At 38.5% G+C, this 72,089-nt stretch overlaps 2 pseudogenes; one reads left to right on the top strand and one right to left on the bottom strand.

The window, feature by feature from the left end:
- Positions 1-49,813: 49,813 nt before the first annotated feature.
- Positions 49,814-50,398, bottom strand: LOC101712489 (speedy protein E4A pseudogene; annotated as a pseudogene).
- An 11,047-nt stretch (positions 50,399-61,445) lies between these two features.
- LOC101712849 (arf-GAP with dual PH domain-containing protein 2-like) lies at positions 61,446-62,586 on the top strand (annotated as a pseudogene).
- Positions 62,587-72,089: the final 9,503 nt, after the last annotated feature.

The following is a 72,089-nucleotide window of genomic DNA, read 5'->3' as shown; positions in this document are numbered from 1 at the left end:
TTGATGATGGAATTTAAATATGAGGCAAAAAGACACCCCAGACTATAGTTAAATTACAAGTTTAATTGATTTTTTTCTTTTTCTTTTCTTCCTTCCTTTTTTTTTTTTTTTTTGAGATAAAGGTTTACTTTTTTTTTTCTGGTACCGGTGAGCAAACTCAGGACCTTGCACTTTCGAGGCAGGTGCAGTACTACTGAGCTAAATCCCCAGCCCTAGTGGTTCACTTTTTAGTTCAGGCTGGCCTGCAACTCTCAACAATCCTTGTGCCTCAGCCTCCTGAGTACTGGGATTACAGGTGTGTGTTACCATGCCCAGCACCAGAATGGAAATTGAAGGGCCAGGGGATTTAGCTCAGTGGTTTCACCACCTGCTGCGAAAGCACAAGGACCCGAGTTCTATCCCTGGTACCAAAAAAAGAATGGAAATTGAAAAAGATGTGCAGTGCAAGAGACAAGTTCAACCTTCTTTAAGAATCACCATTCGAGGACTGGGAATGTAGCTCAGTAGTAGAGTGCCTCTCTAGTAGTGTGAGTGTTGTGCCAAGCGAGCCGATAAATCACCAAACACTGGGACCAACAATAAAGTTAAACTGAAATGTGTTTATTCACACGAGTGGACTCCACTGCCTAAGCGAAGTGAAGCCCTGAGTCCAGGAACAGCACAGTTTATATAGGGTGTTATAACAGCATAGCTTTTATAGGTGTTATTTTAAGAAGAGAAGTTCAAGGGGAGGTTAACATGTTTTTGACTAGTTGCAAAAGTATTTTTCACAACTCAGCTATCTCACTGTGTCAGGTTAGGGCAATTTACAGTAAAAGGAGGGACCAGGCACTATCTCTTTCCAAGAAGCAATGAAGCAAGTTTACAGAAGGAGAACAAGCAGTTACAAAAACATCTACTTTATAAGGGGAGGGGCATGAAGGGAATTTATCTACTGGCCAAGATGGTGTTTCTTGGGTTTATCCTGGTCTCACAGTGAGCCCCTGGGTTCAATCTCCAGCACAACAACAACAAAATCACTCAAAATCTAACTGCCACGGAGGTAAGGAAGTACTGGCAGTGTGACCAAGAAAACTTAGATGTCAGTAACCATATCTATTTGATGTGAAGAAATGGAGTCTTAATAGAAAAGCATTGATCTACATAGAGTCTGTGAAGGGGAAGCTTGGACTGAGAGATTGGAGCTATATGTGTGTCAAATGTTGTCTAAACCAGGTTCGGGGGTGAAATGGCAGTATTTTGGGAGACTGAGGCAGGTGGATCGAAACTTGAGCCCAGCCTGGGCACCTTAGCAACTTATTGACACCCTGTCTCATAATTAAAAACAAAAAGGGCTGAGGATGTAGTTCAGTATGAATGCCATGGGTTCAATCCCCAGTGTTGCCAAAATATACTTTCTAGAGGTAAAGGACATCTGCATCACAGGAGTCTCTGTTATTTTCTTTTGGCATTACTGACTATGAATAGAAATCAGAGAAATACTGAAAGGGAGTATATTAAGATTTTAATCATACTATTTCTGTCAGTGACTTGTTTTATTCTTTACTATTTCTATATTCCATTTATTAACAATATTTCCCTCCGTCCCTTCGGTTTCTTCTTTCTTTCTTTTTCCTTCATTCTTGTACTGAGGATTGAACTCAGGACCTTTTCATTGAGCTACATCCTCAGGCCTGGGGGGGATGCAATTTTTTTTTTGAGACAGTATCTGGCTAAGGTGCTAAATTGTCCAGGCTGGGCTGGAATTTGCAGTCCTCTTGCCTCAGCCTCCCAGAGTTCTGGGATTACAGGTGTGTGCTAATATTTTTTAATAAGGGTACATTAAACTGAGAAAACAGCAGTAAAGCAATGGATTAAAATAAAACTGGAGCTGAGCGTGGTGGCAAACACCTGTAATCCCAGCACTTGGGAGGCTGAGGCAGGAAGATTTCCAAGTTTGAGGCTAGCTTGAGCTATATATGAGAGCTTGTCTCAAAAAAACAAAAAAACAAAAACAAAAACCAAACAACAGTGACCAGCATGATTATGAACCAATCATGAGAGGGAGAGTCTCAGAAAGAAACAGGGTGATCAACCTGTCAGTTTGCCCAGCAGTGAGGAATTTTCTGGGTAGAGGATTTTCCCTGCTAAAACTTGGGACAGTGTCAGATACCTTGGGATTGTATCAGATTCTTATAGGAACTTTTTTCTCCAGGGGAGGGGAGTTTCTGTCTTGGCCCAGAAGAAAAGCAAAAGTGCATGTGGTGCTTCTGGTAAAGGACGTAAAATGTTTCCACACCTACCCCATTAAATGTAGAAACTCTGCATTTTGGGAGGGAGCACTGTATACTTTTCAAACCTAATGTCTTAACTAATCCCCTGAGCACACAGCTCTCTAAGACTATGATAGATTCCTGGGCATGAGTGAAGATATTGAGAAGAGAAAAAAGGGATATTGAAAATAGAAGTTGAGAGGGCTCCATGAAAAACATTTTCCATTTTATTTTTCCTAGGACTGGGCCTGTATTGAAGAGTGATAGATATGTTTTCTGGACATAGAGTTTTAGAAATGAACACAAACACAGATATTTTCAGACTAAAGTTCAAAAGCAGAAGAGTGGTGTGTGTGTGTGTGTGTGTGTGTGTGTGTGTGTGTGTAGGGCTCAGGTTGGTGTCCCCTTCTGTCTTCCTAGTGCTGCAGTCACAGGGCAGGACAGGAAGAGTGACTGCTCTTGTAGCCCTGCAGTTCCTGTGAGGAGCATAGATGTCATGGATGGATTTGCTGCAGCCATGGGATCACTCAAAACAGGTCCATCTCTAGAAGGCCATCTGTTGGAATGACTTGGACTAAATTGAGAGAAGTACATTTAAAGCTGGGAGTGGTGGTGTACACCTGTAATCCCAGCACTCGGGAGGCTAAGGCAGGAGGATCAAATGTTCCAGCCTGATATTTGGTCCTCTGGAGACTCAGGGTACAGAAGGTCTGATGCAGTCACTCAAGGAGTTTGAAAAATGTCCTGATACGACTGTACTGTCCCAGTTAAATCAGGATCCCCGCTTGAGTGTGTCCAGGACCAGGACGCTGGTGTAAAGGCAAAGTGATTGTGATGCGCACCCAGGAATGAACCGATATCCTGAAGAAGCACATGAAGCATCTGCTTCGATAGGGACCATTTCGGTCCTCTGGATGCAGAAGAGACATATACATCAGTGAACAAGCGAAAGGGCTGAAGAGCTGGTACACAACAGGGCATTAGTCTAAGTTAATTCAGTTTTTTTTTTTTTTTTTGGTTCAGATTATTGGAGTAAAATTTTACTTAAATAATTCCAGTTAGCCAAATGGAATGAAAATACTGAATGTTACCAGGCAGGGTGGTGGATGCCTGTGATCTTATCATTCTGGAAGGCTGAGGCAGGAGGATTACAAGTTCAAGCCTAAGCTGGGCAACAGCCACTTAGCAAGAAAATAAAAATTTGCTTCAAAATAAAAATTTTTTAAAGGACTGGGAGAGTAGTACTTCATTATAATCATCAGGTACTTTAAACATGTACAGATAAAAATTTAAATTTGTTTTTTAAAAAAGGACTAAGGGTGTAGCTCAGTGATAAGGCCCTGAATTCAATCCCCAGTACCACCAAAAAAATAAATATAAATAAATAAATAAAAGTAAAAAAAAAAATAAAATAAAATAAAAAAGCAAACAAACAAACAAAAACTAGACCTTGCTTGTCCTTTTCTAGAAGCCATACTGTAGCTTTCAGTGACTCGAGAGCAGAGTAGAGTGAGAGGCAAAGTACATCTGTGTGCTCAGTGGACACAGTTTTTGACATTCTTCATTTACGTAACGTGGATGTTTGCCCACCTGGAGTGGCGCCTGCAAGTGGCTGTAAAATGGAAAATGTAGTCAGTGAGACTGATTAATAACCACGGGCACAAAAATAGGCCAAGCGGAAAAACTTGTTCATGTAACTGCTTTGTTTTGCTGACTGCAAAAGGATTTGTTTTCAGAGTGATTTCAGTGGTTTAATTTGGTGAATTGATAGGTCAGAGAGGGACCTTGTTCCTAGCATCAAACGTGAGCCCCCAAAACGTGCGGTCCTCTTTGAATCTACCTCCTAAGACATTTGTTCTCAGAAAATAATGATTGCACGACAAAATCTGTTTTTGTGAAAAGAAGTAGGGAAGGCTTCCCCACTCCCCCCAAAAAATCATGGACTCAGAATTATCAAACAAAAAAGCCTCCTCATCTTTCTTTATTTATACACAAAAATGAATGGGAGAGAACAGAAATGGCTCACAATTACATCTTCCTGATAACCCATGCTAACATAAAAATATAATTTATGTACTTGGTAAGAAAATTCAAGAATCAAATAAAAGTGAAAATGAAATGGACAATTTTCTTCCCTTTAATCTCCCTCCAGCAGAGGCCTGAAGTTTTCCTGAGGGTCATCACAGTCGACAGTTTTTAAAATATCATTCTAAAAATGATTGCAATACGCATCCTTCTGTTTAAAATATGCATCTTAAACAAGTTCTCAAAAAATAAAATTCTATGTTTTCATATTACACAAATATACTCAGAAGCTGGGCTCTGTGATGTCAACATTGTGAAGAAACTCAATAGTGTATAGTATGATACACTTTAGGATAATTTGACCCCAGGGACCAAGACAGAGAGGGAAGGAGAGGAAGGGAAGGGAAATAAAAATAATTAAGATGTGTTTAAAAAAAAAAAAGATGTGTTATGTATGTGCACCAACTTCCTACGATGAATGTAACCATTATTTACTGCAAAGATATACTAATGCAAGTTTAAAAAATTAAAATTCGGGGGCCGGGGATTTAGCTCAGTGGTTCTGGCACCTGCCATGCAAGCACAAGGTCCTGAGTTAGATCCCCGGTATCAAAAAAAACCTTTGACCAAAACTGAAATCCTTCACACTAAAATCAGGAACAAGACAAGGATGTCCACTATCACCACTCTTGTTCAATATAGTTCTGGAAACATTAGCCATGGCAATTAGACAAGAGGAAGAAATAAAAGGAATAAAGACAGATAATGAAGAAGTCAAATTATCGTTATTTGCAGATGACATGATACTCTATATAGAAGACCCCAAGAATTCCACCAAAAGTCTTCCAGACTTAATAACCAAATTCAGTCAAGTAGCTGGTTACAAGGTCAACACACAAAAATCAATAGCTTTCCTCTACACCAATGACAGACTCACTGAGAGAAAAATGGGGCAAATAATTCCTTTCACAATAGCATCCAAAAAACTGAAATACCTAGGAATCATCCTAACAAAAGAAATCAAAGACCTCTTCTCTGAAAACTATGGCACTCTGAAAAGAGAGATTGAAGATGATATCAGAAAATGGACAGACATCCCCTGCTCCTGGGTAGGAAGGATTAATATAGTGAAAATGGCCATACTTCCAAAACTGCTATATAGATTGAATGCAATTCCAATTGAGATCCCAGCAGCATACTTCATGGACCTTGAGAAAACAATCCAAAAATTCATTTGGAACAAGAAGAGATCCAGAAGAGCAAAAGCCATTCTAGGTAACAGAGACATGGCAGGGGGTATCACAATCCCCAACCTGCAACTCTACTACAAAGCTACTGTGATAAAAACAGCATGGTACTGGCAAAGAAACAGACTTGAGGACCAGTGGAACAGATTAGAAGATGCAGAAACAACTCCAGACACACTCAGCCATCTCATCTTCAATAAAGGAGCCAAACACCCTCACTGGAGGAAAGATAGCCTTTTTAATAAATGGTGCTGGAAAAATTGGGCTTCAACTTGCCAAAGATTAAAACTAGACCTATATCTCTCACCATACACTAAACTAAAATCAAAATGGATTAAAAATACCTTTGACCTAGCATGAATAATAACATAAGAGAAGAAATGTCTTTCCAAAGATGCTGCTGCTGCTGCTGCTGATGATTTTGAGAAAGGTCCTCCCTATGTAGTCCAGACTGGCCTTGAATTCACTGTAACCCAGGCTGGCCTCAAACTCACAGCAATCCTCCTGCCTCAGGCTCCTGATTTCTGGGATTACAGATGTGAATCACCAAGCTCAGTTTAAGGACATTTTTATAATAAAGACCACAATGAACTTAACTTCCACCCTGTAAAATTAATTCTGACAAAATACACCATTGTATCACAGGCCCATTCCAGGGTTTTCTTACTTTTTTTTTTTTTTCCACTACTGAGGATTGCACCCAGCACCTTCACACTGAGCTACATCCCTGGCCATCTATTTTTTGTTTGTTTTGAGGCAGGTTCTTGTTAGGTGCTAAACTACCTAGGCTAGGCTCCAACTTGTAATCCTCCTGCTTCAGCCTCCCAGAGTGCTTTGGTTGTAAGTCTGTGTCAAGAGTTCTGGCTCAGAGCTTCTTATTCCTGGCACATAAGATCACATAGTCAGATATGTTTGAAGATGAGCTTAGGAAGTATTACTGATCTTTTTTAAAAAAGTTATTTATTTATTTACACTGGTGTTAGGGTTTGAATCTAAAATGTCTCCCAAAAGCATCGTGTGTCCACATGTGTAAATACTGAATAGTTTCTCTGGTGTGAGAAATTGAAAGTGTAAATAAGGATCAAAATGTATAATAGATAATGTGAAATAGGAAGAAAAGGGGCAAGGGGGAAGGGGAAGTGGGAAGGGTAGGGGAAAGGAAAGAAGGGAATGGAATTAATATGAGAAAATGGAAAAATGGAAACAAAGTCTTTGTAAATAAGAAGGGATGGAGGGGTGGAAGAGAGGGCAGGGGAATGGGGAAAAATAAGAATGAAGAGATTATGTAAAGGTGCAAATTTCCAATGATGAATGTCATTATATTGTATACCTAAAATGTACCAATAAAATAAAACTAAAAAGAAAAAAGAAAATGCCAGCATTAAAACAAGGGAATTATCTGGCAGATGTTCTGCAAAACTCCTGGAATGAATCTCTAGACCAAAGAAAAGCATTTACAATCTCTCTGCAAAAACTAGTTCCATACACAGAACAAAATAAAAACTGTAAAAGAAATAAAACTAAAAGTGTAAATAAGGACTAAAAAGTGTAATAGATAATGTGAAATAGGAAGAAAAGGAGCAAAGGGGAAGGAAAAATGGGAGGGGTAGGGGAAAGGATAGAAGGGAATGGAATTAATATGAGAAAATGAAAAAAATGGAAACAAAGTCTTTGTAAATAGGGAGGGATGGAGGGGTTGAAGGGAGGGCAGGGGAAGGAGTAAAAATAAGAATCAAGATATATTATGTAAAGGTGCAAATTTCTAATGATGAATGTCATTATATTGTATACCTAAAATGTACCAATAAAATTAATTTTTTAAAAGCCTCGTGTGTCCAGAGTTAGGGCTTTGCAAGGCCTCGGGATCACAGGGTCCCCTGAGGAGCTTGGAAGCTGAGTGTGCTGTGAGGAGAAGCCCCTGAGCAGTTGGGGTCCCTGGGCGGCTCACTGGGCCCTGTCTCTGCACCCACCTGGCTCTTTGTCCTCATTGTTTCCTGGCTGCACAGCGGAGCCACTTCCCTCTGCCAGGCCTCTCTGCCATTTCTGACTGGAGCCAGCTGATCTCGGAAACTGTGAGCCGAAATAAACCTCTCATGCTTTGCGTGGTGGATGTCGGGTATTTTGTTCCAGTGACAGGAGAGTAATGCAACAGGGAATCGATCCCAGCGAGCACTGAATTTACCACCCCCTCCCCCGTTTTATTTTGAGGCAAAGTGTCCCTGAGTGGCCTGGGCACGGCTTAAATTTGTGGTCCTCAAATTTGAGGTTCTCAGCCTCCCTCGTGGCTGGGATTCCAGGTGTGCACTGCTACACCCCGCTTACTTCGTGAGATTCTAAAGTGAGGCTGAGCTTTAAGAACGTTGTGCCTCTTTGGACGGTGCCGCTGCTCTTTCCCTTGTTCATCAGCACCGGAGCCCCACTTTCCGAAGAGCAAGAGGGAAAGATGGCAGAAAGTGACGCGAAACGAACACAGATTCATTTAATACTCTGGCTTGTCAGCAGCTCTCATGAAAGATTTGTTTGTTGAAGAAGTTGAATCTATTAGTTTAAACAGGGATTAACTCTGCCAGCTCTGCCAAAGCGTGGACAATTAAGAGTTTATTGGGAATTAATTGCAAATAATGCAGTTTGTGAGATGGAAAGAAGTTGATTTAAAATTATACCAGTGCTTTGAATCGGCCAAACAAACGCAAACTACCACTTGATAAAAGTTATTATAAACTGATAAAATGATTCAATGTATAAGAATGGAAAATTGGAAAGAATGAGGGAATTTATACAAAGAGCAAAGACATTAAAATACAGAGGAGCAGTAAGTGAATGGGGAGAGTGCAGCGTGTGGTTTAACAGGGTCTTAATCTGTTTGGACTACTAGGACAAAATACCATAAATTGAGTAGTTTTCAAATAATAAAAAATTTGTTTCTCACAGCTGTAGATGCTGGAAGTCCAAAGCCAAAGCGCACTTAGCAACTGGTGATGACTGCCTTCCAGGCCCACACATGGCGCTTTGTTCCTGTGTTCTCACACGGTGGAGGGGCAACGAGCACTCTGTTTTCTTATTTATTTATTATTTTGGTTTTTTGAGACAGGGTGTCACTGTGTATTTCAGGCTGGCCTTGAACTCACTAAAGTCCAGGCTGGCCTTGAATTCTCAGGAATCCTCCTGCCTCAGCCGCCCACGTGCTGAGATTAGGTGAGGGTCACCATGCCCAGCTTTTTAAAAAACAATATGGATAATAATCCCACCCACTACATCATTGATGTTCCCTTCGTGATTTCGATATCATTCCTAATAACGTCTAACAACAAACCTCCACTCTATTTTGAGTTTTATTGTCTGATAAACAGAATCCAACTCGATATGAATGTTTATATCCAGCTACTTCACACTTAAATTCTTCGCACATTACAAAAACATTTCTTGACATGCTTTGTCCCCCAATCTTAAATTTTAACCCAGGAGGTTGTGAACCTTTCACCCATAGGCCAGAGAGTACATAAGAGTTACAGTGCTGGGAAAAGGTATTTGCATTTACAAAATGTGCCTCACCAAATTCTGTCACAATTCGATATATGGAGGAAAGCTATGGAACATTATGTAATTAGTATTTCATATTATCACACAGACTCTGGCAGATGGAGCTGACTCCCACAGTGATCAAAGAGCACCCAGAGCCAGTAGGTTGTCTTTGCATTAAAATAATTAAGTGGGTAGAGGAATTTGGTTGAACATATGTTTAAATTTAACTTTTCTTTTTGTCTTTTTGGTACTGGGGATCAAACTCATGACCTTGTGCTTGCAAGGCAGGCAAGGTGCCATTAGCTAAATCCCCTGCCCTTCTTTTTGTCTTTTTTGAGTGCCCTGAACTCACTATATAGCCTGGGCTGGCATCGAACTATCCTCCTGCATCAGCCTCCTAAGTGCTAGAATTACAGGCATGTGCCACCACAACTGGTTTTTTAAAATGTTCCAATATCCTACTATGATATTTAAAATATTCTGCAGGCACAGTGACTGAAGATTCCATTTCCCTTTGATATCTTTTATACATACTTTCATTATTTGAGTGTTAACAGAATAATGCTGATGCTTAACCTCATTAGTGATCAGGAATTTGCAATGGAAGAATTGTTTTTCCCTATGATGATATGTAATCATTATGTACTGCAAACATGTACTAATAAAAAAATTTTTAAATACATGTTTTTCACCCATCAGATTATATTTTAAAAATTCAGGGCTGGTGATGATTCAGCAATGTCCACATTGTATATTGTTAGTGGGAATGTGAGTCTGAACTGTTTTGTAGTCTGGCAATTATTTTTTAAAACCAAAACCAAAAAATCTTTTTAACCTTGTACTTCTACTTTTGGTACTTGAAACTTATGAGAACTCATTTAGTTCACATATATTCAGCAAAGTTACAGATATTCCTATCCTCTGAAAAATGACCCACATGGGACCATGTTGGGAGCAAGGCAGAGGACAGCCAGGAGAGGTCCTTCGGGGTAGACAGGAAATTGTGAAATACGCTAGATACACATTTTTTTCTTTGGGTTACATTTTGCTTTTATCCTTTCTGAATTTTCAGGAAACCATTATTAAATCTGTTCTGTAAAGAATTAGGAGAAAGTTCCCTCCAAAACACTGATGAGAAATGAATTTCTTTTTCTTAGGTCAAGAGAGGTGGCAGAAGCAATAATCAGATAATGACACGGAGACAGGCGACCTGAGGGTCAGGGGCAGCCATGGCATTTATCAAAAAGGCTGTAGAAAAAGGCACTTGGGCTGCTCCACGGACACCCCTTTAATTGAATGGTGGGATCTTCTTGGGACAGTTGGAAGCCCATTTAAGATGTTAATTTTTTAAAATGTAAGCAAGAGGAGTCTTGTGCTTTATACTTTCAGATACATTCACATCACTAGCAGGTGAATAGGGCGAGTATTAGAGAAAGTGAAGGACAAAGGGAAGTATTTGCCTAAACTGGCAGAGCTAGGTATTTAATGATGGACTGATAATCCATACCTGCTATTTGTTTATTTTGGGGGGCAAGTTAAAAGTCCATCTTTACAACTTCTCATTGGAAATGTTCAAGTCTCCTTGAGGGTATATACTGAAGAAACCCAAATACAAATAAAGAGCAAGATAAGGGTAGATAATAGAAAATAGAGACAGGTCTTTTACAAATAGGAAGTGGACCAAGAGATGGAGGGAGGAGGAAGGGGAGAAGGGAAAAGGTCATCAAAAGGAGAAAGATGTACCAACTCCCACAGTGAATGCAATCATTGTGTATCATAAACACGCACTAACAAAAAAAGTGAGTTATGATGAAAATATCATTGAGGGGCGAGGTTTGAGGGCACATGTCTGCAATCCCAGCTACTTGGGAGCCCAGCCCAGGAGGATCACAAATTTGAGCCCAGCCTAGGCAACACAGTAAGACTCTGGCAAGAAAAAAATAAGAGTAGAAAATATAATTGAAGAAGAGCTTGAGGAAGCCATGTTTGATCCAAAGAGAGAGCATGAAACTTTTGGGGTTTGAAAAAGCAGTGCCAGGAAAAGTTGGTTTATTGTAGCATCCATTTGAGGTCTCTTAACATTCGAGTGGGAGTTATAAAGATGAGGTTTATGGAGGAAATAAAGCTAGTTTAGTATATACCATAAATTGAAAGGACATATAAATGGATTATCAGGCAAGAAAGGGTAAGATGACAAAGCCAAAATAATGAGTAAGTGTAGGAGAGGCTGTATAGAGAAAAAAAGTAGAAAATTAGATTTAAGGAAATTTATATGGTCATTTCATGGAGTGTTAAGGAACTTTTAATGAAATTTCCCTGTAAACATCAGCTATTATTTAAAATGGACTGAGTTACTTGAAATTTTACTGCCCATAAAAAAATTCTCCATGTTTACATATACTTAAAAACCTAATTTGGCATTACAATTTTTCTAACAACTTTTCTTTGATATAATATGTTGCAAAAAAAAATACTTTGGGAGAGTTTTGGGGATTGAGCCCAGGGCCTCACACATGCTAGGCAAGTGCTGTCCCACTGAGTTATATCCCTAGCCCAGGCTATAAAACAGTTCGATTTCAGTAACTGTGGATGCTGTCACCATCATGAATGGCTGATTAGTATTCTGCTGTGTGGAAGCAACCTTCTGAGGATGAAGTCCTAGAAATGGAGCTACTGGATCAAAGGCTACAAACACTTACTCATTTGATCTATCTTAAAAATGCCCATCTAGGAAAGTCATTCCAATACATTTTTACCAATGGGGCGTGAAAATATTTGTTTTACTACATCTTTGTTAGTACTGAATTGCTTATTTTTAAAAACTTCAACCAATCTGGTAGCAAGCAAACAAATGCTCTTTATTGTTTACTTTTCATTTCTTTGTTAGCAAGAGTAGTCATATTATAATACTTATATAGGGGCTGGGGATTTAGCTCAGTGGTTCCGGCCCCTGCCTTGTAAGTGCAAGGTCCCAAGTTCGATTTCCGGTTCCAAAAAAAAAAAAAACCAAAATGATAATACTTGTATAGATCCATTATATATCCTTATGTATGCATTTGTGTTTCTTTTTATTAGTTTTTTTCTCATTAGTTTATAAAATCCTATGTATATTAGAGATATTTCTCTGTCATGTTATTTCAGGCACTGTTCTTGGTTTGATATTCTTAATCTTATTTGTGCTGATTTATTTTTGTCTTATAAAAATATTAAGGTTTTTCCTCTTTATATAGTTAAATTTTGTGGTGCCCCTTATCATGTTTGGCTTTCACTACAGAGTAACAATGGATTATTATGCCAATATTATAAAAAATGTTTGTCTTTTCTGGCATTTTTCATCTACTTTTTTTTAACTAAAATTGTTCTAACCACTGAGCTAGCCCTTTTCATTTTTAAATTTTGAGATAGGGTCTCACTAAGTTACTCACACTGGCCTCGGACTTGTGATCCTCTGTCTCAGCCTCCTGAATAGCTGGGATGACAGGTGAGTATTACCAGGGCTGCCTGAGAAGTAAGGATTTTTGATTCAAGAATTTTATGAATTCCTAAGCCATGTTTGTTCTTGTTAACAGTTCTATTAGAACTTTGCTTTTAACTTATCTTTTTCCCTTTAGGAGTTTCAAAACACTGGGATATAACATATCAAACCTTTCTATCACTAAAGTTTTCTTTACTTGTTGGTTCTTTTTCTATGTATCAGCTGAAATCTTAGTGATAACACTGCACTACTGAAACAACTAAACCTGAAGTCTCTCACCTCTGGATTTCCTCATCACATGAGCCAATGTATGATTTATATTTAAGCTCGATTAATTCAAATTTTGAATCTAATTTGTATACCTGGAATTTAAGGACTGAGGAGGGATGAGATAGCATCTGAGATGATTTGGCTCAGCCATGCCAGAGTAGAAAAAGCTTGCACTGATTGTGAGTTCTACAAGGGATTCTAGATTGTGATGGTGGTGGGTTGAGCACAGGCATTTAGCTCTTTTCCTGCTGAGTTCTGATGACACAGAGACTGGGAAAAGTATCACCAGCCTTTCCAGGTTGTGATAGATTTTTGGAGTATGAGAAGATGAGAGCTTGTTGGACAGAGACCTGAGAATGAGGAAGTAGTGGATGCTTGCATTCAGTGGGAGGCCACAGTGGAGGAGGGAGTCTCTCTGCCCAGCAGAACAGACAGACTTCAAGCTCAAAACCATTGGTGTGAAGAAATGAAGCAAGAGGGCCAAGAAAGAAGGTGCGACAAAATCTAGCAATAGACCCCATCACCAGGCATCACTTTCATTCTTCGTATGTACAGGATGCCTAGCAAGACCTACAAGACTTTTCCCAGAGACGCTGAATAAATGATATGAAAGAGTTACGTCAGTGTGTGCTTGTTCCCTAGTTATGTGGCTCCTCATTGGTGCATTTAGAGACCTCAGTCTCTGCCTGAAACATCGGTTTCACTTTCACAGCTTCACTTGCACCCACATAGAGATGACTGTCCAAAGGTCTTCTATTCATGGCAGAAGCCCAGTGGGAAACAGATCTACCTATTTTGATCAGATAGTGCCTGGTTCCTTATGGCCCAATGGGTAGCAAAAAAAGAGAATCCAGGTCCATGGCTGGCATCTGGCAATGGTCTTGTTGGGGGGCACCTATCTGACTCATTCTCTTTGAGTGGAAGTAATAAGGAATCACTATATATATATATATATGTATGTATGTATATATATATACTTTATAATTCTTAAAAATTATTTGAAGATTTTTTATAGCTTCTAGTGTCCTCTGTTCTTTTCTGCACAACAGTATGAGTTCAAGATTTTTGTGTTGTTTGGAATGGAGAGGATCCCTCCAAGGTCCAGTGAATTTTGAGGTTCTATGCTTCCTTCTGACATTTGAAAGAAATTGTAAAGCATTTCGTGGATGTAAAATGAAATAAAAAAGATTTTCCTCATTCTTATGGAAAAACAATTGACTTTACATGGCTTGTTTTTTAAGTGTTACCTAGTTTTCTATTATGGCTAGTTTCCTTGCTTTTTTTCTTCAGCTTTTTTCTTTCTGGAAACTGGTAGGATAACTGGGCACAAAACCTAGCCTTTGTTTGAAACATTCCAGGAGACTAGCCCCAGACTCAGGGTATCTGAATCACCAGGGAACTTGGTAGAAATGCAAATTCTTGGTCCTAGGCTACTGAATCATATCTTGACAAGTGAGGACCAAGGAATGTGTTTAAGACTTTTAGATGATTTTAGATGCATGCTCAAGTTGAATCACTGCTGTAATAATGACCAGTGACAGTCTTGGATGTTTGAAATCTAGAGAGCACTGACTTTTGAGAGGGTTTTGCCTGGCTTACCTAAACCAAGCATTAATGAGCTCAAACGAATTTTATAGTAGGAATTGGTGCTTTTGGCTTGGGGTTCCCTGTCCTTCAAAAACTCTAAAGGCTTTTAAAAATATACATGTCCTCCCTTCTCTCAAAATGAAGCAGAAAAATACAGAAATATGAAAATGAATCAAAATAAGATGTGAAGAATGTTCTGTATGTCAACAATAAAGTATTACTAAATCTCAAAAAATTGTGCAAAGCACTTAACCTACAGTTGGGCTGTATGAGAGCTATAAATAAATAGGACAAAAAGTATGTGATAAACTAAGGTGAAAATCAGCACTGGCCCAGAATTTGATAATGACTCTATTGTGTGTATGTAAATATCTTTTGAATAGGGGCTGGGGATTTTGCTCAGTTGTTCCCGCACCTGCCTTGCACCGCAAGGACATGAGTTTGATCCCCGGAACCAAAAAAAAAGAAATATCTTTTGAACAAATTGTTATACATTTTCCTATCTCTGGAGAAAATTAATGAAGTAGGTTAAACAGTCTTTGACATATAATAGAGTTCCAGTTTTCATCGGCCCATCTATGTAAACATGGGTAACTTGCTGAGCTGCATCTCAGAAGGAAAAATATACAGAGGTTTGGTTCTGAGTTTAAGTAATGGACTTGGTTGCTATATCAGAATGTAAGGAGCAAAGGAAGGCAGGTGAGCAAGAGGGACTGCTAATGTTGAGGACTTTAGAACAAAATAAGAAGGATTTTTCTACTCAAAAATAATATTTAGTCATTTTTCTCATCATGGGAAATCCTTAGATAGGTACATATGGTTTGATGATTTAGGTTTAAATAAATTATACATTTTCTCCCTGAATTTATCACAATGTTAGAGTTACTGCTACCATATTTTTTCTAGTTTATAAAATATTTAGAGCTTTCTAAATAACTTTTTTTTTTTTTTTCAGTTTTTGGTTTTGTAGAGACAAGGTCTTGCTATGTAGTTCAGGCTGGCCTTGAACTCACTATGTAGCCCAGGCTGGCCTTGAACCCAGCAATTCTCCTGCCTCAGCTTCCCAAGTGCTGGGACTACAGGCATGGATCACCACGCCCAGCCTTTCCATTGTTTTTTGTTTCAGTTGTTTTTTTCTAAAAGTTAAATTGTACGGTTTTGAAAGAATATAAAAGTAGATTTTAAAATATAAGTTCAAGACTTTACTACAGTTTATAGTACCTGCGAGTAAGGAGGTTAAGTGAGGAAGAATGTATTTACATCATAGATATATAATACTTGGCTTTGTCTATTAACACTCTCTTAAAATAATTTTGTTGATTAAATATTATAAAATTACTTCAAATAAAACCTTTACTTTTTATGATCATGTAGTTACTTATATTGGTTCAATAAATGTGTCTTCCCTTCTATGTGAATACAATCAGAAAAATCAAGTTTTTAACATTACTGTGCTACAAATTCCATTTAACTAGACAAGACAAATCTAGCAATAAGAGTAAATTCTGTGTTTTGCATGCAGAAGCAATGTGTACAAATCCTTCCAGTTATTCAATCTGGGACTTGCTCTATGACTATGTAACCGGATACGTCTCAGTCTCTTGGGTCCTTGTTTTAGGGCAAGGAAGACTGAAACCTGCAAAACAGCAAGCAGCAATCGGTGTGGAATGGCCAAGTGCATGTTTATTGGAATGAATAAAAGGAAAGCTCTCTGCTAGCTGGAGAGGGGTTTCTGTAAGGTGGACACCATGGAAGTTCAGCCTCAGGGGTCTTTATATAGTTTTGGGTACCAATGTACAGGACAGAAAGCAGGAATGCTCCTGGTTGAAGTCCAGAGTGCTAACTACTTCATTTGCATTTTACTGCCTCCAAGGTTTGGTTGAGGACCTATTCTTCGCCTCTTGCATTTCGGTAGGCCCTGATAGTCCATTTGCTAACTCACTTAGGCCCAACCTAAGTTATCTATTCAGAACCTGTCCCCTATCTGCCTAACTTTCCTATCTCCTGGCTTCAACTAGATAATCTCAGCCTTAGAGGTGAGAAAGAATGTCACTTCTTGGCAGGAACGTGACCCCGAGAAATGTGGGTATCTTTTCAAAAAAGGACCTCCTTCAAATATAAGTCCTGGAGGTAAAATCAGGTAAGGGTGAATTGGGCAGTTTGGTTTGCTCTTAAATGAGTTGATAAGCACATAAAAATAAAGATGGGCTAGGAATGTAGCTCAGCACAGCCTGCCTGGGAAGTGCTAGGCCCTGAGTTCAATTGCCGGTACCAAAAACACCAAACAAACAAAAATAAATCGTAACTATGAGGGCCTTACAAATTTATAGGTAGAAGTAACCTCATAAGCCTTTGTAGAGTATTGTTTCATTAAACAATAAACACAAGGAAGTTATGATACATAATCATTCCTTTGTTAAAGTTATAAAAATAAGATAGCTCCAAGAAAAATATAAAATCAATGGTACTGATTGAGGGAATTGTTAAGAGGGAAAACATGACGGCAAGAAAGATTCTAAAAACAGAAGCGACCTCTGGCACTGACACCTCATAAGCCTATACATCATGTCCTGCTGCTGAAGAAAGAGAAAGCGACCTCACTTTTCACTCTGATATAAATAAAAAATAAGCCTTTCATTGTCTACTTATAGTCTTCCATATAAGTGAAACCTCAAGCATTTCCTTTAAATTGTTATCTCTTCATTGAAAATGACCTTACTCCTGACTTTTACAATGCTGTTGTCTGACAATATGTCATGAACTTTGTGATTATGGTAAGCATGATAAAATTGTTTTCCACCATGAAGAAATAAATGTAAACTTGATTGTCTTCATAATATTCATCTGTTTTAAAAATATGTGGTTTTTTTTAAGTATTTGAACTATTTATTTTGAAGTCTGACTTTCTTGTATTTTTTTGCAAGTAAATGTTGCCTTCTACTCTTTTCTATAAGCTTTTGTTTCTGAGTCTCCCTTTCATGGCCCATACACACAAATCAGCAGGAGATGGTACCTGCAGCTATATTTGGCATTTAGTGCTTTACTGTTCACTTTAAATGAAAAATTATTTCTGTTCTAGCTTTGTTAACAAAAGTCCTGAAATTCACCCTGAGTCAATAAATTGTCCTCTACATTCATCATTTGTCAGAAGGATTTAAATACTTCTAGCGTGGTTTTTAGGACGCAAGATTTTTTTCACCATTGCAGCTAATACTAATCTAATTGCTGTGTTTGTGTGATTTTATGCCTATGTAGTTGATTCAGTTACTTGATGACAAGATTAATTTTTCCTTGCTTCCTTCCTTCCTTCCTTCCTTCCTTCCTTCTTTCCTTCCTTTTCTTCCTTCATGATGAGGACTGAACCCAGGCCCTTGCACATGCTAGGCAAATGCTCTGCCACTGAGCTACAGCTCTAGTCCCCAGACCTAATTTCTTAATAGCTTAGGCTGTGTCTTACTCTTGCTATTTCTTACCCATTTCTCCTCCTTTCTCAGTACCTTTGCCCTGCACCTATGACTGCCTCCTTCTTGCCGGACAGGCGCCTTACACGTATACTAACACAGTTCCCCAGCTGCATTCATCTACTCACTGAGATGCCTGGCTTTAGGCCCTGAACTGACAGCTTCATGGCTCACATCTGGGTTGGTGATTATTGTCCTGCAGATACCATCCAGGCCTCACATTGCCTCCAGCCAGCTCTATCCCCCCTGGTGACCTTACAGAGCATACTCCTCTTCAATTTCTAAGTACTTCCCATATACAGGATTTCATGTTAGAGAAACCCTACACTACATTATGACAAATGGCAATTCAGCAGAGAAAAATGTTCTTTTTTTTCAGTGTTCAGGTTTTATTTTTTAAGTTTTATTAGTACATATTTGCCGTATACAATGATCACATTCATCATAGACATAATATGTCTGATTTCTTCCTTTTTCTCCCATTTCCCTTGCCTCCCTTCAACCCTTCTTCTCTTCCCCATTTACAAAAGTGAAAAATTTTGTTTTAAGGCTAAATTCAGAGAGTACTTTCTGGAGGGAGTCATGTAGGATCCGCCCTGGTGATGGATCATCCACAGAGCATATGGATGTTGGAATGATGACATGGAAACAGAGTGGGCATATACGGACACTCCAGGTAGAAGAAGTATGAGCAAAAAGATAAAGCCAAGAACCGAGATGGCATTGACAAGGCTGGCCAAGTCCTTCTGGTTGCAGGAGAGCTGGGCTTGTGGGGATTTGTGATTGATCAGAATGAGAGCATGGCTGGGAAGTGTGATGAGGGCTGGGTGATTTGTGTGTGAATGATCATTCCACAGAAGTGGCCGGATGATAATAGACTTGTCTAAGTGTTTCTGAAGGTCAAGGTCATCATTTAGTTAAAACCATATTGAAATTACATTGAGCTCTGATGGCCTTTGGAGAGCTCCAGCGAGGTGGATTGATAGTAGGAGAAATTTGAGGAGGCACTGGGGCAAATCCGTGCGAATCCCAGTTGTGTCATGTGTATATAAGGCTTTAGCTAGATCCAGTGATTTGTTTGTTTTGATGACAGTCAAAGCTGTAGGTACAACTTTACCTGGACAATAAATCTCATAAATGGCAGAGGGCATTCAAGCAGAAGCAAGAAGCAAACTGTTACAAGGAAAGGTGAGCTATATTAGGTCTTGGCCTCTGATCCAGCTGCTCCACTGTTTTTGTGCTGCAGCCCTGCCTGGCTTCTCTTTGCCTCTGAGGCTCCTTTTCTCTGCTAAACCATTTCTCTGATGATGATGACTCGTTTTTCCACTCCTCAAGTCAATTATTCTGCTCATGAAGAAATGGCATTTTCACACTGCTGACAATATTTATATGTATATAAACTGAATTTTTATCCTATAAAAGATTTAAATGAAGGAATAATAAGTGAGAGGAATTACATAGAATTTCCCTGTCTGGGGATTAAATACTATATTATAGAGGCCTGAAGAAATAATACCTATACTAGAAAGGCATATACGAATAGTTGGAGCCCAGAAATTGTGTTTACAAACCAATTCAGTGATTTGGCTGTTTTTTCTCACCTGAATGGTAATGGTCTTTAAAAAAAAAAAAAGTTTTCAATTTACATAACAGGGAGAAACAAGCCAAGCACATATTAAAGAAAGCTGGTGGCAATGATTTTTTTCTGTAAATTAAATGTGGTTTTTGTAAACAACTTCTTAGTATCTTTGTGAAAAGGTTTTTAACCCAACTGGTTTAGCTATTGTATCAAATAAATAGTCAGGTCCACTGGGGAAGGATTAGGGGCTCATAAGTGAGAATCAACATTTCATTTGGATAATGGCTAAAAAATCATGACTGTCAAAATAAAGGAGAGATTAAAGCTATGATAACGACTTAGAAGATAGAGTGAGGTTGAAGTGTGAACTAAGGGAAATGACTCGACACATTCAGCCACATAAAGCTATGGCCCGAATTCATCCTGACAGTTGTTATGCTACCTCCTGCTGCCCTAAAAAGTAAGTATATCCACAAAATCCCTGAAGGGGACCAGGACAGCATATGGTCAAATGCTTTCTGTGCAATATATCTGTTTTTGTAGTATCTTACCAATTACCCTGCACTTTGGAAGTTTTTACTGTTCCTGCAGATCTACTTTTATGAAGCACTAAACTCTCAGCTAGAGATTTGAGTCCAAATTTGGGATTTGTCTCCTCATTATTAGTGGTTTTGGGGCAAGTGGCTTAATCACTTCCTTTGGAAAGTTTCCTGAGTCCAGTTCCATATGGGACCATATTGAGTAACGTGAAGGTGACATGGTCTAAATGGGCCAATGTCGACTGGACAGGTGAATTACTTATACAGGTAGAAACACTGTGGAGGAAGTTGGGCTCTGTGAGAAAGCACAGAAAGTGGGTAGACTTTATGTTTCAAAGTTTAATGGACAGATGAAGAGTAGGCATATCTGCCCTTGTTTCCCACCTTAGGGAGAAAGCATTATATCTTCTCCATTCATATAAGACATTTTTGGTGGAAGCATGCAGTACATGGCTTATCCGTTGAGAAGGTTCTGTTCTACTTCTAGTCTCCTGATAGCTTTTACCATGAACAGCTGTAGAGTTTAGTCCAATACTTTTTCTCCAACTAGCGACAGGATCATATGGCTTTTTCTTTTCCTTTGTTAAAATGATGACTTTTGGGGGTAGATCTTCCAATGCTGAATCAACACTGCCATCCCTATAATAAAACCACTTTCTACATCCTGCCAGATCTGACTTCTAATAGTCTGTTTTGCTAAACAAATTTTTATCTATGTTCATACTTTTTTCTTCTATTATCTTTATCCAGTTTTAGGATTAGCACAATGTTGATTTCCTAAAATGAAGGGAGAAGTGTTCCTTCTTTTTTCTGCTTTAATTGTTTGATATAATTTATCAGTTAAAATTTATATGAGCCTGCTGTTGTCATATAGGTAGGTTTTCAAGCTAGGAATATACTTTCTTTAATAGGTGCTATTCAAATTTTATATTTCCTCCAGAGTTAGTTTCATTAACTTGTCTTCCAAGGTACTTCTTAGAAGTTGTCAAATTTACTTCAAAAAAGATTTTTGTAATATGCTTTCTATATCCTTTTAAATTCTACAAAATCTGTGGTAATGTCTCCTAGATCTTGATATTGTAATTTTAAAAATGTATAATTGATATTGTGTAACAGGAAGAAAAGGTCTAAAGGAGCAGGGGAAGTGGGAGGGGTAGGGGAAAGGAAAAAAGGGAAAAGAAAAAATATGAGAAAAGGAAAAAAATGGAAACAAAGTCTTTGCAAATAGGGAAGGGTGGCGGGATGAAGGGAGGGCAGGGGAAGGTGAAAAAAAAAAGAACCAAGATACTCATGTAATGGTACAAGATCCCAATGATGAATGTAACTGTATTTTATACCTAAAATGTACCAATAAACTTAATGGAAAAAAAAAAAAGAAAGTGAGTAGGCTTGAAAATCCTACCAGGATCTTCCATTTCTCTGGGATCTGCTCTCTGAGCCCCTGTGCACAATAGGGACTGTGCAGGGTGGGAAGGATCCCCAGGTGAAAATGCTGCTTCCGTTGAGCTGACTTCACAGGATTAAAGAGCACTCAGGGGAAGTTCAGATGTTAAAAGGAGCACCAAAGTAGCTCCTCCCCACCTTTTTTTTTCAGTTTTTTGAGATAGGGTCTCATTTTGTAATTTAAGCTGGCCTTGCATTTATTGTAGGTAGGTAAGTTAATTTGGATATGTTGTAGACAGTTAGACAGGACCAGCGCATGAGAAGCCAACATGGAGAACAATCAATATTACCTAAGTGACTGTACTAAATCTTACTAGTTGATTATAGTTTTGTCCCACCTTAAACCTGCCTCACCTTGCAACTTTGTCCCATAAAACATCTTTGAGAAGTTGGGTGAGTGGATAACCCCCTTTCCAGTCCCCCTTCTGTCTCTCTTAGACATAAGCTTTCTTTCTCTCAAGAAAGTTTTCCTACTCTTAACCTCCATTGTTTCTAGAATTCATTCTTCGATTTTAGAGAACACTCACGTTTCAGATACTTAGCAGGTTTGGGAGTTACATCTCTTCCCCCTATATCAAACTCACTGTGTATGTAGCCCAGCTGGCCTCAAACCGAAATCCTTCCTGGCTCAGCCTCCAGAGTGCTGGGATTATAGATCATGCATCATCATGCCTGGCGTCCTCCCTTTTGATATATACCGTCAAAAAAAATTTTTAAGTAAACAAAAAATCCTTCATTTTTGGAAGAAAATGACAAAACTAACTTCAGAAGGGGAAAAAGGATAGTGTGTAAAAGGGTTAGCAAACACTGAGATGTTACAGAAAGGTAGTGTGAAATTGTATCTAAGAATATCTTAGTTATTTTGCTTTGTTGTTGAAGTATACCTCATTAACCCAGATGATTGTCATAATTTTTTCAAAATTTTCTTGGTGGGTTTGTTTAGTGGAAAATAGGGCCAGGAACTTAGCTCAGTGGCACTGGGACTGCTATGGCAGCTCAAGGTCCTTGGTTTTATCCCTGGTATGGGGTGGGGGGCAAAATATATTCTTCCTTTCTTCATCTTCTTTCCCTTCATCCCAGCTGCTGCTTCTTGGGATACTATTTTAGAAGGATACACAGCGTGCACATTTTAAAACTTCTAGAGAGGCAAATATCACTATTACAATGGGGCCTATAACAAAGTTTGTTCTCCAGAGTGAGGAGACAAGCATTAGGGGAAACAGTCCTCACCCTCCACGCTGTCACCCAAAGACTGAGACAGGTAAGTATAATCCCGTCAGAAGTTTCTCAAGGGTGTGGCCAGCAGGGTGTTGCTAGTGGGTAGGAGTGGTCTTTAGATTACAGAAAAGCCTGGGACTGCAGCTCAGTGCTAGAGCACTTGGCAAGCATGCGAGACACGCTGGGTTCTATCCCCTGTACTGCAAACCAAAGACAAAACAAAAACTATACACAAAGGTTCAGATAGTTGTGAAAACCCATTGCAAAAGCAATTGAGTCACACAAATATAAAATATCACATTAAAATGTATAATGAATTGAAGTGTATGCACCAACTCCTGCCATTCAGTTTTCTCTGAGCTGTGATTCCAGATTCCACTGTGGCAAAGTGTTGCTTTTTCCTTAGATTCTCAGGGATGCCTGAGTAACTTTTTGAAAAATTCTTGTTCTTTCAGGATGAATGGAGTTGTATGCGCACTGATGTTTGGTCTCTGAACCCTTTCTTTCCTAGATTAATCTCAGTAAAAGAGTGAAGGGAAGCTCAGATTTCTAATTGCTCACATCTTTGAGGGAGCAGGACAAGACATTGGATGCTCTACTGGCTTAGAGCTTCCCCATCCCTCAAATCTCAAACCATCAGATCCATCATGAAATCTCATTTATTTTCTAATGTCTACCATTTAGTATATCTGATACTAATGCATGATGCTGCCCCCCCCCCCACAAGCACACAACTTTTAAGGAGGCTGGAATCACTTTGAAAATGTGAAGGAAACTTTTTTTTCTCTTTTTTTGAGGCAGGGTCTTGATATGTAGCCCAGGCTGGCCTCCAACTCACGGTGACCCTCCTGGCTCAGCCTCCAGAGTGCTGAGATCACAGGTGTGCTCCACCACACTTGGCTTGTAAAGGAAATTATAAACATTGATAAAATTAATAAAAATTGAATCAAGTTCTTGAAAACTAGCTTGCTAAAAATGTGAAAAATATGTGAATTTTAGAAAGTAGGAAATAATTCACAACATGGCTTATTACAAATAATGATTTTTTGCACTTTTCAAATTTTTCTATTTTGAGTATTATTATTGTTATTTTGTGGTGCTAGAAACTCAAGGCCCTTTGGGTACTAGGCAAGCACTTTGTCACTGAGCCACATAACCAAACCATGAACATTATTTTTATTAAAACAAAATAGTCGTGACTTTTACCAAGAAACAAAAAAATACTAAAGTAATTGAAGAAACATTCTACGTCCTGAGAGTTTAAGTAAGAATTGTTTCAGAGTTCACTTAGAGGCTTAACGTCACTTTCAATAAAGTTACACTAGGGAATATTTTAAGAGTAATAAAAAAAAAAACAACTCGAGGTCTGTGCACTCCCTACCGAGGTCCTGAGTCACGCAGAAGACGCCGAATCAGCCCGCTGCAGACCGGCAGGTCTGTGCACGCCCTAGCGAGGTCCTGAGTCACGCGGAAGACACCGAATCACCCCACTGCAGACAGGCAGCCACCTGATTCCCATTACCAAGGCGCAGAGGACACCAGACCACCAGACCAAGGTACTGAGTCCCACTGTTCCCGGCCCAGAGGGAGGGGCTTCTGAGCCGTCGTCCCACTGCTCCTGGTCCAGAGGAAGGGGATTCCCGGTCACCATCCCTTCCACTGTTCCCAGCCCAGAGGAAAGGGCTTTTGGGCCACCTTCTGTCCCGCTGCTCCTGCCCCAGAGGAAGGGGTTTCCCGGCCACCATCCCTCAGGCTGCTCCCAGCCCACAGAAAAGGGCTTTTGGGTCACCATCCCTACTGCTGCTCCCGGCCCCTGTCCCACCTCACCCAGCTCAGAGGAGGTAATCCGTGCAGGTGCTAACAGCCCCCCGTCCCAGTCGAAATGAGAAAACACATAAATAAATCTCAAAACCAGACTTCCAGATCACCTACAGCAACCCCAAAGGGAAATGAGATGGAACCTTCTGACACTCAACCACCTGGACCCACTGAATGGGCAACAAAAGGGGATCTGGAAAAAATGAAATCAGAAATAATTTCTCAGATAACAGGAGAAATTGTGCCCTTAGTGCAAGACATGATTAATAAATCTAGAGAGGAGCTCGGGAACATGATGGAATCCCAACATAAGAAACAAATGGAATCCATAAAACAGATGCAAATAGATTTCCAGGAGATGAAAAACTCCATTGAAAGTCTACACAGCAGAATGAGCCAATGTGAGGACGGAATTTCAGATATAGAAGATAAGATTGTAATTAGTGACCAGAAAAAGAAAAATTGCTTCAAAATTATAAGGGAACATGAGAAATCAATCCAGCAGCTGCTAGATGATGCAAAAAAGAATAACATAAGACTGATTGGGCTCAATGAAGAAACAGGAGAGAGTGCAGATGACATAAAAAAAATCTCTTCACAGAAATAATGGCAGAAAACTTCCCAAGCAGGGGAAAAGAGCTTGACATACAGATAAGTGAGACATACAGGACTCCAAATAGCCTTGATCAAAAAAAAATCTACACATAGGCATATAATTGTGAAGATTCCAGAAACACAACAGAAGAAAAAAGTTCTCCAAGCAGTCAGAGAAAAGAAACAAATCACATACAAAGGAAAGCCCATCAGAATCACAGCAGACTTCTCAACACAAACCATCAAGGCAAGAAGAGCTTGGAGTGACATATTCCAAGCCCTAAAAGAAAACAGCCTCCAACCCAGATTGATGTACCCTGCAAAACTATCTTTCAAAATGGATGGAGAAATAAGATACTTTCATGACAAAGAGCACCTTAGGAACTTTGTGAATACCAAACCAGCACTCCAAAGAATTTTACACAATCGTCTAGGAACAGACATTGAGGATCACAACCCCAGGAAGCAAAGCAGAATGAACCCATCTGGCATGACAAGAAATTAAATGTAAAGGGGGAGAACCCAACAAAAAGAAAAAGTCATGGCAATGACAAGTCAATACATTTCAGTTATAACCATCAACGTTAATGGTCTCAATTCACCAATCAAAAGAAATAGACTGGCAGAATGGGTCAAGAAGCAAAATACAACAATATGCTGCATACAAGAAACACACTTCATTCAAAAGGAAACTCATAGACTGAAAGTTAGAGGGTGGAAAACAATACTCCATGCAAAGGGAACCCGACTAAAAGCAGGAGTAGCTATCCTCTTGGCAGATCAAGTAGATTTCAAACCAACACTAACTAAGAGAGATGAAGAAGGACACTACATCCTTGTAAAGGGAAGAATCCAAGAGGAAGAGATGACAATCATAAATATCTAAGCACCAAACACTAGTGCACCCAACTATATAAAACAAATAGTAACGGACATGAAAAGTCATAGATGCACTAATACAATTGTAGTGGGGGACCTCAACACCCCACTGGTACAAATAGATAGATCAACTAGACTAAAAATAAGTCATGAAATACTAGAACTCAATCAAACTCTTGAACAAATGAACTTAACAGATGTTTACAGAGTCTTCCACCCCACAAAATCAGAATACACATTCTTCTCAGCTGCACATGGCTCATTCTCCAAAATAGACCACATACTCACACATAGAACATGTTTAAGTAAGTGCAAAGGAATTGAAGTTATCCCCTGTATATTATCAGACCATAGTGTGATGAAATTGGAGATCCATAGCAAAAGAAACTCAAAAAATTTCATAAGCAGGTGGAAATTGAACAGCACACTTCTGAATAACCAATGGGTCACAGAGGAAAATAAAGAAGAAATCAGACAGTTCCTTCAATTAAATGACAATGACAATACAACATATTGGAATCTATAGGACACAATGAAAGTAGTCTTACGAGGGAAATTCATAGCAGTGAATACGCATATTAGGAAAACAGAATGAGCCCAATTAAACAACCTGATGCTGAACCTCAAGCTTCTAGAAAAAGAAGAGCAAGACAACCCCAAAGCTCATACAAGGGAAGAAATTACAAAGATCAGAGGAGAAATCAATGCAATGGAGACTAAGAGAATGATACAAAAAATCAATGAAGCCAAGAGTTGGTTCTTTGAAAGAATCAACAAAATTGATAAACCTTTAGCCAACCTTGTCAGAAAAAGGAAAGAAAAGCCCCAAATCCATGCAATTAGGAATGAAAAGGGTGAAACTACAACAGACCCAGCAGAAATCCAGATGATCATCAATACCTACTTCCAGAACCTATACGCCAATAAGATGGAAAACACAGAAGAAATGAACAGATTCCTAGATACATATGAATTACCAAAGTTGAATGAAGAAGACCTAAAAATTCTGAACAACCCAATATCAACCAATGAAATTAAAAACGTAATTAAAAACTTATCACCTAAAAAAGCCTGGGCCCTGATGGCTTCACTGCTGAATTCTACAGGACATTTAGAGAGGAACTGCTGCCACTACTGTTTAAACTCTTCAATGAAATTGAAAGGGAAGCAATACTCCCAAATTCATTCCTGGAAGCAAGCATCACCTTGATCCCCAAAGCAGAGAAAGACCCAACTGAAAAAGAGAACTATAGGCCCATCTCACTAATGAACATAGATGCAAAAATCCTTAATAAGATACTGGCAAACAGAATGCAGAAGATCATCAAGAAGATCATACACCCTGATCAAGTGGGATTCATCCCAGGGATGCAGAGATGGTTCAATATACAAAAATCAATTAATGTAATACACTGTATCAATAGAGCCAAGTACAAAAACCATATGATTATCTCCATAGACACAGAAAAAGCATTTGACAAAATCCAACATGCATTTATGATAAAAACCCTACAAAAAATTGGAATAGATGGTCTCTACCTCAAACTGATAGAAGCCATTTATGAAAAACCAACAGCCAATATCATACTAAATGGTCAAAAACTGAAATCCTTCACACTCAAATCAGGAACAAGACAAGGATGTCCACTATCACCACTCTTGTTCAATATAGTTCTGGAAACATTAGCCACAGCAATTAGACAAGAGAAAGAAATAAACGGAATAAAGATAGGTAATGAAGAAGTCAAATTGTCATTATTTGCAGATGACATGATACTCTATATAGAAGACCCCAAGAACTCCACCAAAAGTCTTCTAGACTTAATAACCAAATTCAGTCAAGTAGCTGGTTACAAGGTCAACACACAAAAATCAATAGCTTTCCTCTACACGAATGACAGACTCACTGAGAGAGAAATAGGGCAAATAATTCCTTTCACAATAGCATCCAAAAAACTGAAATACCTAGGAATCATCCTAATGAAAGAAATCAAAGACCTCTTCTCTGAAAACTATGGCACTCTGAAAAGAGAGATTGAAGAGGATATCAGAAAATGGACAGACATCCCCTGCTCCTGGGTAGGAAGGATTAATAGAGTGAAAATGGCCATACTTCCAAAACTGCTATATAGATTGAATGCAATTCCAATTGAGATCCCAGCAGCATACTTCATGGACCTCGAGAAAACAATCCAAAAATTCATTTGGAACAAGAAGAGACCCAGAAGAGCAAAAGCCATTCTAGGTAACAGAGACATGGCAGGGGGTATCACAATCCCCAACCTGCAACTCTACTACAAAGCTACTGTGATAAAAACAGCATGGTACTGGCAAAGAAACAGACTTGAGGACCAGTGGAACAGATTAGAAGATGCAGAAACAACTCCAGACACACTCAGCCATCTCATCTTCGACAAAGGAGCCAAACACCCTCACTGGAGGAAAGATAGCCTCTTTAATAAATGGTGCTGGAAAAATTGGGCTTCAACTTGCCAAAGATTAAAACTGGACCTTTATCTCTCACCATGCACTAAACTAAAATCAAAATGGATTAAAGATCTAAATATTAAAGTAGAAACTCTGAACCAGTTGGAACAGAGGTTAGGTAGAACCCTTAAAGACATCGGTGTAGGAAAAGATTTTATGAACAAAACCTCAGTTGCCTGTGAACTAGCACAAACAATCAACAAATGGGATCTCTTCTTATTGAAAAGCTTCTGCACAGCAAGAGAAGACACCAGCAGTGTGAAGAGACAACCCACAATGTGGGAAAAATTCTTCACCTGCTCTTCCTCAGACAAAGGTCTACTATCTCGAATCTATAAAGAACTTTAAAAAATCAGACCTCCCAAATTTAAAGACCCAATCCAAAAATGGGCATCTGAAATGAACAGATGTTTCTCACACAAAGAAGTAGAAATAGCAAATAAATACATGAAAAAATGTTCAACATCACTGGTCATTCGAGAGATGCAAATGAAAACAACAATGAGATTCCACTTCACTCCAGAAAGAATGGCTGCTATCATGAAATCAACCAATTACAAATGCTGGTGGGGCTGTGGGGAAAGAGGAACCCTGCTCCACTGCTGGTGGGAGTGTAGACTGGTGCAACCACTGTAGAAATCAGTGTGGAGATACCTCAAAGAACTAGCACTGGAAATCCCATTTGACCCCGCTATTCCACTGCTGGGGATCTTCCCCAAAGAATTAAAAGAATCATACCACAGTGATATATGTGCACCCATGTTCATAGTAGCGCAGTTTGTAATAGCTAAAACTTGGAAACAGCCCAAATGCCCATCAACTGGAGACTGGATCAAGAAAATGTGTTTTTTTTTATAAAATGGAGTACTACTCAGCCATAAAAAATGAGAAATTAGAGACATTTATAGCTAAGTGGATGCACATTGCGGCAATACTCTTAAGTGAAATAAATAGGACACACATGTGTAAATACCGAATAGTTTCTCTGGTGTGAGAAACTGAAAGTGTAAATAAGGACTAAAATGTATAATAGGTAATGTGAAATAGGAAGAAAAGGGGCAAAGGGGAAGGAAGTGGGAGGGCTAAGGGAAAGGATAGAAGGGAATGTGATTAATATGAGAAAATGGAAAACTAGGAACAAAATCTTTGTAAATACGGAGGACTGGAGGGGTTAAAGGGAGGGCTGGGCAAAGGTGAAAAACAAGAACCAAGTGAGACTATGTAAAGGTGCAAATTTCCAATGACGAATGTCATTATATTGTATACCTAAAATGTACCAATGATTAGAATGAATAATCGATAATGTAAAATAGGAAGAAAAAGTCCAAAGGGGTAGGGGTAGTGGGAGGCACAGGGGAAAGGAAAGAAGGGAAAGGAAAAAATGATGAGAAATGGAAAAAATGGAAATAAAGTCTTTGTAAATAGGGAAGGGTGGAGGGCATGAAGGGAGGGCTAGGAATGGGGAAAAAATAAGAACCAAGATGCATTATATAAAGGTACAATTCCCAATGAGAAATGTAATTGTGTTGTATACCTACAATGCACCAATAAAAGAATTTAATACAAAAAAAATACAACTCTTGCCAAAATATAACTAATAGAATAATGGGCTAAATAATTTACAAAATTTTGATAAAAAGAAGGATGTTGGAGAGAGATTTTCCTATGAGATATAAAGGTTCCATTTTAAAGTTGAAATGCATGAAAAACTAAAGAAACATATACAAACAAGCTATGGAGTAGAATAGAGAAGACAAGAAACAGGATGTCCCTGGAATGCCCATCTGAAGTAAAAGTACCAGTTGATATTCAACATAGGTCTGTTTGAAGAGTAACAACTTTTCCTGCCAGGTATTTACCTAGGACACTAGGGCTTGGTAGTAAAGAAAAATCCTGGGGTTAATTCAACTTGTTAAAAACGTAAACATGATGTAAAGACTTATTCTTTCTTAGCCAAACTGTCAAGTGATTTGGAAAAGTTGTCTTCATTTACTTTTAATTGACAAAAATTGTATTTGTTTGTGTGTAACATGATATGTTAAAATATGTATCTGGGGCTGGGCATGTGGTTCAGTGATAGAGTACTTGCCTACCCTGAGTGAGGCCCTAGCTTCAATCCTTAGTACCCCTAAAATATGTGTACACTGCAGAGCTGATAAGTCAAGCTAATTCACACACGCATTATGTCACATATTTGTGTGTGTTAAGAACATGTAAAACCTACTTTCTCAGAGACTTTCAAGAAAGGAATTTTTATTTTATTTTTGAAGTCAGGAAGCCTCAAATACTTTGTTGTCTCTCAAAGGAGTCTCTAAAAGTAATTGCTACATAGTTGAGGCTGGCCTGGAACTCACTATGTAGCCCAGTTGGCCTCAAACTCATAGTGATCCTCCTGTATCAGCATCCCGAGTGCTGGGATTACAGGCGTGTGCTACCATGCCTGACAGGATTGTGACTTTTTTGTACCGGGGATCAAACTTGGGACCTTGCGCTTGAGAGGCAGATAGCAGAAGCACTGAGCTAAATCCCTGGCCGGGAATGTGACTTTTTAAAAGGACACTTTTTATAACTTATATATATAGGAAAACTTCTGATGTTTGGAAAATCTTATTTAAAAACTCCAACTAGGCAACAAAACCTTAGCATCTATCAAAACTTAGCTAGCCAAAGACTACTAAGTTCGAATCTGTTTTTTGACAAAATTAGATCTATTGGTTTACAAACAAGGAAGGGAAAATGGTGCATTCTACGAGGGGGAGAGGGAGTCACCTTGGTAAGGTTTGGGTTTCTGCTGAGGGATTCTGAGGAAGCTCTAAGAGATGGGAGACCAAGTCAGGGGTTGGTTGATGTTTTTACAACAAGATTAGGAGATGCAAGAATTAACTACTGATTGGTACTGTCACCAGATGCAGGAGGTTTAGCAACTGTCATCCTCAGTAATAAATGGCTATCGTAAAGCAGATCTAGGGTTATCACTGTTAACAGCAGTGGTCATACAAGGAGGAGCCGCTGTGGCATTTTACACCTGTTGAAAGACCTTGGCTTCCTGTTATTTCTGTCCCTCTGGGCTGACTAATGACAGGGCTGCTTTTTTCTTTTACAATCTTTGAGTTTCAGACAATGTTTTCACTTTTTACATCAACAGAACCAACTCCTTTACTTCTGTTTACTAAAACTCTAAAGGATAGCTGTATCATTTGATAATCAACTTTAGGTTGACAATCCAACAGAAAAGAAATTGTGTGATTCTGTGTATTTATTATCCAAATTATCCTTTGAAGATATAACTTGATAACTAGAAACATTTAGTATAAGACTGCTTGGAGAGTTTGATTTTGAGATTCAGCCTAAGGGAGAGAGACATTGAAGACACTGCACACAAATTATAACAGTCGATCAGCTAGCTCTGTGTCCAGGGCGTTAGGCTGAGCTGGAGCTTGTCAGTGGGTGGATGGAGGAAAACTGAGCAGGAAATACAGGGTTGTTTCTTGCCTCTCCTTTCTTCGAAGCTCTTCATCAGGCCAGATAGAAGTTGCAGTTACCAGTTTTGTGATTCCTCCTCTAATATCATACCTTCTCTCAGTCTTAAAAACCTTTGGAAAGGGGCACACCTGTAGGCTCAGAGGGAGCAATTAATTCTCCACCTTTGTCTTGAGCTTCTCCCTCCCAGCCCTCCAGCCCCAGCCTCCTCTCGGCTCTAGACTCCATTCCCATTCCCCTCTCTCTGGGGGACCTGAGTGGAAAATGAACACACACAAAGAAGTAGCAAGTGTGATTCTGCTATGTAAGAAACAATGAGGCCAGATGAGCAGCTTTAAGGAGCTGCTGAAACTGGAACTAGAACAATGCCAAATTGGCACATGAAACTATTTACATAACCATTGGGTAAAGTCAACATCAAAGTCCTACATGCAGAAAAGGTTTTGCCCAAGGGAAGGGTAAAGAGAGACTGAGCAAAACAATCTTTTAACTCTACCTAAACTAAAACTAAAGGATAGGAAATTGGGACGTGAAAGCGTGGACTCATTGTATTACAAAGAATCTGATCAAACACAAAGGGAAAGAATTAGAATTAGCCTTTGGGAAATACAGGCTTTCTTGAATATCAGCATTTAGATTATGTCCAAAGCTTGGTAGGCAAGTTATCCTAAAATGTGAACTGTGTAATAGGACATAGAATAAAACAGGGAGTAAAGGGAAAACAACGACAATTCAAATGTCTTGATAACATTTTGTTATTTAATACTTGTGGAGGTTGTGTTAGTTTGGTGGTGAGAATAAAGTCACAAAAGTTGCACTAAATCAGTGAACAAAGAAGTATAGTCACCCAAAATATGTCTTGTTAGAATTTATTAACATTTGTGATTTCCGTTAGTATCATGAAGGTAAATCTATATATCATATTGTGAATAAACACTTTGAGCATTGTTTTTCCATTGGTGGGAGGGGCAGGTAAGAAACAGGACTTGACAAAATGCTGTAATATTGACTAACAAACACTCATCTAATTACCTACACAAAGGAATTTGGGGACTTTGCCTTTCTAAGTTTGGATAAACACAATTTGAAAATAATGTTGAGGAAATTGCAGTATTGCTAGCTAATTTGTAGTTTATATGTATAGAGATAATGTATTAAGTCCATAAAAAATAAGGCTGAACCATTCTAGTTTAATTTACATCTTACATCTTTTTTTTTTTAATTTTTTTTTTGTTTTGGTACTGGGCCTCAAACTCGGGTCCTTGCGCTTGCGCAGCAGGCAGCGAAATCATTGAGCTAAATCCCTGGCCCTGTAGTACTGAATTTAACCCAAGACCTACACACTGAGCTACAACCCCAGATCTTTTATTTTTAATTTTGAGACAGGCTCTCACTAAATCACAGTTGCCTGGGTTGGGCTTGAACTTTCAATCCTCCAGCCTCAGTTTTCCAGAGTGTTGAGGTTACCAGCGTTCACCACCAGCATTCACCACTATCACCCTGAAAGAAATTTTTTTTTTTGGTACTGGGGATCGAACTCAGGACCTTGTGCTTGCGAGGCGAGTGGCGGAACCACTGAGCTAAATCCCCGGCCCAAGAAAATATTTTTAAATACTGAAATAACCATACCACGAAGAAATATTATTTAATTGCTGTAAAGAGCAAAGGCTAACAAGAAGTGAGAAAGAAAATGTCTTAGCTAAATTTTCCTGACACAGGTGAGTAAACTTCAAGTTTTATAAGATATGCATAAATTTAAAATAAAACTATCTGGTATTTGATAAGTGATTGTCAAGAATTAGGTATGACATTAGACATTAATTGGTAATTTTTTTTTTTTCAGACAGGATCTCACAGTGTAGCCCAGGCTGGCCTCAAACTCCTGAGTGCTAGGATTACAGGCATGCAGGCATGCACTACCACACCTGGCATGATTGTTTTTTCTAAACAGGTGATTCGGCCCAGGGCCTGGTACATGCTGGGCAAGTGTTCCACTACTAAATTACATCCCCAGCTCTTCTTATGTTTTTATTTTGATGCAGGGTCTCAGTACTTTGCCCAGGCTGGCCTCAAACTTCTGATCCTCCTGCCTCAGCCTCCTAAGTAAGGGAGATTACAGGTGTGCACCACCACATCTGACTGAGATTGATGATATTAAATTACATTCAACTTGTGAAAATTGAAATTTCATGCCTTTCAAATGAGTAGATAATTTGTAAGTATGTATTGAGTGTTAACTGCATACACAATGATGGGCAATTTTGTCTTTAGAGAGGAAAAGTTTTCATTGATTTTAACTATTCATCCAAAAATATCATGAAAATAACATGATATAATTTGGCCAATTTCATAAACACCAGGGGAAAACAGAGTAGAAGGTAACCATGGCCAGCGGGCATGGAATGGAACACTGTTCTTCCTGATGGCTTCAAACACATTTTCCTTTTCTCATCATTTCCCCATTTTTGACAGATTCCTTAGATATTTATAAAATGTATTTACAGTGTTCCTGATATGAAGTAATCTTTTTTTTTAACCTATGAGTAATCTCAGATACAGAATTTAAATATTTATGATGTTTAGAAAACACTTCTCTGAAAATTATTTTGAGAATAAAGACTTTCTATGTATAAATGTCTGAAAAGAGCATTTATAGTTAGATCTCAGGGGAAATTTGAGATCTTTTTCCCCAGAGCAGCTAAATAGCATTTCAGGCTGCAGGTCCCTAGGGTTATACCGAGGGGCTGAATTTCCCCTAGAGAATATAATAAGGATAAAGACTGAATATTTTATTTTGGTTTAGGAAGCAACAAAAGTTCCTTCTGGAGTTTAGAGAATTCAATTTAAATTAAAAGCCAGCCATTTCACCCCTAAACAATGCGTGGTTTGCTAAGGGGGGAATAAGCAGGAAGATTACTAATACTCTGTATATAAAACAAAATTTATAGAACAACACTTTCTCCTCTTTATCATCACAAGTCTTTTTTTTGTTTTTGTTGGGTCCATATCATTAAACATGTTGTAATGGATCCTACCTCCTTTTTTTGCTTTCTATACTCTATTCTATCAAAATAGAAAGAACTTGGATCAAATTCATCAGGCATAAATAATCATAGTGATACAAATAATTTTTGTTTGAGAAGTACTTTATAGTTTTCAAAGTACTTAGCCGTGTGTTGTCTCATTTCGCAAAATTCTTGGAGGTAGGTATAGTGCTTGATCCTATGTGCTTTTGACTTATAAGGAAGCTGATGCACAGGTTGGTTGGTGATGAATTCAAAATAAAAAAGCGTCAGGACAAGTGAGTCTCCATGCCTCTAGTCTCAGGTTCTCAACCTGAGCCATCCCTTGATGCCCTTCTGTTCTTGTGCCTTGGGCGTTAGCTAGAAATTGGGACCCTTTATTAAATAAATTTGAAAGGAACACCTTTACTTGTATTAAATGTGAGATAAAAAGGTATGCAGAGGCCTGAAAAATGTAGGGGCCATTTGAGCCACAGAGTGGGACGAAGCTACATTGGAAGGTGTGGCTGACTGCTTTTCTCCTGTGGCCTTCTATGCACACTGGAGAAGTGCAAGTAATTGATATGCAATCAACTAAAAAATTGATTTTGAGCAAGAGTTACTCCCTAGCAGTTTAGGAGATTTAGCTGAAATGAGGACTACAAATATAGCCAGTAGGAGCAGAGTAAATCTGGGTTGAATTGTGTCCTCCCATTCTTGAGATCTCCAAATTTGACTCTTCAGAGCTCCTCTGTGTCCAGGCCTTCAGGCCTGGCTAGGGCTCCCTCTGTCTAAGCCAATGCCTTACTTTTCAAATATTTGTTTGTTTTCTTAGAGAAAAGAAAAAGAATTTTAAAAAAAATATTGAAGCACTATGTAATCAAAATAGCAGCTTTCAACCCTGACATTTAAAATATATCACATCTGAGTCCCACTACTCTAGCAAAATACTGTAATGTATAGCCAAGCCTGAGAGTCATCATCCCAGAAATATGTGTATATATATAATATATAAATATATTATATAAATATATTATATAAATATATTGTATAAATATATTATATATAAATATATTGTATAAATATATTATATAAATATATTATATATATTTGTTTGTTTGAGACAGGGCCTTGTTTTGAAATTTAGGTTCAGGCTGGCCGTGAACTTACTATGTATCTCAGGCTGTACTCAAACTCTCAGTGATCCTCCTGCCTCAGCCTCCTGAGATTACAAGTGTTCGTCACTATGCCCAGCATAATAGATATATTTTAGAGAAGCTTCAAAGGAAAGAGCAGATGCGATACAACACCATGTTTTAAAATTTTTTAAAATGTAGATTAAAAAGACACAGTATGCCGAGGAAATGCCAATTATGAGAAAGAGTTTCAGAGTTGTACTGGATGCACATTATTAATATGTTTTTCATCAAGTTTATTGGTACATTTTAGGTATACATATACATTTAGGTATACACATTCATCATTGGGAATTTGTACCTGTACATGATGTATCTTGGTATTATTAATATTATTAATGCATATGGATTTTAGTTGGATGGGCTCAACTATTCTGCTCATCAAGCTAAAAAAGTAACCAAGTGCAAGTTATGGTTTAATAGAAGGAGAGAGGTTGACCCCGTTAAGATGGGTGAAGGCCTAAGAAAATCTTTGAAATGGCAGAAAGTCTATAAGAAAGAGTGACATTCAGGTTGTTAAAATATGAATTGAACCAAAAATAAGAACCGAAATGTGTTGGAGTTGTGTGATAAAAATGGAAACTGTGCTAAGGGCCTTGTAGCTCAAGATGAAGGTGTTGTTGAAATTACTTCACTGTATTTCGTGATATTTCAGGGCACTGTTCTTGCAAGATGAAATAATGCCTTTTCTGCTTCCCTGTTTTGGAAAAGGAAAAGTCATTATTAATTTAATTGCTTTTTCCTAGATAGCTTGCAATCCTTGGCAGCTGAATATAGTAGGAATAATAAGTATTTGGGTCTCAGTCAGAGCTGGAATCATACCCTGACTCAGGCTATTTATTGACATGAGAAATAATCTTGAAATATTGAACTGTGTCCTCTTGGTCATCTGAATCCCCTGCCCATTTGCTTGGTAAGCAGAAGCATCTATATTGTCTTAGAAGAATTAGGTAGAGCAAGGAGGTAAAGAGAAAGATCAGATAATTTAAAAATGTTTGGCTTTCAATCTGGACTTTTGAGAATGAGAAGAGAAGGCTGTCAGGGGAGCAGGACACAGGCTGTCTGTTACAACCATTTAGTTCTTCCTGGGGGGATTGTCCGTGAAGGTTGCAGGCTTGAGGAGGAAAAACCAGGGAGGTGAAGAATGAGTGACTACCTGTAGGAGTTCTGTAGGAGGAAGTCTTACAGATACAGTTTGGCAGTTGTTCCTGAAGAGCTGTGGAACACAATATGTCTGCTTGGATCCCCCCACAGAGGGATCTGATTGCTGGGTGGACAGGCCTACATTCAGTTTGGAAGTCTTCCAGATGGTTTGGACAATGTAGTCAGTGTAACGTAAGCATCATATCTAGAATAGATGCTCAATAAAAATTGGGCTCTTGCTTTCTTCCTTTTCATCCTTCCCATGATTCCCCTCCTGCCTTCCTCAAGCCAAATCTTTATTCCTGCAAAAGCACTGTCATTCATTTCTCAGGACTTAATTTAATTGGATAAAATGATTCCTTTTGCTTCATCATCACCATGACTGAAAGCAGTTGATGACTTTATTACCACTTCTGAGACAAAGTCTCATATTGATAGAGTTGAGAACTGTCAATAAACTCATACCTACACACCTATCCTATCCAAATGAGCCCTTCACATTCTCTGCTTTAGGTGAGTTTAGGTACATAAAATCAACTACAATGGGCAATCACTCTCATTTTTTCAATTAGTAGGTTTATTATTTTTTAATTATCTTGTGCCAGGTGCTTATTATATCTTCAGTCTTTAATATTCAAAACCACCCCCCAGAGAACAGAATAATAATCTTATTTTATCAATTTAGGTCTTAACATTTTTTGAAGAAACAATTGTGGCTTGTACCTTTGTGGGCTTGTTCCTCATCTGGTCTGGATCAACAACATCAGAATTACTATTAGAATTGCACAATTTTGAGCTCCATCCTAGACCCATGAGGTATAAAACTCAGAAAAGATAATTTAGTAATATACTCAAGTAATTTGTTTGCACATTAAAGTTTCAGAAGTCCTCCACGGTGGGCGTGGTGGTGCAGGCCTATTATCCCGGCTCTTAGGAGGTTGAGACAGGAGGATCACACGTTTGAGCCCAATCTATACTACTTAGCAAATTCAAGGCTGGCCTAGACTACACAGGGAGATTTTGTCTCAAAAAAAAAAAAGGTCAGGAAGTTAAGCATAGTTTGTATATAAGGGATTCGGTTATCTGTTGCTGAAGACAAGTAATAGTCATGTTGGAAAGGAAGGACTCATAACTATAGTTTACATATGAAAATATTCATCACATATATTTAGTTTCTATAAAGAAAAATCTTAGATGTTTTCTATTTATTGTGTCATTCCATTAAAAGGCACCAACAAGAAACACTAAGTTGAATCACTGACTCTTGGTCTGTATGAATAACTTCAAAAATCCATTAGATAAAATGGGAGGAATTTCCACATGAAGGATCACTACACTTGATTAGTTTCATGACTACTATATTAAAGACAGTCATTGAAAATTGCCATTATACCCTTTGAAAGAAAACCCAAGGAGAAAGCTTCTTAGCGACTAAGCTTCATTTTGACTTGGAAACTGTACTGAAAAGCAAATTTGATCTGTGAAGTTTGCTGTTTCATTCACCTCATTCTAGCAGTGATAGTAATCTCACAATAAGAGTTAATACAGTTTTTAATTTGATCTTAAGAGATATATATGTTTGATAGTAGAAAAGGTTCTTTCTGTATTTATTGTCAGTAGCATTGTGTGCGTGTGTGTGTGCTCCTGAGATCAAATCCAGGGTTACCCTTAAGCTAAGCACACAACTCATTCTACCACTGAGCTACACCCCACCCCCATCAGTGGCATATTAAAAAAAATACAAGGAAAACTACACTCCCTGCTTCAATAAATTAAGTATTGGCCATGATAATTTGGTATCTTCTCTTTTTTTGGTGTTTTATTTTAAGATATCCCCCAAATAAATGCCATTTTTGAATTTGACTACAAGTAGACATATAACCAAATCACTATCTCAAAAGAATTACATCATTATCTAATGCAATACTATTACCAATTATTGTAATAATTTAGCTTAACTACTATTACCAACTGAATGTATCTCCTCAATCTTCATATGTCGAAGGCCTAACTCTGAGTGTGGTAGTGTTTAAAGGTGAAGGCCTCCAAGGCACTGAAGTAATCGAGTAGGGCCTGCTCTGACTGGATAAGCATCTCTCTCATTATGGTGGGGACACCAAAGGTCTCACAAGGGCTTTCTTCCCTGTGAGACACAGCAGAGGGCAGCCTGTCCAAAGCCAGGAAGAGAACCCAGGAACCAACTGAAAACCAGCCCCACCAATCCATGATTTTGAACTTTCACCCCCTAAACTGTGAGAAAATAAACTTCTCTTGTAAAATCACCAAATTTATGGTATTTTATTATGGCAGCCTGATCCTGAATCATCAGTTTTCTCTTCTGTGGACACCATGAAGAAAATGGAGTAGAATATAGGTCATTTCATCTCGGGAGAGCTCTGACTTAGCAAATGTGTGAGCTCAAAGTTCTCTTTATACCATTGAAGAGGTTTCTCTGAGTCCCTGCAAATGACTGGGTACTTTATAAGGACCTATTTCAGAGTCTCACTTGATGAACATTCCATTTTTAACAATTTACTTATGTTGTTTCATTGCTCATGGAATATTAAGAACCAAAAGAGTGAAAGATATTAGAAATTTGGTAAATTTATACACCTTTGGTGCCACAGAATTTGGCAGATTTTTATAGGAGAGAGATAAAATCTAAGACATAGTTTATAGATTATATTTTAAATATAAGTTTAATAGTTTACTAAATTAAACTTTACTTCAGTAGGGGATGCTCATGTTTAGTCCATAGTTGGCTGCTCCAAGGCAGGAAGGGCATGGTGCAGGGCTCTGGTGAAAGAAAGCTGCTCACATCATGGTGACCAGGAAGCAGAGAGTGAAGGAAGGCTCTGGGAGGAAGATACACCTTCCAGGCCACCCCCCTAGTGACCTGTTTCTTCTGAGCAGCACATTGAGTTGACAAACTCAGTGCCCCATGATCCAATCATCTTCCAGAATTCCCACCACTGAATATACATAGCCTTTGGAGGAGGGAAATTCTAGGTCTAAACCATAAACACTCTCCAACTTTTTAAAAACTCCAAAAGGTAAGGCTCATGTTCTTTGCTATAACACAGGGTTAACCCAGTACCTAGAGTTGGCTTGAAGACAGTTGATATTTACAGAATGAATAATGAAATGGACATGCTGCATCGTGAGGCTGTAAGTTTTGGTTATCTGGAAATTTTACTTATATGTGATGTGAACCTCAGTTCTTGACTATTTAATTGTAGTACTTCTAAAAAGAAGAGTTTATTATGGCATTGTCTATAGAGAAATATTTTATCAACCTGTATATTCTATCATTTATTTTTCTTCTATTTATTGAATATGTACACATAGTACAAATGCACATGATATAAGATTCTATTTTTCCTTCTACAAAGTTCCCTAACCATTTCGTGCTTTCTCTAGTGGCAAACACAATTTCTTGCTTGTTTTTTATTCTTTCCTAACTACTTTTAAATGCAAGCAAAATTTAATTGTATTCAATTCATTATTGTTTAGCTGATGTTGCCCTAAAAAAGCAAGTGTTCTTTTTTTAAAAGGTAAATTTGTTGTAATTAGAATAATTTGCATCCCACAGATGAAATGCTGTCCAAAATTCAATGATCCAGAAGTGTTCTTTGAACATTAAAGTAAAAATGTGTATTGTTGTTCTTTATTACTCCCTGATGAAATTGGACTTGGCAGAGGCTGAGTCTTGGGTAATGCCAAGTTTTTTCACAGAGTCTGCAGTGGAGAGCAAGCTGCATCAGAACCCAAGGAGGCATCATCATGTATAAGCATTAGCCAGGCATTTCCAGGGACTGAACTAAAGAAATTGAATTAACAGTTATTAATGAACCCTAACCAATATAATGTGTCATAAGGCTTCCTGGATGCTGGCTCAAGATACCTGACAATATGAAGATAGATAGATAGATAGATAGATAGATAGATAGATAGATAAATAGATAGATAGATATGAAACAGTGTTTAGCTATGTTCCAAGCTGGCCTCAAACTTGCTAGGTAGCCCAGGCTGGTTTGAACACTCAGTTCTGCTTCAGGCTCCTGAGTGCAGGGATTACAGGTGTGTGGCACCACCCCTGTCCTGAGATAGTTTGGAAAGAGATTTTTCAGAAGAGCTACTTTCCCTTAGGAAATTGTCTTAGTTTCTCTGGGAAGTGTTTTCTTTCTTATCAAATAAGACTTCAAAGATCTCTTGCAAAACTAATATTCTATAATTCTCAAAAGACTGAAAGTAGGTTTTCTCGGACCTTAAAAAGTCTTTTCATTGACTTTACAGCATCAGATGATCCAAAGTATTATTAGAGTGTTTGGACACAGAATCAATGAGGTTTTAAAGTGATGTTGGACATGAGCACAGGTTGAAGCTGGAGGATGCACTATACCCCTTGGTTCCAGTTAACTTCCAAAGAATTAAGATTTCTCAGTTTATGCTTTTGGGATTCTATACATAGGTTGCTTTGATGTGTACATACTACTTTTTTGCCACCCCCCCCCAAAATATTCATAATACCTCCAGTGACTCTGAGGATATGGATGTGAATGTACGTTTTTTTGGCTATAAGTAATAGAAATGGTGTCTTTGTGTATATTATTGCCTAATGTTAGGAAGCAGTAGATTAAAAACTGTTTTAGATAGGGCCAGGGATTTAGCTCAGTGGTGCCACCACCTGCCTCACAAGTGCAAGGACCTGGGTTTGATCCCCAGTACCAAAACACACAGACACACACACACACACAACTGTATTAGATAAACACTCAATTGGAGCCCTGGCTTTGCCAGTTACTTGCTTCAGTATAAATCTCAGTTTTCTCATCTGTAAAATGGAACAAATAGTAGCAACTTTTCATCCAGACTTGACTAGGAATTTAAATGAGATCATCATTTTAAATATTTAGCTCAGTGCCTGACATCAAATAAAAATCAGTACATTCTATTATACTTAATTATGATATTTTTGTGAATCAGATAATTTTCTTTCCTTTTCATTGTTCTCAGAAGTTGCCCCATAAAATTGATTCAGGTTTTCAGTTGGGTAAAAATTCAGGTGTTGGACATATATTATAAAAGTTTCATTGACATTCATATTTTCTTTTTTTTAAATAACAGCTTCATTTTGATACCATTCAGATACTGTATGATTCACCTAAAGTATTTTACTCAATAATTTTATTATATTCACAGTTATGCAACCATCAAAAAAATCAATTTTAGAACATTTTAGAAAGAAACATAATGCCCATTAGCAGTTACTCTTTTTTATTTCTTTCTTTTTTTCCTGTAAAAGTGAAGTAAGGTCCTCATCTTAGTAAGAGTGCTCTTAGAAGCAATGAGTGTTGCATCATTATGTGGTGCAAACATGTACTAATAAAAGTCAAAGAAACCCTAAATGTTGAATAACCAGGCAGTGGATGAAGGGAAGGTAGATAATGCAAGTAAGTTTGAGATCAATGCACAGGGTTTTAACAAAATGAATGCAAAAAAATTAATTGAATCTTGTTTCAAATTCATATAGCAAGCAACTGGAAAATGGAACATATTTCTTTTGATAAATAATACCATTATCATATTATCATTCTTTTTGGCAATAATCACAAAACCACTCAATATTCCTGACTTAGTAAGGGTCTACTGGGAATACATCCTTATGAAACACTTCAAATTGGCAGAAAGGTATTTTTTTAAGAGGTCTGATTTTTTTTTTTTAACCGGGTATCGAATCAGGACCTTGTGCTTATGAGGCAGGTGTCGAAACCACTGAGCTAAGTCCCCAGCCCCTTAAGAATTCTGATCTTGATTAGGATATCAAAGGATATGAAAACCTTTCTTCACTACCACTAAAATAGTATGCTACCTGATAAAACAAAAAAAAATCATACTTCTGTTTAAAACTCACATTTTGTAAAAACTCATTTCACAGGTACAAATATATCTAAAAGAACTAAACTACTCCAGAGAGACAAACTCTTGTTGGGGGAACAACATTGGGAGAACACTTTCACCAACAGAATCTGTGGGATTCAGATCAGCACAGGTGCAGGAGCAAGCTTTCAGGGCTAAGATAACCTTTGCTTTGAGGCAGAGAAACCTAGCCAGCATTTTTTGAATCCCTGAGCTGATATTAGGGCTCTAAATCTGAGGAAGATTTCAATGCAAAGAACATGCTCTTCCCCAAATGATCTTCTATTATATATTATTCAGTAATTAATTCTTGAGTCAAAACAGAAAAGTGGAGGAGATCACATTACCCTATAAAGTCACATTTTGGCTTCCTTTTTTTTGGTACTGGGGATTGAACTCGGGACCTTGCGCTTGCAAGCCAGGCACCGGAACCACTAAGCTAAATCCCCAGCCCTGAAGTCACATTTTGAAAGTCTCTTCTTTCCACTGTCTCCTATGCTCAGAAATCTTGCAGTCTCTATGACATGAGGCACATAATCTTACTGTCCTGTGGTTCTGTTAGGATGACTAAAAGAAGTGGCCAATGTTGGCAAGAATGTGGGAAAACTGAAACTCTCCTACACTGCTAGTTGGAATGTAAAATGTACAAGTATTTTGGAAAACAGTTTAGCAATTTGTTGTAAAATTAAACATACATCTACCTGGTTACCCAGTAATTCTACTTTTAAGAATTTACCCAAGAACAAAGAAAACCTAAGTCCACAAAAAAAGCCTTGTACAAGAATGTAGATAGCAGCTTTGTTCATCTCCAATATTTGCAAACTGGAAACAACCCTAATATCCTTCAATATATGAATGGCTATACAAATTCATATAATGGGATTCTATGCAGCAATAGAGGAACAAACTAATGATACAGATGACAACAGGAACAAATAAAAAAAAAATATGCTGAGCCCAAGGCAGAAATAGGAATAAATACTGTATGATTCTTTTATATTTTATTCTAGAACAGACTAATCTAACATATGGTGACAGAAAATTGATAAACGGTTCCCTTGGGATGGGGTGTAGGGAGGAAAGTGAGAATAAAAGCAAAAAGGCTAAAAGAGACTTTCTAAAGTCATGAAGTTTTTCTGTATTCTGTACTGGTGGCTACACAGAAATGTGCATTTGACAAAAGTTCTTGATTTGTACATTTAAAATCTATGCACTTTATTAAATATTAATTATATTATATTTCAATAAAGTCTATTTTAAAAAGAAAAAGGCATTTACAAATTTTAACAAATCCTCTAAAGTTATTTGTTGTAAACTATTAATTTTAGTGTTCCCTAATAGAGAAAAACAAATCAATAAAGAAATTTAACTATATAGCTAGCAGCTGGGTAATAGTGTAGTCAAATTATGGTACCTCTGTGCTAAATAACATTATTCAAGAGCATTAAATTTCTAATTATTAAGACCATGTAGCAGCATGGCAAATGCTTTGGGTATAAACAAAACATTTAACTAGAAAACTTGGACTAAAAACTTGGATTTTATGGATTGGTAACATTGAGATTAATGGGGCTCATAAATCTAAACTCTACAATCTTAAAAAAAACCTATAGCTAATTCTTCATCTTCCTGATAATGTGCAATCAAAATAACCACAATAGGTAGAAATTATACTGTCAGCAAAACTAAGGTAGTAGAATAGATCAAGCATGTCTGGCTTAAGTGATGATGTTTATAAAAATTTAACATCATTCTTTCTCAGTCAGGGTAATAAAAACCTTTGTGGAAATTTAGCATGCTTAAAATTATTCATTTCTAGCCTTATAATAAATATTAATACTTATTAAACATTTTCCAAGTTCACTACATTACTCAGTAAAGCAAACAGGATAAAATATGAATCTCTGTGCATTATTCTTTGTATAAATGATAATGATGCTAAAGTTCAATTCCTCGGACCACATATTTTATTTTATTTACTTTTTGAAGCGGTTCTGGTATGTAGTTCAAACTGGCCTTGAATGCACTCAAACTTGTGATTCTCCTGCCTCAGCTTCTTAAATGCTGGGATTACAAGTGTAAACCACCATGGCCTCCTCAGACCACATATTTTATTAATAAATCAATGTATTTGTATTTCCAAGTTCAGCATCAGCCAATATTTGTGAAGAAATGTCTTCAAGTATTACTATACTTAGTCAAGTCCTGTAAATAGCTAATATAATAAGTGTTTAGTAGGAATGAATGAGCATCCTAGGACATGCAATAAATTCACATCTCAATAATAGGCTATGTCTAGGTAGAAAATTCGAAAACCATCAAAATTTTTCTAGAGAAAACTGTGCTATAAGATTTCATGGTTGCAGGCCAGGGATTTAACTCAGTGGTTCCGGCCCCTGCCTTTCAAGCACAAGGTCCCAAATTCAATCCCCAGTACCAAAAAAAAAAAAAAAAATTTCATGGTTGCAAACCAGCCATAGGTTAGACAGGATAATCTATGCATTTGATTTATGTCTTGATGGTGAAAAATGCAGCTTGAAGAATAACTGGGACTTGAGTTGTTGGCAAAAGTTTTCAGAGGAGTCAGAATTCAACCAAAGTGAGGATTGAGATTGTTCTTCTGAGGATGCTGAAGGGTACAAGAGGATTGTGTCAATGCAGCATGTAATGAGTAAAGGTGGTTATCTGGTGAAATATAAAATATCAGACTGTGTCTTACATGGCCTCTCCCATAAAGAGAGAGAGAGAGAAAAGAGAAGTACTTCTTCCCATAAACTAGAGCTTCCTCAAATCTAGTGTTGTCTTTTAAATGTAGTCATTGAGATATATAGAATAGTTTTCAGGTTAACAAAACAGGTGGCTTCCAGTTTTTCTATTCTTTCCAATGTATTGTCTTCAAAACTTAGGCTCATTGGAAATCCTGACAGTATTCATGTAATAAATATCTCCCTAACTAGAGAATTCTTATTATCTGAATCACCTAACCATCTATGCTTAGTTACAAGTTCCTTTGGAACAATCTTTTACTTTGCTTTGATAAAATACTTTCCTTGTGTATATTACTTGCAAGTGAACCAAGGTTTTAAAATTAAGTTTTCAAAACAGAGTCCCTATTTCTTTTTTGGTCATATGTGATTATTAATACCCAGTATGTGGTTTAGAGAAATGCAAATGAATCTGTTAAACATGATGGTATTTTCTGGCTCTTCCTCAAAATCAAAATAATCATGAAAGGTAAACATTTTGATTTGATTCAGGAGATTGAGGCAGCCATGACAGAGCAACTAAAGACTCATGAAAGAGAACTTCCAGAGCTGCTTCAGAAAGCAGCAAGTATCATGGGAGAGGTGTGTTTGAATCAAGGGGGAGTATTTTAAGAAAGATTAATTTCAGTGTGTTATTTACTTTGATAAATTAAAAAATTAAACATTCAATGAATTTTTCAATCATACCTCGTACATCTAGTAGAATAGCCAATGTTTTACACCAATGTCAAAACCGGATACAACTAATTAGATATTTAACAGATAGTGGGTGACTTCTGGAACTGTACTACATAGGATTGTGGTGAACAGAATTAGAGCATGTTTCCTGATCTTATGACACAGACTAATAAGGAAAGACTAGCACTGATGTATTTAATTTACTTTGCTAAGAGGCATAAAGGAAATGCAAGTATTGCTTTAGAAATGTAGGAGTAGACTTGGATGGTCAGAGAAAGGTTTTCCAATGAACTAATTATTTAAACTAAGGTTTGAAGAATGAATAGAATCACCTGTGGAAGGAGAGGTGTTCTAAGAGGAGGTAAGTGCTGGTGCAAAGGACCTGGAGCGAGGAACAGAGTTTTTAGGCAGGAAAGGGGCATGATTGCATGTTGATAAGATATATTTTGATACTTGTGTCAGAATAGAGGAGCTAGCTCCTCATCTGCTTTCTTTCCCCTTTGGGCTGAGCTCCAGAGACTCCAGCTGCTTGAAAACTATAATTGTAATAAATTTTCATTCATATATATAGAAAAAACTGTAACTACTATACTGTATATTTATTCATTCCATCCAAAATATTTCTTGAGCACTTACTAGGTTTTGAATACAGCACCAGGTTGTGAGGATAAAGTGGTGAGTAGTACTAGTATTGTATTGTGCTTACACTCATGGACCTTGTACTGTAGTAAATGATGATGGTTATTAATTTATCCTCACTCATTCTCCAACCATGACAAGTGGTGTGAAAGAAAATACTGAGACCTCAATTGAGCATGCAAATGAGAAAATCTATCTAATTTGATTGTCCAAAGTATTAATTCCTCCACAAGGGAATGAAGTTTGGGCTTAGCCATAAAGCAGGATATAATGAGAAAGGTGGCAGAGATACATCAGCAAAGGGCAGGGAGCACAAAGATGCTGAGGCTAAAGGTATTGCAGAACTTGGGGAGAACTGGAGATGGTCACTGTGGCCAGCATGTAGGGAACAATTAGAGAACATCAGGCCTGGACCTCTCTTACAGCCTCTGCTAAGGTGTGTTAAGAAATACGGCCTTGGGAAACCATTAGAAGATTTCAACTGGGGATAAAAATGTTAAGATTTATATGAAAACAACCACTTGGACTTTGTGTTGGAAGACAAGCATAGATAACTTCAATATGTAAGTAATTTGTGCTAAAGCCTAAAGCTAAAGCCCAAATCCTGGGAAATGTCAAACTATTTTAAGGTATGCTGCTTCAACCTATTTAATAATATGTTGAGATTGCAAAGTGTCTCGAATGCTTACTTGAGAGAAGTTATAAAAGCATAAAATGAGTAGTCAGTCACAGTGTCAGGATTATTTGTTTCAAACTCAAAGGCATTTTGATTTGCATTCAAGCAACATATATGTGTCCCTAACTAGAAGCTTCCCTATTAAAGAGAAACTAAGGATATGTAAGTCCTGACAAAGCTACATTGAGTGTAATGGTTTCTACATTTGTCTGTCACTGCAAGATTCATTCTCAACTTTTTTTTTTGAGACAGGGTCTCACTATGTAGTTAAGGCTGGCATGGAACTCATGGCAACCCTCCTGCCTCAGCCTCCCGAGTGCTGGGATTACAAGCATGTGCCACCACACCTGACCTGCCTCTTCTTTTTCTCCTTCTCCCCTTCAATCTTCATCTTCTGCCTCCTTTTTGTTCTTTTTCTTCATTTTCTTTCTCTAGGCACTTACCTTGTGTAATTTCCTCTTTGAGCCAATGGCAGGGGAAGAAAAAGAAAGAAATGTGGGTTTCAGAACTGTCTGATGGGGCTCTATTTAAAGACCCCTGTGTGCTCATGTTCTGCTGTCCATATTTTCCTGTCATCTCACTTGAGTCCAGATGTGCTGAACAGCTGTGTCCTGTCTCCTCGGTGCTTCAGGAGTCCCTGCTGTCACAGAATATCAAGAGAAAATCACTTGGAAGTTGGGACATCCAGTAAAGAAAATGGTACTGCAATAGTTTCAAGCCATTGTGATTACATTTTTATAAAGAAGAATGAGTACTGATAAAGATGAGTAATGCTCCCAGAAAGTTCACCAATGTGAGAGGCAATTCACACATCTGATGGAACATAAATGAAGTCAATTCACCATCAAATATTTTCACCCAAAGCTATCAAATTATTTAGTAAATAGCAAAGTAATTTCAATAAGTACATTTTATATTAAAAACAGGGCCGGGCATTTAGCTCAGTGTTTCTGGCGCCTGCCTCGAAAGCGCAAGGTCCCGAGTTCAATTCCCAGTACAAAAAAAAAAAAAAAGATTTGTTAAAAACACATTAAGTTTATTGGTACATTTTAGGTATACAATATGATGACATTCATCGTCAGGAATTTGTGCCTTTACATGATTTTTTTTTGAGAAGACAGCTCATCTTTATTGTCCATCCCCAAGAGCCACATGGCCCTGTCCTCTGTAAAACATGAGGACTACACATTTCTGTTACCACCCACCACTCTTTTGCATGTCAGATTCACTAGTGAAGCCATTCAATATATATATATTATATATATATTTACAAGAGTTTGAGGGAACTACCACTTGGCTATGAGCATAAGGAATGGATAACTATAATACATGAGATAAAAACCTCTCTAAAGACAAAGCATTTATGGAAATCTATCAGTTAAAATACTTATCAAAACACTGTAAGAGAAATACAATTATGCATAATATCTCACTATTTTTTTTTTTTTTTTGGTACCGGGGATCAAACTCAGGACCTTGAGCTTGTGAGGCAGGAGGCGGAACCACTGAGCTAAATCCCTGGCCCATCTCACTATTACTTCAAATATACATAGTAATATTTCTCTGGGCAAAATTCACAATAAACCAATACAGTTTATACAGTGTAGTACAGGAATCTCTGAAGTGCCTATGGGCCTATTGTTAGGTTTTAAGTAATTTCCTGACAGTCTACAGGGCATCTCCAATTGCTATCAAGACTATGGGGAACCAAATCTATAAAAATAGCAGATGTCCAGCTTCTAATTCATGGGAAACTTGGTGCCAGAGGAAGGCTTGTCCCCCATGTTCCCGCCACAGGCTCCCCATACTCTGGCTCTGGGGAATATGCTGAGGTGATTCTGTTTCATGCTCTGCTGGCCACAGTTCTTCTTGACACCGACGTCCTCAGGGCTCCAGGGTCCTGGGATGAGGGTGGGATCTCAGCCCCACACCCAGAGGGTAGGGTTGTAAGCTTGGATCTCCTCACACTTCTCTCGGGTCACCCTGAGGTTCCAGTCCATGCACCGGATGAACTGGTAGCGAAGCTTCTGGAACTGGGGAATCTTGTTGAAATTCATCCCATAGAGGAAGAAGAACATGTGTAGTTTAGGCTCCCGGTCGTCCTCCTCCTCCATGTCGTTGGCCAGGTAGAGCGCCAGGAAGAAATAGATCCTCTGGAACTGCCAGGGGAAGAGGCTGGCCTGGGTGAAGTAGGTGATGACCGTGGCCAGGAGGTTCTTGTCAGAAGCCTTCAGGTTTATGTCCCAGGCCAGGAATCCCTGGATGACAGGGTCCTCAAGCAACTTGGTGAAGGCCTCATGGTGCTCAGGCAGCACTGAGGACAGGTGCCTTCTCTTCGTCTTCCTCTTGAGGCAACAAGGCTTCTCCACAACACCTGTGTGTGTTAAAGCCACAGGGCCTAGCCGTTGCACAGGTACCTGCTGCTCCTTTTCCAACAGGCACAGATACTTCCTCCATCTCTTTTGAGGTGGGAGCCTCATGTCTTCTCTGGGCGCTAAGTCCATGCACCAAGTACATCTCACCTCCTCATCCTCTTTAGTCTTGGGTGACCACTCCCTCTTCCACTCATGGCCATAGGACTGAGGTGAGAGGCTGGGGTCGCCCCGCAGGGCTGAGTCAGAACCCCCCTGGGGACTCTCCTCAGTGCCATCTCTGATTCTGAATCTTCAAGTGAGGCATCCTTCCACTTCTGGGCAGGCAGTGGAGGCTGGAAGTAGGGTGCTAGCCTAAGGCCTCCCTCTATTGAAGAGACCCAGCAGGTCCTCCTCAGGCTCTGAAGACCAATCTCTTTTCCTCTCCTGAAGCAGGAGCCAGGGTGCTACCCAGACACCTCTGAGCCCAGGAGATTTCTTCAGTGGGCCAGGAATGGTGATGCATGTCTATAATCCCGGTACTTGGGAGGCTGAAACAGGAGGATGTAAAGCTGAAGAGTCTCCACTGGAAGCCAGGAGACAATGTCAAAGGTGAAGGCAAAGTAGGTGAGAGGAGCAGCTTGAAGCTACACGGCCGAACCAGGCCCTGCCCACGCCACAGTGAGGTCTGCTTAGCCACGTGGGCACCTTTCAAGGCCCAATTCCGCCCCCACCCCCACCCCCGCATGCACCTCTGGCCTTCTGGCTTTTCTGCTACCTGGTCCCACCCTACAGAGGCACAGGAGATTATAAAGACCCTTGTCCTGAGCGCCACAAGATAGAGCAGAAGTTAGTAACAGAAAGAGGGCTTCTCAGGCTCCTTGATGAAAACTGAAGCTCAGCAGAAAAGTAAAGAGAACCTCTACAATAAAGGCACATCAGACCACTGTACTTGGTCTGCTGCTGCCTTGCTGAGACTCATTGACTCTCATATGCACACAGATTCCTACATTGCCTACTGTGGCAGCAGAGACATACCCTGAAGGAGGCCCACAATTTTTATTTTTTGCTATTTGAACAAAAGAAAAAAAATTTTTTTTCTCTTATTTTTAATTCTTAATTTTTACTTTTATCTATTCTTCAAATTTTTACTTTTCTTTGTTTTCTTTCTGTTATCTTTTCTTTCTCTCTCTGTCTCACTCATTCTCTTGCTGTCCCACGTTGCTCCTCATCTCCCCATTTGTTCCTTTCTGCACTGAATTCAGATTTCTCCCTTATTGTTCTTTTCTTCTCTTTTTCCTTCTCTTGATTATCATTAGGTTTAAAGGAAAGTAATTCGGTATCCAGCCTCCCTGTTGCTGTTAGGTGATTCTACTCACATCTTTGTTCTTTCATTTTGCCTTTTTCTCTTGCCTTTAACAACTTAGAGTTTGTGTGATCTTTCTGTGTCTTCTAGCCTCACTGCTAATCTTAACTGATCTTTCTACCTGTCCCTCCCTCCCCAACTTCTTTTAACTTCCTACCCTGAAGGGGAAAGATTCTATATTGAAGAGTTTATTCATTATAAACTTACGTTGGGTTGGTCCTCGGTTTTAATTTAACTCACATAGTTAAATGTGATAGATTAATAACTACCACGAATTGTCATTTTCTAAGCTGTGCTTGATGCTATGGTATTGCTGACTATGTCATTTGAGCTAACATGTTGTGATTGATCTAATTAGTTTTCCTTCCTGGTATAAGGAAAATAAAATAGCCTCGGAGTCATTAGAGTCTCAAAACCCAAACACAAGCTATATCTGGAAGACACCTCTGAAAAGCAATCATTCCATAAGGGTTTTAAACACAAGCAACAAAGATACCAACATTAAGCAATTTTGAAATATCAACAGAGGAATTAAACCAAGGACAGTACCAAAAACAAAAATGAGAAGACACTTAAGCAAGGCACAAATGCAGGCTTCCATGCCCCAAAAAGGAGATTCTGGGGGAAATGAGATTGAAAAGTCTGATAAGCAATCACTTGGACACCCTGAACTGAGCACAGGAAGTAACAAAGCAGATGCATGAGGCTCTAGAAAAATTCAAAACAGAAATAATCTCCCAGATAAATACAGACATGGTGAGCAGAGTGAATGACATAATTAGAAGCTCTAGAGCAGAAACAGATAAGAAAATGGATGAGATCAGAAACATTTTGAAAGCCATGAATGCCCAGCATAAGAAAGAAATGGAAAACATGATCGCCCAACCTAAGAAAGAAATGGAATACATGAAACAGAGTCAAACAGATATTCAGGAGATTAAAAACTCCATTGAAAGCTTGCAGAGCAGACTAAGAGAATCTGAAGACAGAATATCAGATATAGAAGACAGGATTGAGGTTAAGGACTATGAAAACAGAGATTTCTTAAAGATAGTAAGGGACTATGAGAAATCAATCCAACAGCTGCTAGATGATGCAAAGAAGAATAACATAAGCCTGATAGGAGTCCACAAAAAAACAGAGGAAAGTACAATTGACATAAAAAAAACTGTTCACAGAAGTAATAGTAGAAAACTTCCCAGACAGAGGTAGAGAATTGGACATGCAGATAAGTGAGGCATGTAGAACTCCAACCAGCCATGACCAAAAAAAATCTACACCTAGACATATAATAGTCAAGATCCCAGAAACCAACAGAAGAACAAAATTCTACAGGAAGTAAGAGAAAAGAAACAAATCACCTACAAAGGAAAGCCCATCAGAATCACGGCAGACTTCTCAACACAAACTCTCCAGTCAAGGAGAGCCTGGAGTGAAGTGTTTCAAGCCCTAAAAGAAAATAACTTCCAACCTAGACTGTTGTATCCTGCAAAATTATCTTTCAAAATCGATGAGGAAATTAGATAATTCCACAACAAAGAACACCTGAGAAATTTCACCAAACCAGCACTCCAAACAATTTTAAACAATATCCTAGAAAAAGACAATGAAGGTCACAATTCCATGAGGCCCAACAGAGGGAAGCCACCAGGCAAGGCAAGAAACTAAAGGGAAAGGGGGAAAAATAAAAAATAAAAGAGCCAACATCATGACAAGGATAAGTCAATGTCTATCAATTATAACCATCAATGTTAATAGCCTCAATTCACCAATCAAAAGAAATAGACTGGCAGAATGGATTAAGAAGCAAAACCCAGCAATATGCTGTATACAAGAAACACAACTAACTCAAAAGGAAATCCATAGACTGAAAGTAAAAGGATGGAAAACAGTTTTCCATGTGACAGGAACCCAGAAAAAAGCAGGCATAGCAATCTTATTTGCAGACAAAGTAGATTCCAAACCAAAACTAATTAAGAGAGACAAAGATGGTCACTACATCCTTGTGAAGAAAACAATCCAAGAGGAAGAGATGACAATCCTAAATATATGTGCAACAAATATGAATGCCCCCAACTATACAAAACAAATATTAATGGACATGAAAAACCAAATAAGCACTAATACAATTGTAGTGCGGGACCTCAACACCCCTCTATCACAAATAGACAGATCAACTAGAAAAAAAATTAACAATGAAATTCTAGAACTGAACCAAGCTATTGAACAAATGGACTTAATAGATGTTTACAGAGTGTTCCACCCCACAAAATCAGAATACACATTCTTTTCAGCTGCTCATGGGTCATTCTCCAAAATAGATCACATGCTAGCTCATAGGCCATATCTAAGTAAATGTAAAAGAATCGAAGTTATCCCCTGTATATTATCAGACCATAGTGCAATACAATTGGAGATCAATAACATAAGAAACTGCAAAACTCCCACAAATACATGGAAATTGAACAACACCCTCCTGAACAAGCAATGGGTGACAGAGGAAATTAAAGAAGAAAGTAGACAGTTTCAACAAGTAAATGATAATGCCAGTACAACATACAGGATTCTGTGGGACACAATGAAAGCAGTTCTATGAGGGAAATTCATAGCAGTGAATGCCCATATTAGGACAACAGAGAGAACTCAGTTAAATAACGTAATGCAGAACCTCAAGCTCCTAGAAAAAGAAGAGCATAACAAGCCTAAAGCTTGTACAAGAAAGGAAATTATAAAGATCTGAGCAGAATTCTGCTGCTGGGAATCTTCCCCAAAGAATTAAAAGAATCATACCACAGTGATATATGTGTGCCCATGTTCATAGCAGCACAGTTTGTAATAGCTAAAACTTGGAAACAGCCCAAATGCCCATCAACTGGAGACTGGATAAAGAAAATGTGGGTTTTTAAATAAAATGGAGTACTACTCAGCCATAAAAAATGAGAAATTAGAGACATTTATAGCTAAGTGGATGCACATTGAGGTGATATTCTTAAGTGAAATAAATAGGACACACATGAATAAATACCGAATAGTTTCTCTGGTGTGAGAAACTGAAAGTGTAAATAAGGACTAAAATGTATAATAGGTAATGTGAAATAGGAAGAAAAGGGGCAAAGGGGAAGGAAGTGGGAGGGCTAAGGGAAAGGATAGAAGGGAATGTGATTAATATGAGAAAATGGAAAACTAGGAACAAAATCTTTGTAAATACGGAGGACTGGAGGGGTTGAAGGGAGGGCTGGGCAAAGGTGAAAAACAAGAACCAAGTGAGACTATGTAAAGGTGCAAATTTCCAATGACGAATGTCATTATATTGTATACCTAAAATGTACCAATGATTAGAATGAATAATCGATAATGTAAAATAGGAAGAAAAAGTCCAAAGGGGTAGGGGTAGTGGAAGGCACAGGGGAAAGGAAAGAAGGGAAAGGAAAAAATGATGAGAAATGGAAAAAATGGAAATAAAGTCTTTGTAAATAGGGAAGGGTGGAGGGCATGAAGGGAGGGCTGGGAATGGGGAAAAAATAAGAACCAAGATGCATTATATAAAGGTACAATTCCCAATGAGAAATGTAATTGTGTTGTATACCTACAATGTACCAATAAAAGAATTAAAAAAAAAAGATCTGAGCAGAAATCAATGCAGTGGAGACTAAGGGAACGATACAAAAAAAAAATCAATGCATCAAAGAGTTGGTTTTTTGAAAGAATAAGTAAAATTGATAAACCTTTAGCCAACCTTATCAAAAAAAGGAAAGAAAAGACTCAAATCCATGCAATTAAGAATGAAAAAGGTGAAGCCACAACAAATCCAGCAGAAATTCAGAGAATCATCAGTACCTACTTTGAGAACCTGTACTCTAGTAAAATGGAAAACACAGAAGAAATGCACAGATTCCTAGATACATATGAATTACCAAAATTAAATGAAGAAGATAGAGAAATTCTAAACACCCCAATAACAATGAGTGAAATTGAAAATGTAATAAAAAACTTACCAACAAAGAAAAGCCTAGGTCCTGATGGCTTCACTGTTGAATTCTACAAGACATTTCAAGAAAAACTATCACCATTACTATTTAAACTCATCAAGGAAATTGAAAGGGAAACAAGGCTTCCAAATTCATTCCTGGAAGCAAGGGTTACTTTGATCCCTAAACCAGGGAAAGACACAACCCAAAAAGAGAACTACAGACCAATCTCCCTAATGAACATAGATGCAAAAATCCTCAACAAGATACTGGCAAACAGAATACAGAGGGTCATCAAGAAGATCATACACCCTGACCAAGTCGGATTTATCCCAGGGATGCAAGGATGGTTCAACATCCGTAAATCAATAAATGTAATACACTATATTAACAGAGTCAAGGACAAAAACCACATGATCATCTCAATAGATGCAGAAAAAGCATTTGACAAAATCCAACACCTATTCATGATAAAAACGCTACAGAAAATTGGAATAGAAGGGTTTTATCTCCTCCTGATTAAGGCTATCTATGAAAAACCAACAGCCAACATCATACTAAATGGTCAAAAACTGACAACTTTCACGCTAAAATCAGGAACAAGACAAGGATGCCCACTATCACCACTCCTGTTCAATATTGTTCTGGAAACATTAGCCATAGCAATTAGAAAAGAGAAAGAAATAAAAGGAATAAAGATAGGAAAGGAAGAAGTGAAACTGTCATTATTTGCTGATGATATGATACTTTACATAGAAGATCCAAAAAACTCAGTCAAAAGTCTGCTAGACCTAATTGACAGATTCAGTAGAGTAGCTGGATACAAGGTCAACACTCAAAAAACAATAGCCTTCTTATACACAAAGAGCAGACCCATTGAGAGAGAAATTTGGGAGATAATTCCTTTTACAATAGTATCTAAAAAAATGAAATGACAACAACAAAAAAAGAAATATCTAGGAATCAACCTAACAAAGGAAGCAAAAGACCTCTACACTGAAAACTACAGCACTCTGAAGAAGGAGATCAAAGAGGATATAATAAAATGGAAATATATCCTTGTTCCTGGGTAGGAAGAACCAATATAGTGAAAATGGCCATACTTCCAAAACTACTATATAGATTCAATGCAATGCCAATTGAAATTCCAACAATATACTTCACAGAACTAGAGAAAACAATCCAAAAATTCATTTGGAAGCAGAAGAAACCTAGAATAGCAAAAGTATTTCTAGGCAACAGAGACATGGCTGGGAGTATCACCATCCTGAACTTGAAACTATACTACAAAGCTACTGTTATAAAAACAGCATGGTACTGGCAAAGAAACAGACCTGAAGATCAGTGGAATAGATTAGAAAATGCAGAAACAACTCCAGACATACTCAGCCACCTCATCTTTGACAAAGGAGCCAACCACCCTCATTGGAGGAAAGATAGCTTATTTAATAAATGATGTTGAAAAAACTGAATTTCAACCTGCCAAAGATTAAAACTAGACCCATACCTATCACTGAGCACTGAACTAAAATCGAAGTGGATTAAAGATCTAAATATTAAGTCAGAAACACTAAACTTGCTGGAAGATAAGTTAGGCAGAACCCTTGATGACATTGGCATAGGAAAAGACTTCATGAACAAATCTTCAGTAGCACGGGAGCTAGCACAAATAATCAACAACTGGGATCTCATCATACTAAAAAGCTTCTGCACTGCAAGAGAAACTACCAACAGAGCTAAGAGACAATCTACAATGTGGGAAGAAATATTTAGCAGCTGTACCTCAGACAAAGGTCTACTATCGAGAATATACAAAGAACTTTAAAAAATCAGACCCCCCAAATTCAAAGACCCAATTCAAAAATGGGCATCAGAAATGAACAGACATTACTCAGACAAAGAAGTAAAAACAGCAATTAAATATATGAAAAAATGTTCAACATCACTGGTCATTCGACAGATGCAGATGAAAACAATACTGAGATTCTACCTCACCCCAAAAAGATTGGCTGCTATCAAGAAATCAACAAATAACAAATGCTGGCGGGGGTGCGGAGAGAAAGGAACCCTTCTCCATTGTTGGTGGGAATGTAGACTGGTGCAAGCACTGTGGAAATCAGTATGGAGATACCTCAAAGAACTAGGACTACAGGTCCCATTTGACCCAGCTATTCCCCTACTGGGAATCTTCCCCAAAGAATTCAAAGAATCATACCACAGCGATATATGTGTACCCATGTTTATAACAGCACAGTTTGTAATAGCTAAAGCTTGGAAACAGCCTAAGTGCCCATCGACTGGAAACTGGATAAAGAAGATGTGGTTTTTCTATAAAATGGAGTACTACTCAGCCATAAAGAATGAGAAACTAGAGACATTTATAGCTAAATGGATGCATATTGAGGCCATACTCTTAAGTGAAATAAATAGGACACACATGTGTAAATACCGAATAGTTTCTCTAGTGTGAGAAATTAAAAGTATAATTAAGGATGAAAATGATTAAAATGAATAATTGATAATTTGAAATAAGAAAAGGTCCAAGGGTTAAGGGATGGTGGGTGGGGAAGGGGAAAGGGAAGAAGGGAAAGGAAAAATTATGAGAAAGAAAAAAAAATGGAATCAAACTGTGTAAATAGGGAAGGGTGGAGGGGGTGAAGGGTGCACAGGTAATGGGAGAAAAAATAAAAACTAAGATACATCATGTTCTGGTACAAACACCCAATGATAAATGTAAATGTATTTTATACCTAAAATATACGTACATATATATATATATATATATATATATATGTATGTATGTATGTATGTATGTATGTATGTGAAGGCAAAGACTGGAGCTCTTCAGAAGGAACGAAGTGAGCCTGACTGCTCCCTTTCCCTTTTATACCATTCTGGATCCAATCCTCCCTAGGATGGGTGATAGTCCTCCCTAGGGTGGAGCAGTATAGTTCTTCCTGTGGCTATGGAGATTTACTAAAGACAGAAGACCCACCCTGTGGCCGGCTGTGGTGGCACACTCCTGTTATCTCAACACTCAGGAGGTACCAAGACCAAATGTCAAAAAAAAGAAGGAAAGAAAGGAAAAGCAAAGAAAAAAAACAGGAAAAAAAGGAGACTCAGCCTAGGTGTGAGGGACAGCAACCAGTAGGCTTGGTGCCTGAATGGAATAGAAGGGAAATAAAGAAGGAAGGCTTGTTTCTGTTTCTTTAGAGGTGCTCCAGTCTTCACCTTCACTTTGGGCATCATCTCCTGGCTTCCATCACAGACCCTCAGTCTCCGAAATGGACTTGCAGGGGATGCTACAGTGAGCTCCAAGCCTTCGACTGAATCCTTCATATCTCCAGGGCACAGACAGCTCTGTTGCACTTTTCTGCACCTAACAGTGGGCAGCCAATTAAACCGATCTTTTTTTTTTTTTTTTTTTTTGAGACAGGGTCTCAATATGTAGTCCAGGCTGGCATTGAACTCATAGTGATCCTCCTGCCTCAGCCTCTGGAGTGCTAGTTTTATAAGCATGAGCCACCAAGCCTGGCTAAGCCACTCTTCTAAATCTGTATATACTTATATATCTTGTATTAAATCTGTTTCTCTAGTAAGCACTGACTGATGCAGATTTGGGCACCAGGAGTAGCTCTAGATAAACAGAATTGTAAAAATGAAAGTCTTTAATGGTTTTAGTGGTTCCTGGAGTTGGCTCTCTAGTTTGATGAGACCTACAGATGCCCTGAGGTAACTGAGGTAACTATTAATTTGCCACATTTAACAGTCTGAACTAGATTTGTGGTTATAGAACAAAATAGAATGAACTAGATAATTAATGCAATAAATAAGCCCTCGATATGGTGATTTTACCCTAAGGGGAGAAGATTTAGAATGGGTTGGGGGAAAGTAGAGAAACAAAAAAAGAGTTTAGGAGCAAGGCTAGAGGACAAAGGAAGATCATACAAACGTTGGGAAAGTGGTGAAGAAGGTAGGAGGGAAAGACAGAAGGCAGAAATAAAAACAAGAACAGAATAGAATAACTACAACAAAGGAAGTTGAAACTATGTTCATATTCATATAAAAACAAGAACAAACAATCAAGAAAAAAATAAAACAGAGCAAGAAAACCAAAAAAAGAGGAAAAGAAAAGAAGAGAAGAAATAAGGAAAAAAAGAAAAAAAAAGTCCAATTCAAGGTATGCCTTTGCTATCACTGGTAGACAATGCAGGCAGACAGAGTCCAGATTCGAGCTGTTTAATCCCAGTGAGCCAAGCACTGATTTATAGTGGGGTAGTGGATAATCCCAGCAACCCTGGACCTTTAGTTCTACCAAGTCCAGGGTGATGTGGGGCTATGAGGCTGTGCCTGGATTTGTTGAGTCTGCCACAGTCCTTGTGCCTCCTGCCAGTTTGAGCTCTGCTCCCTGGCCTCCTGCCCACTTGAACTCAGGACAATCACCAAAACACCAGGAGCCACTAGGTCAAGCTGGCCTGTAGCTGTTCTGGGTTCTGAGCTCAACTGGCTCCTCTCCAAGATGGCTACCATCCAATCACCCTCTCCTGGGTAATGTCTGAATTTGAATAACTCACCAGCCACTGCAGTCCACTTCATTCACTGCTCCGTTCCACTGGTGCATTTTTCTGTGGAGGCCTCAGGGGTCACCAGTAGTCACTATGTGTCTGGAGGTTTGACCTGCCCTTCCCACGCCCCGCCTGCCATCTCCCTCTTCTTGGTTGAGGTTTCTCTCTTGGCTCTCCCTGTGGACTGCAATTCTCAACTCAGATCCTTCCTGGGTCCTGGGGACCCACTTCCCTCCTTCTCCTCCTCATGTTGCTATATTCCAGTGTCAGGACTCCAAATCCCGGAGAGGTTCTTTCTCTGCTGCTCAGCACTCCGCCAACACAGAAGGTGTTACATGTGATACAGTGATACAGCTTGGTTCTTCTCTGTTTGCTTGCTTGCTTTTTTTTTTCCGGTACCAGGAATCAAACTCAGGACCTTTTGCTTGAGAGGCAGGCACAATGCCACTGCGCTAAATCCCTGGCCCAGATATAGCTTGGTTCTTATTTTTTTTCCTCATTCCCCTGCCCTCCTTCAACCCCTCCACCCCTTCTTATTTACAAAAACTTTGGTTCCATTTCTTCCTTTTCTCATATTTTTTCCTTTCCCTTCTTTTCTTTCCTTTCCCCTACCCCTTCAACATTCCCTTCCTCTTTCCCTTTGGACCTTTTCTTCCTATTTCACATTATTTTTTACACATTTTGATCCTCATTTACACTTTCAGTTTCTCACACCAGAGAAACTATTCGGTATTTACATGTGTGTCCTATTTATTTCACTTAAAAGTATGGCCTCAGTGTGCATCCATTTAGCTATAAATATGCATAGTTTCTCATTCTTTCTGGCTGAGTAGTACTCCATTTTATTAAAAAAAAAAAAACAAGAAAACCACATCTTCTTTATCTAGTCTCCAGTTCATGGGCAATTGAGCTGGGAAACAACCAAAATTTGAAGATCAAACAGAGCCAATGATACAATTGGAGGGGTGTGCTAAAATACAAAGTGATTATTTTTGTTATTCACAGAAAATGACCATTTTCCTTGAAAACAAAAGCAGGAACATAAACTAAAGCTAGATTAGAAATTTTAACACATGAAATAACAATTTTTCTATCTTTTTCTTTTTTTGTACTAGGAATCGAACTCAGGGCCTCTTGCCTGGCAGGTGCTGTGCCACTGAGCTACATCCCCTGCCCAACAATTTTTCTCAAAAGATAAAAAACACTAAAAAATTAGAAAAATCTATATAAATTGATAGACATTTTATCAGATAATTTAATATTAATGACAGTTAATCACGAACTGCTGATGAAAAGATTAGATGGATTTTGGTAGCCAGGCTGCAGTGCTCCCGGATCCCAATAGGGCCTCTTACAAACTGGGGATCTTCATCTGTCTGCACTGCTCTGGCATCCACCACAACTTTCCTGAGATGAGCAGAGTCAAATCCGTGTGGCTTGACTTCTGGGACGATGGCATTGTGGAGTTTATAACTCACAGTGGAAACCTCCGTGTGAAGGTCAAGTTCGAAGCCAGAGTCCCACCAGCCTTCCACTACATCCCCCAGGCCAGTGACTGCTCCTTCTTCAAGGAGCAATGGATTCGAGCTAAGTATGAGAGTCAGGAATTTATGGCTGATGGGAAACCCCTCTCCCTGCCCGGTAACCGAGAAGGAACCCTATGGAAGCATGGCGGGGACAACGGACAGTACCTGAGGAGAAGGTTCATCTGCTGGCGAGAGAAGGCCTCCTTAGGTACTACACCAAGGAGTAGGGTAAAGGCCCAAAGCTGTCACCAGTATCAAGGACTTGAATGCCGCTTTCCAGACAGAGAAGATAGGGCACCCCATGGGCTGCAGATCACCTACGGGAGAGAGAGCCACCCTCGGAACCTGTTCCTGTACCACGAGAGTGGGACAAGACCCTGGACTGGTTCGACGCCCTCCGAGCAGCCTAAAAATGGGCTTTCCTGACCGCCCAGAGGCTGAGCCCATGCCTCTCATCACCAGGAACTACCTCAAACAAGGCTTCATGGAGAAGACTGGTCCAAAGGTGCTTCCTACCACTCCTTGGGAAGGCATGTGGCCCTGGCCCTGGCCCAGTCAAAAGTAGGGCAGGATTTGGGAGCAGAGAGAACCGTTCAAGAAAAAAGGTTGTTTGCTTGGGTCCCCAGGAGCAGAGGCTGCTCTATTATAAGAACCCCCTGGATGCCTTCAAGCAGGGCCAGGTTTTTCTCGGGAGCAAGGAGCAGGGACACGAAGTACTTGGAGAGCTGCTCAAAGGCGTCTGAGGAAGTCTCTGGAAAGCGGGTCTCACCATCGTCACCATCGGAGATTCGTCCTCACCTGCTCCAGCGAGGAGCAGCGGGAATGGCTGGAGAGTTTGCGCTATGTCCTTTCCCGCCCCTTGACACCCCTCCACCTCCTTGGTGCACCTACAGACAGTTGGCACAGCAATAAGTGACTTGGCTGAGGAGCTGGCTGGCCACCTGGTGCGAAGGAGAAGTTCCTACTCTGCCCCTCGTGCTCAGCAAGAGTGCCTGAGCCTGCAGTCACCCCCGGCAGTGAACTGTGCAGACTGAAGCTTCCTGCTCCCTGGGCCTTCCGCACTGCCCAGATTTGGGGAGCTGAGGTTCGGGTACAGAGATGAGCACCTACCCCCTCCTCCCCCGCAGCACACCCACGCTTGAGGCATCCCGAAGGCCCAGCACTTCCTCAAATCTGAAATAGGCGCATTGAGATGAAGGGACAGCCACAGCATTGTGCAAATGGCATCTTGCCGCCTCCCCCCCCCCCCCCCGCCCCAGTAAAAGTTCAGTCTGAATCTAACCGATATAGACAAATACAAATTTACATTAGGCAATTCTGTTAAACAACTAGCCTGGACTCTTCAAAGATACAGTCTGGAGGGGCCGAGGATTTAGCTCAGTGGTTTCACTGCCTGCTGCGCAAGCGCAAGGACCCGAGTTCGATCCCTGGTACCAAAAAAAAAAAAAAGATACAGTCTGGAAATTTTAGACAAAAGGGGACTAAGAAGTGGCAATCAGATGCAATTCATGGTTCTTGGTTGGATCCTAGATTTTAAAAAACAACAGGGCCGGGGATTTAGCTCAGTGGTTCTGCCTCCTGCCTGGCAAGCGCAAGGTCCAGAGTTCAATCCCTGGTACACAACAACAATAACAACAACAACAACAACAAATCAAACACCAATCATAGGCCTGGTGCAGTGTGTATGCCTGAAATCTCTGCACTTTGGGAGGCTGAGGCAGGCAAATGGCCAAGTTTGAGCCTAGCTTGGGCAACTTAGCAAGGCCTTGTCTCAAAATTTAAAAATAAAAATAAGGGGCTGGGGAAGTACCTCTGTGTGAAGGCCCCTGGGTCAATCCCCACTACTGCAAACAACAAAGAGCTGTAGAGGATAAGACTGAGATGATCGAAGAAATATAAATATGGGTGTATATTGGCTAGCAATATCATAAGGCTGTGATAATCATGCTGTGTTTGTATGGGACAACTGCTGCTGAGGTAAAATGTAGTGATGCCTACAACCAATTCTTAAATGGTCCAACAAAACCTAAGTGTATATACATTTTTAACGAACAGAGTATATATGTGTATATACATACATATATAAAGATTATATATGGGGACAGAGAGAAAGAGAACCACTGTGTAAAGTGTTAGTGACTGATGAATCTAGATGAAGTATATCTGGACATTTATTTTCCTATTCATGAAAATTTTATACAAATTTAAAAGTTTTCATATTAAAAAGTAGAGAAAAAGTGTTTTAAATAAAAAAAAAAGATTAGATGGATTTCAATGGCAAGTGTCAGAGGGGCACATGCTAAAGGAAAGGTTTTTGTAATCTGTATGCCAAATTATCTAGTACATTGACTCACAAAACCTCTTTTTAAGTGTATGTAAATCTGCTTTGGAAAATCAATAAAACCAAGCTATGCCATTTCTAGAACTTTATAATGTAATCTTAAAATAATCATCTCATTGTGTTTCTTTAAAAATCCTTTTCAGAGGGCAAGGGATCTAGCTTAGTGGTTCTGGTGCCTGCCTCACAAGTGCAAGGTCCTGAGTTTGATTCCTGATACCAAAAAAGTCCTTTTTAGGGCTGGGGGTTTAGCTCTGTGGTGCCATGCCTGCCTTGCAAACACAAGGTCCTGAGTTCAATCCCCAGTACTGGGGGGGAAAAATCCTTTTTAAAAATATATTTGAGACAACAACACTGAATCTTGATGAGAAAGTAATATGTATGTTCTTCGTTATCTGCAATTGTTGATAATAAATTGTGAATAAATGATAACTTTATTTTTGTTTGTTGGTTTGGTTTTGCTTCTTTGTGAATGATCTGCTTTATCTTTAATGCCTATTGTATTATGTAAAGTGTTGCTAAATATTATATAAGAAGATGCATTTAAATAAAATTTGCTTTGGTAGGTCTTCCTCAAGTTGCATGGTCACAATAATATTACATAACATTCCTTATTTAATTACTTTTGTTTTACTTAGTTATATCAATTTTCTAAATTACACAGATATATGCCTTGGCACAACACAATATACAGACATGGGAGTGTTTTATAAGAAATGTGATTGCACAGATTCCTAAAATTTTCTAAATGATTCATGTATGACAATATAAGGTAGCTAGATTATAGTAATATTTTCATTCCCTAAAAGTGACTGTAATATTTAACTGCTGTGAAATGAAACCATAAATTATAATCTAAATGACAAAGAAAGAAAGAAAATCTATCAAAGCACATTCAAAATTGTTAAAAATATAAGCAGATGTGTCTGGCTAAACTAAATTTAAATCTCTTAAGCCTTTTTTTTTTAATTTTAGGAAGAAAAAGCCTGAATTTTTTAGTCCAAACATAATTAAAGAAAATAAATTAGGGATTAATTTAACCATTCTATCTACCATTAATTTATCCAAGCCATTAGTTATTCTGATCATTCATCCATATCCTTTATCTAATTAAATTATATAAATTTTTGATAAGAAAAAATTTTTCCTGAAAGAAAAAAATAAATTTTACGAAGAAAGTAAAGTGAAGGCACTTAAGAAATAAATGCTTTATTGAGAAGCTATAATTAGCAATGATAATAGCAATACATAAAGCAAATCATGAGAGTAAAGTAATTTTTCTTCCTGCTAGGCTATAAAAAAATGTTTTAAGGGCACATTAATACATTCCCCTACTAATGTAAGCTTGGGCATCATCCCAGGTACCATTTCCAAAAGTGGCAAGTGGTCACCATGGCCTCTCATAGAAGTGCATCCTAACACTGTCAGAGGGAGACAGGCATTCTGGTGACAGGACAAAATGGTCGTCAGCAGCTTGTTTAAGAACTTTTGGAGCTATTTTCACAGGAGAGCAAGGAGGATATTCATTAAATTGTTCAGGAAAATTAATTTCAAATTAAATAAATATATTTGCATTTCAAGAAATTGAACAGAAATGGCCACTGATCAAATTTTCTGCTTAAAAAAAGATTAGATAGACTTCATAGTGCAGATCACAGAAAGAGTCTGGTATGATGGGGCATGCCTGAAATCGCAGCTACTCTAGAAGCTGAGGCAGGAGGATTGCAGTGCTGGCCTGAGCAACTGAGTGATATTTGGTCTTAAAATAAAATTGAATGATGGGCTAGGGATATATCTCAGTGGTAAAGCACTAGCCTAACATGTGCAAGGCTCTGGGTTCAATTTTAAGCACTGCAAAAAAAAAGAAGAAGAAATAAGGAAGATGAACAGAGGAATATTCCATTCACACACTCCGTGTGTTCATTCTCTTCTTCTGCAAGTGTTTATGTGCACACATAAACATATGTATCCCTTTCTGCTATGTATATATACATACATATATTATCAACTCCTCTTCCTCTGTCTCCCTCTCTGAAGCCAAAACAAGAAAGTAAAGTGCAGATGTCTTACCACCAGAAACAGAAAAGGAACATATAAGAAGGAACCAGATTTGAGACCGTTAAATCCATGACTAAGAGACTAAGGTCTCAGCATTTTCATAGAGAGAAGTTAAATGTCCAAGTCCTATATATAGAGGGAAGTCCAAACTTGGAACCATTGATGAAGTCAGTATATGAAAAGTGATGAAGAGAAATATTTCTTAATGATAAAATGATCACTTAACCAAAATATAACAATTACAGTTCATGTCCAATGAACTGGAATTTTGAAATACTATGTATAAAGCAAAGATGGCAAGGCTGGGGATTTAGCTCAGTGGTTCCACCACCTGCCTCGAGAGCACAAAGTCTGGAGTTCAATCCCTGGTACCAAAAAAAAAGATGGCAGAATTACAGGATCAAAATCCTAAATCAATAATTCTGTTGGGATAGTTTAATCTGACAAGTAAGAATTCGGAGATTATACAGAGAAAAAGTAGTAAAATTCCTCGAACTTGATGAATATTTTTATTTTATTTATTTATTTAATTTTTTTCAGTACTAGGGATCAAACTTGGGTCCTTGCTTTTACGAGGCAGGTGGCGGAACCACTGAGCTAAATCCCTGGCCTTGATGAATATTTTTAGTTCATAGATATTTTATTGTTGTTTTTGTTTGTTTGTTTTTTGAGACAGGGTTTTTCTATGTAGTTCAGGGTAGCCTCGAACTGACTATTAGCCCAGGATGGACTCAAACTCACAGTGCTCCTCCTACCTCAGCCTCCTGAGTGCTGGGATTACAGGCCTGTGCCATCATGCTTGGGGGTCAATAGATATTTTAAAGAAATATTCCCTTAACAAGTCAAGAAGGTATAATTTGTAAACACCTATTTCAGTCATTTGTAAAAATATATCATTACCTTGGCCTGAAGTTTTAAGAAACTTTAAAGAATTGTTATTCTTTGTTATAAGTAGTCTACTAGTCTAGTAAAAATAATTAAAATTAAAAATCAACAACCCAAGATATCTAATAAAACACAATACTTTTGCAAATAAAATATTAAATTGCCGTTAAATACATCTTAGTAAATCACAATGGAGATTTTAAAAACACTTAAAACTAATAAGCAATAAAGATACTTTACATCATAATTGGTGATCCTAAATCAATATCTGGATGAAAGCATACAATTTCATATCCATTAATTAAAAATTCAGACAAAGTGAAAATAAATAAATTTAGCATTTATCCTCTCAGAAAGCTAAAAATGTAGTAAATAACAAGAGTAACAGACAATCATAAGTGAAAATAAAAAATGAGGATCAATAAAAGACAAAATAGATATTTGAGTATGATAAATAAAACAAGAAATGAGCAAAAAACCAGTAGTAAGAATGAAAATAAAGTAATAACCTGAATCCAAGTAAGATATTTTAAAAACTGTAAAAGGATACAATGCACATATACATATTGATAAATTTGGAAAGCATAAATGAAAGTACAGTCTTAAAATATTAAATTATGGGCCGGGGATTTAGTTCAGTGGTTCCGCTGCCTGCCTTGCAAGCTCAAGGTCCCGAGTTCGATCCCCGGTACCAAAAAATAAATAAGTAAAATTTTAAAATTAAATTATATAACCAAACCAAGAAAAACGATTTTTTAAAAAATGAAATATATGGAAAACCTATAGAGTTCTCTCAGAAGGAGACCCCAAGTCAAATACTGGGGTGCAAATGGTTTATGTAAGGGTTGATCTCCAAAGCAGCGAGGGAGGAGTAGAGAAGCAGGATGGAAGAAGGGGGCGCTATCAAGAGGAATCCTCCCATGTGGGTATAGCTGTGGGCATCTGCAGCTCCATCTCTCTGTAGACCTCTGAAGGCCACGTAACACTCCTTGGAATTACCCTACCTCAGGGGTGAGGAAACTGAGGTAGTATCAGTAGAGTCTTACCTTTCCTTCATTGAAGGTTTCTCCTCCGGATGGCAGTTCTTTTACCCTGCTCTGCACAGGAGCCAGAGAGTTCTTAGCTGGAGAGTTCCAGAAGCTTGCATCAGCCTCTGTTGTGGGCACAGGGCAGATGTGTTCTAGGGAAAGCACCAGAGCCAGTGCCTGGGTACCTGTTCACTGCTTCAATGTGGTGGCTGGGAGAAAATAGCAATGGTGCCCAAACATGGTGCCCAAACTGGGAAGGCTCTCTGTTCTTGAGGCCCTGTGAGTTCAACTCTCCCATGTGATTAATACGAGTTTTTCCCTGTTATTACAGTTAAGACACAAGACAAATCACTTTAGTTTGGAGTATTTAGACTGACTCTTGAGGAGATCTAATTTACGAATAGGGTAAAATTTCAGAGGGTAGCAAGACATGAAGATGACATTCCAGGTACAGAAGAAAGCCATACATATAATGGGCAAAAGAGGAGAGATGAGAAAGCCTAGCACACACTTACATATTTATGAGTGATCCAGTTGACTGGCATGGAAAGTTTGATTATGTGTAGAAAGGTATTTCAGTGGAGGGTGATTCAGGAAGATCTAGACTAAAACTTCACTTAATTGACATTGCTCATAATTTTAAGTGAAGAAATAATAGAAAAATGGTGCTTTAGGACATTAAATCTTACACATAGGGCTAAAATAGATTTTATGGCAAACTGTGAGGTGATTATGAAGTAATATAAACATCTGCAAACAAAGTAATAAATACCTCTTTGTTATTCCTCTGGCTATAATGTGAGATTTAAAGAAAAGACAATTACAGAATTTTAGCCTTGAAAGGTGTTTCAGTATATAGCCCACTTCCCCAAGCATGGTGCAGATCAGGTAACTGAAGCAGAAAGGGGAAGTGTCTTATCTGATGTCACCAGGCTAGTTGGCAGTGACGAGAATAAATTTTGATAACTTGACTCTGGGCAAGGACTATTTTTAAATTTAGAGGCTCCTTCTTCCAGTGATAAACAAATGATTGAACTGTGGTTCTTACATTTAGGGCTTCTTTTTCCCTTTCTGTTTTGAGGCTTAAGAAAGGAAATAAGAAATAACTGCCAATCTTTCTTATCAGAGAAGTTTTAGAACATGGTCAGTGGTTAGACATGAGATTTGAAATAGATTAAGGACTGAAAGATAAATATATACTTTCAGCCCCAAATAGTTGAGAAAATAAAACTGATTTTGACTGAGAAAATTACAGTGGCACCTCGGTTCATGAACATAATCCTTTCCATGATTCAGGTCGCAAACCAAAGTGATAATGAACCAAATCAAATTTCCCAATAAGGTCAACATTGAGCCCAACTATTGAATTTTTTGTGTTTTTTTGTTTTTGTTTTTGTTTTTGTTTAAAGATTGGAAAAGGTTTATTGGGGAATAGGAATAGCTCTTGAGAGACAGGAGGGTCCTGAGCAGGTTGCTGATGAGTTCATCTCTCTGAGAATGTTTTATAAGGCACAATTATGAGGTGGGTACAACGAGGGTCAAACTATAATCAGCCAATAAGATTACAAGTATAGTTGCTTAGCTAATCCTGATCCAATAGTGAAGCAGGGCACCTAGCAGGAGCGTATGGGTGACATCATTTCCCTTGATCTATAATCTGCAGTGGTATCATCAGTCTTAGTCTTAGTCAGTGAGAGAGAATGGCCCACCCCCACTGAGGTAATAGTCTACTTCTATGATAAATTCCAAAAGGGTGGTATCATTCACAGTATAATCTCAAGCTTCCATTTATCCCTTAGGGAAGTATGTAAATCTGGGCATTATGACTTTAATCTCAAGGTCCTGCTTTCTTCAGATGCACCTTCAACCACAGTTTTTTTTGTTGTTTTTTTTTTAAAGACATACGCACTTTTTTTTTGGTACTGGGTATCGAAGTCGGGTCCTTGCGCTTGCGCAGCAGGCGGCAAAACTGCTGAGCTAAATCCCAGGCCCCAGCCACAGTTTTGATGTGTTCTCTTCTTCTGTACTGACTCCCTTGAGGGCCTAGCACTCTCTGACTGTTTATTAATTTCTATCTAATGTAGCTGTCTTTAATATTCCCCCTTCTTAAGAGCTATCCCTAACTAACTGCAGTTAAGGGAGAATGGGCAAAGCTTCCACCTAGCTACTTTGAGCTGAGCAGGGTGAGCTCACTGTAGGGGAGACCACAGTCAGGGCCCTTCTTCAGAGAGCTGATCTAAGGAGCTTTGAGTAGAAATCATATTGGAGTTCAGTAGTTATGAACTCCCTTCTCAAGGTTGATCTGGTGGATCCTGGTAAAAGGAGTCTGGCACATTTGTTGTTGTTTCCATCTGGACACTCATGTGGAATTTGGCAGCCCCTAGGCAAGAATAAACAAATTTTTCTAAGAGTTGAAAGCACGTACAACCAAAGCATGAACACTAGAATGGAAAGGCAGGTTGGGGAAAGAGCCACATCCAGACACTGACTGCTCTTAGGGACTGTAATAGTGACTATAACCAGCTAGCTTTTAGACCCCTCTACTGATTGGGATATTTCTTTATCACAAGTCCCTTCAGTTTTAGCTCTAGGAAGATGGAGAGCTTGGTCTAACCATTGATTTTGATTTGATTTTGTTTGGGGCTGGGGATTTAGCTCAGTGGTTCTGGCGCCTGCCTCGCAAGCACAAGGACCCGAGTTCGATCCCTGGTACCAAAAAAAAAAAAAAAGGGTGATTTGATTTGGCTTGTGAGAAATTTGGTTTGCTACCAGAATTGTGGGCAGAATTAAGTTCATGAACTGAGGCACCACTTAAGTGGATGGTTCGTCAATGAAGACACAGCCTCTGGGCTCTCTGAGCTTCTGGGGATGAGAGGATGTGCCGGTAATTATGGCCAACAAGGAGATGGCACAGATGGCCCTGCTGAAAAGGGCTGATTCTAGTCACATTTATTCATTGGTTTTGGATATGATTTTTGAAATTTTTTATTAATCAAATTTCTCATCTTTCCTCAAAATGTACACTTAATAAAGACAGGATTGAGTAGGAACTTCCTAATTGTTTAACTTTGGACAGTTTGATGAATTTTTGAGACACAGTTGCTACGTGGTAGTAGCTGCATCACATTTATATAGCTGAAGGTTTTTAAATTTTTATTTATTTGGTACCAGGTTTTGAACTCGGGTCCTTGTGCTTGTGGGCAGGCGGCAGAACACTGAGCTAAATCCCTGGCCCTGTTGAAGTTATTTTTAAAGGAGACTTCACTGGGTTCTATTAGAGTGTCTAGAAAATATGTGAAGCTATATTATCTATTTCTACAAATAAATGATGTACAACCTTTGATTATTTTTGGAAACAGGGTCTTGTTATGTAGTCCAGGCCAGTCTTGAACTCACGGTCCTCCTCCTTCAGACTCCCCAGTGCTGAGATTACATAAGTGCCCCACCATGCTTGGCTGATTTTTGTCTTTTACCAAACACCAATTATGTAACCTTATTCTTTGGACAAAGTTTAATATCTTAAGATAATTATTTTCAAATTTATCTGAATATTTACTCTAAGATTGTTATGAAGTATTTTTCTTAGAATTATTATACAACTCACTTTCTTCCTTTTTTCTTTTTGTTTTTAATAATTAGATTTTCTTTTATTTGTTACTGCAGCCTCTAGGTTAGATAATTGCTACTTATTTGTTCCCAGGCACATTAAACTTTTATTGCTATCAGTAAATATTTATTAAGTATGTGCTTGGGGTAGAGAATAGAAAACAGTATGTGTTTGGAAAAGGCTTGCTGTCAATACATATTAACTGACATGAATTAAAACGTAAAACAAAAAGAAAATAAAGCCATGAATACTACATACCAGACATTCTACTAGCGTTTTACTTAACCTATAAAATAGCTTATGAATGAATAATTATTGTCTACATTTTAAAGATACAGAAACTAAGGTGCATAGAGATTAGGCAATTTGCCAGTGCTTATACAATTACTAAATGACAGAGCGCACATAGCGACCTAAGTCTTCATTCATTTATTTGTTCATTTATTAGGAGATGGGGAAAAACTGACGCTGCATCCCAGCGTGATAGCACTGGACTCGGTACT

This window comes from Heterocephalus glaber, unplaced genomic scaffold (assembly GCF_053883595.1).
Source record: "Heterocephalus glaber isolate CG9 unplaced genomic scaffold, H.glaber_assembly_v1.0 deba00001538, whole genome shotgun sequence".
NCBI classification, from domain to species: Eukaryota; Metazoa; Chordata; class Mammalia; order Rodentia; family Bathyergidae; genus Heterocephalus; species Heterocephalus glaber.
Note: the sequence above shows the minus strand (reverse complement) of the source record. Positions and strands in the feature narration are given on the sequence as shown.